Source organism: Cupressus sempervirens, chromosome 2 (assembly GCF_028749045.1).
Source record: "Cupressus sempervirens isolate cs-2001-9-10 chromosome 2, ASM2874904v1, whole genome shotgun sequence".
Taxonomy (NCBI): Eukaryota; Viridiplantae; Streptophyta; class Pinopsida; order Cupressales; family Cupressaceae; genus Cupressus; species Cupressus sempervirens.
Genome location: NC_143119.1, coordinates 351,854,545 through 351,926,633, shown reverse-complemented (window position 1 = coordinate 351,926,633; position 72,089 = coordinate 351,854,545).

The window sequence follows — 72,089 nt, the reverse complement described above, 5'->3', positions numbered from 1 at the left end:
TTTTACTGTTGAGTTTGTTGGCCCTCAGAGGACCCTTTTGTATAGTTCTAATTCCCTTTCCAAGGGGTTTTTTTCTAGGTAGAGTTTCAGTTTTGAGACCGATCTTGTGTAGTCTACCCCGAGTATCCTAAGCAACTAATGCTATTTCCACTACCTATCTGAAGGTGGTAGGGAATGCCATCTGAACTGGATCCTGAAGTGAGAAATTCAATCCCATGATGAAGCGATGCACTCATATTTTCTCATCCTTCATGTATTCAACATAAGGAAGGAGCTCAAGAAACCTTCTCACGTACTAAGCTACTATAAGACCTCTCTAATATAGAGAATGAAACTCCTCTATTTGCTTCTGTCTGAAATGCTCTGATAGGTACCTCTCTTGAAATCTCTCTAAGAACAAACCCCATGTGAGGGTATCCATCCTCACTCCTCCCATAGTCTCCACTTGATGCCACCAATTGGAGGCATCTCCTCTCAACTGATGGATTGCTAGATGTGCCTTTAGATTACTCCCATAAGGGCATAATCCAAAGCACTACTGTAGGCTTTGTAACCATGCCTCTACTACTATCCCTTTAGTGTAATTGATAAATAATGGTGGCCCAAGTTGAATCAATTCTCTGATATCATCTCCTATATGCCTAGGAGGTCTGTCAAGTAAGGGTCCTCTCTAGTGTATTGACTCACCCTTGTGCTTACCCTATCCCTCTATCTATCTCGGTAGGGGACTCCTAGTCCTCTCTCTAACTCTAGGTCTGCCTCCTCTAGGTCCCTCTACTTCTAGTATGGGAATCTCTTGACCTGGTTGAACTACAGGTACTACCCTCTGCTGAACTACACTAATCAATGTCTGAAGAGCATCTATAATGTCCTGGTTTGGGTTAGGTGGTGGTGGATGTGATGGTGGTCCATCCTCTTGTCCCACTCTACCACCCCTTTCCCTATGACCTCTACCTCACTGGTTGCTTCAAGTAACATGAGGCATCTATACAATTAAATGTTTGAGTTATGTTTCAAAAGCACAATGGTTTAAGGTTCCCAGTGTTGAAACACAGGCTCTGATATCAAAATGTCATGCCCAAAAATTTGAGGGAAAAAATTGATGGAGACATGAACCAAGCACAGAATTGACACAACAGAAAAAGGGAAATTGTATTAACTATGAAAATAAGCTAGTACATTCAGTATAGAGATAATAGACTTCAAAACATGCCCTATGGGCTTACAATAGCATAAATCTGGAGATAATTCCTCCTTTTGGTACCTCCTCTCAAACTCCACTCCGAACTGCCTTTTTGTTAGAATTAATAATCTTTCCTTGGTTGTATTTATTTATTTATTTATTGGGATAAACCAAAGTATCCCTTATGTATTATTTATTTGTCCTCTAGTCCACATGTAAAGGACATATCATTCTTGTCCTATTGTCCACTTGTGAGGACAACTCTTTTTTGTATTTCATTTAATAAGGAAAATAGATATTCCTCCTTAAGAGGAAATTGACACTTTGCACACACCTTTTATGAATGTGGCATTCATAGAAATGGGAGTTACAGATGCAACTCCTTTCTCATATCTTTAAAAAGAGGTGCTTCTCTCTCTCAGTTTCATCTAGTCTCCACTATTCACATCAAGTTTTTGATGCTATTGTAAATGAGCTATTTTGTTGCATTTCTTCTCTCTCTCTCTCTCTCTTTCTCATTCTTAGGCTTTCGCCTCATTCATAATACTCACAAGGGGTTTTCTTTGCTTTCCTCTTATCAAATCCTTGTCTATTGTATTGCTTATCTTTGGTATTGCTCTATTGATGTTATATCATTTGTTTGGTAAAACTCTTCTTGCTCTCTTGGATTAAATCTATTATTTCATGCAATTTTATTTTATTATATTTTATCATTTCAATCACTTTTTCTAACATGGTATCAGAGCTTTCTAATCCTTGTTTTGAGCTTTTGTGAAGGTTACCATATTGGAGAACTTTGTTGAGAGGAGAAGTGAAGAAAAAAAAAATTATTCCAATTTTTTTTGTAGATTTTTTATTCAATCTTCAAGTTTTTTTCTAACCCTCTTTGGAAGGTTTACCGCCAAAGAGTTCTTTATTTTTTTATTTTTTTCTAACCTCCTTTGGAAGGCTTGCCGCCAAAGGATTCTTTATTTTTAATTTTTTTTATTGTATCTAACCCTATTTCTGTTGCAGGTTTTTTAAGTTTTTTGAAATTCAAGTTTTTTTCTATTTTTTGTTTTAGAAAGGAAAGTACAGTAGTTCACATTTTTCTTATATCTCATAATTTATGATCTGGGTTTGGTTGAAATTTTAACAGCATTTAGAAAACATAAAAACAAAAAAAAATTATAAATTTCATTTGTATCAGAATAGTATTGCAAAAGTTATTGTACTATATGTGTAGTATTATTTGTTTTTCAAGTTTTAAGACAGCAGTTCGTGTTTTTATGATATCTCTTAATCTGTGATCTGAGTTTTGCTAAAATTTGAATAGCATTTAAAAGACATAAAAATGAAAAAAAAAATTTAATTTTATTGAAAATAGAGTTAAATTAAAAAAGTTATCGCTCTCTGTGTGTAACACATTTTTTCAATTTTTCAAATCTTTATTTTTCCTGTTTTTTCAATCTGACCGGTGATTTTGCAAGGAACATTTTAGTTTTTAATTTTGACTCTCTAAATATTTTAATAATTATTTAAAATTATTATGGATAATAAGTCTCACTTTTTTATTTCAAATCTATTATTTAAATTTTAAACGTAATTTTTAAATCATGTCGACTTTAATTCCAAAAATCAAGTTAAATAACTCAAACTATCATGCTTGGAAAATTCATCTTTCATTTATATTTCATTTTAAGCATATTTTAGATGTTGCTACTAACCCTTCTGTAGTTCCTGGTGCCTCAGCTACACAAGATGAACAAAATGCATGGAATACTAAAAATGAAGAAGCCCTTGGCCTCATTGGTATATCTCTTAGCCCAGATTTATATGTTCTAATTTCTCATTGCACTAATGCCCATGAAGCTTGGGATATTTTAAAGAAAACATATGACAGGCCATCTGAATCACGCAAGATTCAATTGCAAGACAATTTGGAAGACTTAAGGTATATTGATTTCAAATCCATGGATAAATTTTTACTTAAATTTGATTATATTAGAAGTCAACTAATTGGATTAGGTGTTACTCTCACTGATATTAGATTAATTACAATTATTTTAAAGAAATGTCTTCCTAGACAATTTCAACAATTTATTACTAATGTTCATTCTCAACTTGCTATTCCTACTTTGTCTACTCAATTAACTTATAGTATTTTTCAAAATTTGTTGTGTCAAGAGGAAGCTAAGTTGTTACAATTTGGTACTCTTAGATCTAATGAACATGCATTTGTGTCTAAAAATCAAAATCAAAATCTTAGAGCATCTTATCATGCTCCAAATAATAATCAAAATCAAAATTTTAATACTCACAATTTCAATAATAATCATAACAATCATAACTTTAATAATCGTCACAATAATAACAACCTATTTAATTCTAGACCTTCTTTTACCAACAATTATAATCAAAATACAAATCATAATAATAATCATTCTAATCAATATAATAGTCCTAATAAGAAACCTCATTGTACTTATTGTGGAAAAGATGGTCATTTGACTAACAATTTTTTTAAAAAGCAAAATAATAAGCAACCTATCAATAACAATAATAAAAAATCTCATGGTAATCAATCTCGACATGCTTTTACTATTAGTTACAATGCCTCTAAACGATTAGAATGGATAGTTGATAGTGGTGCTTCTCAACATGTTACATCTCATAAAGAAGTTTTTGATTCTTTGCAACCCAATCCTTTGAATACTTCAATTCAATTAACTAATAATCATAGTTGCAAAGTTGAAGGATTTGGTGATGTTAATGTTCCAAATGGAAAGTTACATGATGTTCTTTATGTTCCTGAGTTGAAAACCAATCTCCTTTCAGTTGCTAAATTATGTCAAGATTATAAAATTGAATTTCATAAGGGCATGTGTTCTATTATTGATCCTAGCACTGATGCTTTTGTTGCTAATGCTAAGTTGGGTCATGATAACTTATTCAAGTTTTATGAGTTTACCTCTTCAAGGCACTCTTTACAAGCAAATATTGATTTTAGTGTGTGGCATGAAAGACTTGGTCATTTGAATTCTGATTATATATCGTTGATGCTAAAATCTCATATGGTTGAAAGATTACCTCATATTGTTCCATCTAAGATTACATGCACTGGGTGCATGAGTGGGAAAATGCATCGGGAGCCCTTTTCCCATGGTTCATCATGGAGGGCATTTCATAAGTTACAATTGATTCATAGTGATCTTTTAGGACCTATGGAAAATATCTCCATTCAAGGATCAAGGTATGCTCTTACTCTCATTGATGATTTTACTAGAAGAATTTGGATATATTTCTTACATAATAAAGATCAAGTACTTGATACATTTTTTGAATTTCATATGTTAGTAGAAAGGCAATCTAATTCTAAGATAAAGATTCTTCGAACTGATAATGGTACTGAATATGTTAATAATACCTTTCATTCTTACTTAAGATCATTTGGTATTAAACATCAGCTTACCATTCCTTATACACCACAACAAAATGGTGTAGCAAAAAGGAAGAATAGAACTATTGTGGAAATGGCTAGATGCATGTTACATGCAAAAAATATGAATTATAAGTTTTGGGCTGAAGCTATGTCTTGTACCACTTATATTCTTAATAGAACTCCTACTAAGGCTTTGAGGGATATAACTTCTGAAGAAGCTTGGTCAAATAGAAAGCCCAATTTACAACACTTAAAGATATTTGGATCTGTTGCTTATGTTCATACACCCAAACAAAAAAGGCATAAATTAGATGCTAAATCTTCTCCATTTATATTTGTTGGGTATGATGAAAATACTAAAGGTTATAGATTCTATAATCCTCTTACTAACAAAGTTCAAATTGCAAGAGATATTTGTATTGCAAAAAATGAAGTACATGATTGTTCCAAGGTTCAAGATGATGAATTTAGTGGAAGTAATATTGTAGTAGTGGAGGACCAACCTCCTTCTCTAAACCCTACACCTTCTCTAAACCCTACTCCTCAAGTATCTTCTTTTATTCCTCCTATTTCTTCTAATTCTAGTAATGATGTTGATACTAATGATGCATTTATAGATCATGACTCTTCTTCTAGTGATGAATCTATTACTAATAAGAGAAGATCTAAATGGGTTCAAGGTTTACTTAATGAAAGAGATGATTATCTTACTATATTTGGTGGACTTAAACCTAGGAGAATTAATTATTGTAATTATAGTTTGATGACTTCTCTCATGAACTCTAATGATCCTCAAACCTTTGAACAAGCTAAGATTCAACCTCATTGGAAAAAAGCTATGCAAGAGGAATATGATATTTTAATCTCTAATGAAACTTGGGATTTAGTCTCTTTGCCTCATGGTAAGAATTTAGTTTCATGTAAGTGGTTATATAAAACCAAACTCAATGCAAATAATGAAATTAGTAAGTTTAAAGCTAGACTAGTAGCTAGGGGATTTTCTCAAATTGAAGGTTTAGATTACAATAAAATTTTTGCACCAATTGCTAAAATGCCTACTATAAAAATTGTGCTTTCTTTAGCTTCAAAAATGAATTGGCCTATTCATCAAATGGATGTTAAAAGTGCCTTTTTAAATGGTGATTTACATGAAAAATTTTATATGGCTCAACCACCAGGTTTTATTAAAGAAGGTAATGAGCATTTAGTATGTAAACTAAAGAAATCTATTTATGGTTTAAAGAAATCTCCAAGAGAGTGGTATTCCAAAATTAATGCTTTTTTTATTTCTCAAGGTTTTGATAGAAGTAAAAATGATCCTAACTTATACATTAAACATATTCAAGATGATATTATCATTATTATTCTATATGTTGATGATTTGATTCTTACTTTAAGTTCTAACACCTTGATTTCTGATATTAAGTTTCAACTCAATCAAAAATTTCAAATGACTGATTTAGGAATTTTACATTACTTTTTTAGGAATGCAAATATGGCAAACACCTAAGGGCATTTTTCTTTCTCAAAGAAAGTATGTTCAAGATCTTTTGGATAGGTTTCAAATGAATGATTCTAACCATGTTTCTATTCCATGTGAATTAGGAACTAAGTTAATGGTTGATACAAACACTCCTTTTGTTGATGCTACCTCTTATAGACAACTTGTAGGAAGTTTAAATCATCTCACCCTTACTAGACCTAATATTGCATATAGTGTTGGTTTAGTTTCAAGATTTATGTCCAAACCTCAACAAACACACTTTAAAGTAGCTAAAAGAATATTAAGATATATCAAAGGAATTCTTAATCTAGCTTTATTTTATGATGCCAGTTCTACTTTTACTTTACAAGGATTTACTGATTTTGATTTAGGTGGAGATCCCAATGATGGGAAATCTACTTGTGGTTATTGTTTCTTTGTTGGTTCAGGTGCTATATCTTGAAAAAGTAAGAAAGATACCTTTGTTTCTCTATGTTCTACCAAAGCTGAATATAAAAGTTGTACTTATGCATCTAAAGAAGCTCTATGGCCTAGAAGAATTCTTGAAAATTTGGGTCTACCTCAACAAGAACCTACACCTTTGTATTATGACAATCAAAGTGCAATAGCCTTGGCAAAGAATCCTATCTACCATGCAAAGTCAAAGCATATTTCTCTCCACCACCACTTCATTAGAGAACACATTGAAGAAAATAAAGTGTCCCTCATCTATTGCAAGGGTGAAGATCAAGTTGCTGATATTTTGACAAAACCTCTTTCTAGAGAGAAATTTGAATTTCATCGCAAGAACTTGGGTTTGGTACCCTTTGATATAATCTCCCCAAGTAAAGATTAAAGGGGGGTGTTAGAATTAATAATCTTTCCTTGGTTGTATTTATTTATTTATTGGGATAAACCAAGGTATCCCTTATGTATTATTTATTTGTCCTCTAGTCCACATGTAAAGGACATATCATTCTTGTCCTATTTTCCACTTGTGAGGACAACTCTTTTTTGTATTTTCTTTAATAAGGAAAATAGATATTCCTCCTTAAGAGGAAATTGACACTTTGCACACACCTTTTATGAATGTGGCATTCATAGAAATGGGAGTTACACATGCAAAGACATGCAACTCCTTTCTCATCTCTTTAAAAAGAGGTGCTTCTCTCTCTCATTTTCATCTAGTCTTCATTATTCACATAAAGTTTTTGATGCTATTGTAAATGAGCTATTTTTTTGGATTTCTTCTCTCTCTCTTTCTAATTCTTAGGCTTTTGCCTCATTCATAATGCTCACAAGGGGTTTTCTTTGCTTTCCCCTTATCAAATCCTTGTCTCTTGTGTTGCTTATCTTTGGTATTGCTCTATTGATGTTGTATCATTTGTATGGTAAAACTCTTCTTTCTCTCTTGGATTAAATCTATTATTTCATGCAATTTTATTTTATTATATTTTATCATTTCAATCACTTTTTCTAACACTTTTACAATGCCAGTAATGTCCTTAAATAGACCCCAGAGGGTTAAGGACTAGGAGTACATTATAGAAAGTGCTAGTAGGCATCCACCGACCAAGTAGAAGGCTCTAGAAGCCACGTTAGACATTGGTGCAAATCTAGAAGAATCCAAAAATGGTAACCAAACTTTCAAGAGGCATAACTTTTGAACCGTAGCTCCAATTGACGAACCGTTTACATTTCCGAAAAGCTCTCAAAGTGCTCTATAGCCCTATGGATAGGCTTCACTTGTCCCCTATTTTTTGGCCCTTTTCAAGGTCATTTAATGCCCCTAATCTAACTTTGAAGCATTCTTAGGAGGTCTCTAGAAATAGAAAAATTGCGATAACTTTCAAATCATGGGGCCTTTTGAGCTGATTCTTTCTTTGGAATGCTCTAAATTACAATTACATTCATCTAGCCAATTTACACCTCCTAGTTCACCAAAATGATGGCTCAATTACATACTCCTATTTTTTTCAGCATTTACATGTATCCCAAGGTGTTCAAATACTCTATCCTAGAACACTAATAGTGGAACTGTGAGAGTTGGAACCTTTATTTGACCCAAATGAGTATCTAGAAATGAAAACACATGAAACAGAAACTAAGTCTAAGTACATTTTTTTTTTTTGGGTGACACAGGATTGCCCTTATACCTTTGGATGCTCCTACATCAAAAACATAATTTTTTTAAAAATAATAATAATAATAAGGTACACTAAAGTTTAAGAGTTGAATTCACAAGTGCAAGAATAATTTTACTACACTCATCTTAAGTTTATTATCATGAGAAGAAGTATATCGATAAAGTATAATTCTCATTATTAAATTGGTATCAACTGTTGATTTCGTTATTACATTAAGGTTACAACAATATTTTGAAATTGCTTTAAAAATAATATAACTTAAATATGACTAGGAAATAAAATAAATCAAATATCAAAATCTACTAATCTAACATTAAATTTACTAAGATTTTAAAATTTTAGTACTTACTAACAATATAATAAAAAGAAAAAAAAAATATTTACTACTCAATAAAACTCTTAACTATAAAAAAAAAAAAAAAAAAAAACTTAATTACTACCATACTAACACTAAACATATAAATGAATTTACTAACAAATAAAACTAACATACATCTAACACTTAACACATAACTAACCAATTGATATTCCACTACATAAAAATCTAAACACTAATCATTAATCTTAATTAAATTAAAAAGAAACTTAAAATAAAACTAAACTAAACATTAATTACCAACAAACTTAAAACTTTAAGTACTAAATTTCCTATACTACTAACCCCAAAACCCCATCCGATAACCCTAACACCCCTCACTCCTAAGGCTAGTGCCAAGCAAGGGCATGTGGACTATGGATAACCCAAGAAGGGTGGGTGACAATGCATAGTAAACGACATGGGTTAATTCCCTTATCCCATGTGCTACCCAAGGTTCCACCAAATATGGGTATGATATTCTAGGACCAATGAGTGTTGACCATGCCTACCATGGTGTAGGCATGTCCCTCCCTCCTACACGTGATCAAACTTCAACAAGATTTAAACAACTTTCCCTTAATCATGTCAAACCACATGATCACCAAAGGCTACAAAATTCCATGGGAGGTACAAGCATGATGTCACCCAATAAAAGATATATTGACTTTGTTTTTTTAAATTCTCTCAAGCCCATACCAAGAGCTAGCACCAAGGTAGGGAGGAGTAGTTAATGCAAAAAGTAAATTTGGTGAGAAAAAGATATTAGTTAGTTTAAATTGTTAAAAAAAAAATTGTTTTGATTGATATTATTTATTTTATATTCATTCATCCATTTGATAATTTATTTATATTATTCAACAAGAATATAAAGGGGAATCTTTAAAGATTCTCTATTACCAAAGGGGGAATTAATTTGTGTCCCATACAAAAACCAGAGAGTATTTTTACTCTAAGAATTTTTTAAAAAAAATTTTCTTCTTAAGTGTTAGAATTGCTAATGCTAAAAATTGCCAAGGGGGATATAAATTTTTAATTATTAATCTAATAAGACTTGTTACAATCTAAATAAACCAAGAATTTGAATGAACCAGTTTAACAACAATGCAAGATTTTCTTTTGTTTTCAATAATCACAAAAATGAACCTACGATCACAACATAATTTTCATCTCAACATTTATGAAAATTGATTTTTTCCTAATTGAACATCATCATCATTTCATATTATTTTTGATATACATCCATGTAACCAAAAAATACAAAAATCTCATGAGAAGTGATATTACTCAATCACTATTTTATTGACAACCTGATTCAAGGCTCTGCTGGGAAAGAACTAGGAAGAAAACCTGGAGTCATTGCCATTACGACAAAGTTTTTAAATAAAATTTACATAGGATTCCAATCCCAAAATTACAACAATCAAATTAAATTTCTTTCATGACCCTTATCAAGGGATCCATATCATTTTCTGCAATACATTGCTAAGATCATGGAGGGAACAAAAATTGACCAAGTGACAAAACAACATAACTAGAACTAAATCAGACATTCACATCCATATTAGGTTTTCACAATAGGATTCCACATTAAGTTGAAACTAGGGAAAGGTGGATTTTTCCAATAGAAGATGTCATACACAACACCAAAATAGGTGCCCAATCAAGGCTATAACTCAAGAACTTTTGTTCTCCCATTTTTACATGCCAAAACTCATACATGGTTTATGCTGATAGGTAGGGGGCCATAACACCCTACCCTATCTCCCTCTTCTTGTCCTAAGAAGAGACTCTACACTGTTGGAGTCCAACTAAATACCTTTCCCAAAATTGGCCATTTCTGTCGTATCCAAGGGTGAGTAATGCCAAAACACCCATACAAGAAAACTTCAAAATTCAAGCAAAAACATGAAAGAAAAGCATTCAAGAAAACATGGTTTCAATCCTTCCCAAGCATACACAACATATATACAAGCATACCAATAAGAAACATAATAGTATAAGTATGAACCAAGAATGAAACATCATGAGAAACATGAACAACATGAACAACATGAACAACATGAAAAAAGGAGATGAAAAACTCCTACCTTCACAAAGAGGTTATGGTAAAATGAACAAATTGAGAGAGCTTTTCCTTCCTTGCCTTCAATCTTCAAAGACTCCGCTCTAAAAGTAGAGATTGGGTAACAACAAAAACTACTCCAAAAAGGACAATAAATTCCCCCACTCGCCTAAAAATATAGAAGTTTCTAACTCAGCCAACCCTAAGGTTAACCTCTAAGTGGAGTTGAGGTTATTCAACTCATGGTAACAACTTTCAATTTTTGCACTAAGGCAAAAGTAGACATTTTGAGTGACCTCAAAAGTCAACAAAAGGGGATTAGGGGGTGGAAAATGCCCCCAACCCATACCCATACCCCTTGGGTATAAAGAGTTCATGTTTTAAGGCCTTAGTAATTGATTTGGGACCAAACAACAACTAAGAATATTTAGGAACATCTAACAAATCCAAAATGAAGATTAAGCACTAATCAAGATTAGGGGTAGCTAAACTTGATTAAGAAACAAATTAGTTAAAAGGTCACTAACTTAGTCTAACTTAGGTCCAAAGGTTACAAAGTTAACCCTAACTAGCATGCTGGAATGCATATGTAAATTTATGAGTATCAAGTGACACTATAAGAACATAGTTACGAAAAATTAACATTTACTAAGCATAGAAAGATACATTCAAAAATCTCACAATATAATTAAGTTAAGAACAACAAGGTTTCCACAAATGGCACATAGGGATCAGTTTCATTCTTCCGTCAAGTTTCTTAGCGAAAATATCCTACACACTCATTGCACACATCAATAGACCCATAAAATCACATGCGCATATGTATATACGTATTAGGAAATCACATAAATTAAAACATACATCTTTCAAATCAATTAGGGTTTCTTTCATCCTACTCATATTCTTAATCATTAAAAACTCTTAATCAAAGTGTTAATCCTACAGTTACTTCACCAACATACATGTTCATAAAGCATTAAATGATGAACTCAAATATCTGAAAGTAAACATCACACAACATGAAATAATATAATATGTTTGAAGCATCAAGTAGTGTCTCGACATCTCGAGTTGTGAGTATCAAAATAATAATGTATCACTATGCTACGATGGGTTGAGGTAAGGCCTCACATTTGGCCAATACTTGACACTAGTACAAAAAGAGCAATATGTGATTAAAAAAACTACTAAAATTTGTATATAAGTGACTAAACTTAGTCACATAACTATTAGTAGTTAATATCTAGTAATTTATAACATTACCAAATTTACTAATAAGAAATATTAGTCCCTTATTTGGTCACAAATTTTGATAGTTGATTTAGTCACATATTTAGCTATATATTTAATAGAATATTTACTCACATATTTAGTCATATATTTGATAGTTGATTTAGTCACATATTGGTGGTATATTTAGTAGCCTATTTAATCATATATTTGGTCACATATTTAGTATATTTACTCATGCATTTGGTAGTGTATTTAGTATCACATTTTATAGTATATTTGATCACATATTTAGTAGTATATTTAGTAGCATATTTAGTCTTTGGTAGTGTATTTTCTCATAATAGGGCACGATGGAATCAAACCACCATCCTCCTACTTGTAAAACAAGTGCTCTACCATTGAGCTAGCACCCTCTTTGTAATACATAATGAATTATTATTCATTTCTTTTCATTCTCAATATATCACCCAAAAAGGTTATGGCCCAATATTTCTTGAAATGGGGGAAGAAAGAAAACATCCAATCACTATGCCTCTAATGTCACCTAGGCCCTTCTTGAACAAATGAATATGAAACTACATACAAATCTAACAATGGATTTTAAGATCTATTAAAAATTTGTATGATTAGTATGAATTTTAATAGAACATCTCTTGAATCTATCACATGACAAGATTAAAATGATTGATATGAACATTTCTTTTAGACTCCCTAAAGTCCCATGATGAGACTAGAGACCTTTATTTAGTATTATCAGCTTGACCAATTACCTACTATCATAAGTTGACTTCATTAGTAGTCACAAGATATTTTCAACAAATAGCATACAAGAAGTAAGTTATTAGCTCCTTAAAAAATATAAGAATAATGTGAAATGAGGTACAACTAAAGACATTAGCAACTATAAGAACAGAAATATCAAAAATCATACCAACAACATTACCCCATGGTGTGTACACTTCAAGATTGTAAGAAATTCAGTCTTGAGAGTATGTAGTAAACTTGCAACTTAACCCCATTTTTCTTGATTCAGTGTTAGGTTCAAAACTAAGCAACATTTGCATTATACACCCACATAGTGTTAACCTTTTCTTTGGAATAGTTGCAAGAATAAGAATAAAATAAATTGTTAGAAAATGAAGAAGTTTTAAAAACACAAATGATAAATACATTATATACATGATTTGATGAAGGATCCCACAAATGAAAAATAATTTAAAATTAAATCGCAGTCTTAACAGCTACAAGTACCCATTTATATCAATTAAAATTAGCTACTTAGTTTCAAGGATTAGATTACCCAACATGAATAATCAATTTACCAATTCCATTTAATAATATATGTTGTAAAGTATAAACCTTTCTATGGGTATTCTCTTTTTCTAGCTCAATCTAGTATTATGAAAATTATAAATCAAGTTTGAAAGATAGGTTTTGTATTATATGTATGCAAGCATTAGAGTAAAAGCTTATGGATTTAGCATAGAAGTTGGGAAGCATTATGAGCTTAGTTATCAACCTCATATACAAGGACTTAAATAGACTAATTTGATTAACCAACCAAGATGTTGTAAAAGTATGCCAAAGGTTCCATACAACAAGAAGATTGTTTTCTACCTTTTTCAACAAGATAAAATGTAAATAAAAAAATGTTTATTGATGGGTGTACTTTCCTATGGAAATTTAATTTTGGTACTCATGAATGATATGGAATCAATACTAGCATGCACACAAACTTCTTGAAGATTTCCAAGGAGAGTATGTGATTAGCTCTCAGTTGAACAAAGCACTCAATTAATGAAATTGTATAATGGAAGCATCTTTGTACCTTTAATTACCCCAATGCTGGCACTTTAAGAACTACCAGAAATCACTATCCACAAGTTTCTATTTTTTCTCTATAGCCTTAGGAGAAAAGTAAAATTAATGAATCATATCCAAACCCCATGGTAGATACAATCTATGTCAAAAGGTTCAAGTTCTAGTTCTAGTTCAACAACACTAAAATTTGTATGGTTGGTGGATTGTACATTATGAAAATGGAATTTCTTTGCAACTATGACTTAACTTGCATTAAACATGACAAGGAAAATAGCATGCCAATTTTTCCTATGGAAATCCCTATATACTAAACAAGTCCAATGTATGAAGTAAGATAATCTTTGATTTGGCTTTGGTAATGAATATGAAGAGAATTGTAAGAAAGGAAATATATATTATACATTTAAGTAATTATGATGCATCATTGGCCTATTTCCTACTTAGACTTGAAATTTGAAGGGGGTTGAGTTGTAACACCCATCACAAGGGTGTGGACATTTCATAGACCAAATGAACATTGAAGTTGTATAGGCCAAATCCTAGGCCCTGACTCACCAAGACTCAACAAGTCTATGAAAGCATCAAAGGCCAAGTCTCCTAGGATTAGCCAACTTGTCTCACCTTTGTCTTGCCAAGTCTTGGTGAATCTAACAGAGTCTCATTTCTTTGTTTCAAATTATTGAAAAGTTAATAAAAGTTCTTAAGCACTCTTTCAGACACTTGAAAATGTAAATGTAAATGTTTTAGAATAACCACTCTTGTTGCTTTTTTTTGTTTGAAAATATGCCTAATGAAGAAAACACATTTGTAGCCTCAAAAACCTAAAAGATAAGCTTATTTTTTAGTAATGAATATTTGTATGCACATATTGCTAAGATATTGAATAGAGTTTGTGCTAGAAAAGGACCTCTTTGATAGTAGAAGTCTATGTACTAGATAATGATATAATGAAGTACTATTATAATCAAAATTTATTATATACCAGTTGATAATAACAATGAATAAATAACTTTGAAGGTTTATGACACCAAGAAATTACAATTATTGTACCAAAAGCCCTAAATTCTCACTAGCTTCTAGACCTAGAATTAATGCTTGATCAAGAAATGGATGTTCTCAAGCCAAACATGATGAATTAGAAATTTTATGCCTTCCTTATTTTAATTAAAAAATGTTATCTCTACACAACATTGAATTCATCAGAGGCTTTGCATGCATGAATCTCATATTCAAGAAATGATAAGAGGATAAAGCAAAAATAACCAATAATTTAAAAGGGCCAATAAGACCTATGTTTTTTTATATGATTACAATTCATATGAAAATACCATAAATATTTTATTGGGTCAGAGGAGGTTGAGAACCATTTGAATCACATGTAAATAGTAAAAATTATTATTTCCACAGATTTTATTGCTAGAAATTTTACTCCATCTAATCCAAGTGGCAAGACATACATTACAAGAAAGCAGATAATAAAAGCACAAATAATGTACTTGCAAAAAAAAAAAACCAAAGAAAAAAATTTACATACCTAAAAGGAAAAAGGGTATACTACATCCTTCAATTTCACCATTTCTAACCATAAGTCTTTAACCCATTTGTCCAATTTTACTGAATAACTAACCTAGATTCTCCATCACATTTGTTATTGCAAACTAATGCCACATAATTTGAATATAAGCTAAATAGAAGAGAAATTACAATCATGGGTTTCATTTCATGGACTCAAAATCAATTGAAAAATAGAAAATCTCAAATATGACACTAATTAACATTTTAGATAGCTTCCATATCCTAGGAATGCAACATTGTAATGAATTACACCAAACAAATAGGCAATGCTAGACAAACCTATTACTCTCATTGCTTTGAAGAGAAAGAGAGTCTCGAATCTCATTCCATTTGCATGTGATGTTCTTCTGTAGGATAGAGGAAAACTACAACATCAATATTCTTATAAAAATAAGGTTAAGATTTTTTGCCAGTAAAACAATATACTTTCCAATTAAATAATTCTACTTTATCATATCACATTCATGTGACATAGTCCACATTGTTGAGTGCCATCTAAACCATGTTTCATGAATAGTAAAGCTAAGCATTGTATTGTTTAAACAACAACAAAAAGAAGATCAAAATAAGGTTATCAATAAAGTGAAACATAAAGAAAATTTTTGTACTATTGATTCAATAAAAATACAATTAAATTTGAAAACATGTATTTAGAAAGGAAAATAAATCACAAACAATCTGCACAAAGAAAATAATCACACACACACACACACACACACTATATATATATATATATATATATATATATATATATATATATATATATATAAAACTTAAAATTACATTTTTTTAATACATTAATTAAAATAGAAAATCATCTTACTGACTAATTTCATCCAAATCTTGGGCATCTATCATCCACAACAATTTTTGATATGGGACAATATCTAGAGGTGATTGTGATGTTGATTGGAGACCCAAGCTTAACAAAACTCACAAGGACTCACTCACATTCAAAGAAACTTGCTCATATTAAACAAACCCAAAATAATTTTATATAGGATAATGCTTTGCATATCTATTATTAATAATTGTAGGTTCAAATGGAGACTACTTTGTCTACATTAGCCTCCAATAAGTTTATCGATTCTTTATCTCTATTGATATTGAATTAGTTTTGAATTTGTTTCTTACCAAGAAAGTTAGTTTGTTCTATCCATTTCTATAGCACATGCAAATGAAACTTCTTCGCACTAGAAAACTTATTCCTTCTTAGATATACAACACGGAGCATCTTCAACAAGTAGATAATATTAAACTTCACAACTAGGCCAGACTGTAGCAATTGTGTCCCTGGACATATCCAATTTCTAACAATTTTGAGTTATAGTTATAAAGTGTTTATCAACAATCTAAGAGTCACATGTATATATATTGTATTGGTCTAATTATATCATAATGCAAGTTTATAAACAACAAAGAAAGGATTTCATACAAGTTTGAAAAAAATTCTATTTTTTTATTAAATTATTGCCATTGTTTTGTTCCCATGTGTGTGTGTGGCCTATTTAAGGTCTACAACTTATATGATTGGAAACATATTTCAATTATTTTTCCAATGAATCTAGTTGGAGGTTATAACTCATCCATATGTGGGAGAAAAGTGAGTAGTAGGAGGAATTCTGAGTGTTTTTTTACACATTTTTTTTGTTGATCCCAGCCTTAAAATACATGTATAAAGTTTGGTAAAGGTCTAGATCATCTCGTTAGTTAATATGATGACATTTACACATCTATTATCCCTTGATAGTTCTATTTTTGTTTGTTGATAATAGTTGCCTTGGTTGATTATGATCATCACTTATGGTGTTACTATCAATCTAGTCTACATGTATGTAATTTGACTTTTTTCATCTTGTATATTGATATGAATTCCTCATTAGTTGATTATCTAGTCTTCATCAATTCCTTCCTTCATATGATGGCTCAATACTCAATATTATAATCCTCTAGATAACTTATTCCTTATTAGATTAAAAAAATGAGCATCTTTGACAAGTAGATAATGTTAAACTTCAAAAATAATGGAATCAAACCACCAAAAATAAAATCCAAAACTAGACTAGATTGCAACAATTGTGTCCCTAGACATATTCAATTTGTAACAATTTTGATTTATAATTAATTTTATTATCAAAAATCAAAGAGTCACATTTATATATGTTGTTTTGGTTGAATTATATCAAAATGCAAGTTTATGAACAAAAAAGAAAGTTTTTTGGACAATTTTAGATATAGAAACAAAGAAAATAACTAATTTTTGATTGAAATCTTGTTGCTGTTCGGTTCCCACATGTGTGTGCAAAATTTTTAAGGTCTAAAACCTATATGGTTGGAAAGATATTTGAATTATCTTTCCAATGAATCTAGTTGGAGGTTCTAAGTCATCTTTATGTGTGAGAAAAGTGAATTTTATTGAGTAGTAGTTGGAATTTTGAGTGTTGTTTTTCACACTTTTTTGTTGTTCCCAGCCTTACTATGCATGTATAAAGTTTGGGAAAGGTTTGGATCCTTTCATTAGTTGATATGCTGACATTTACATGTCTCTTATCATTTCATGGTGCTTCTATTCTTTATTGATCATAGGTTCCTTGGTTGATTATGATCATCACTTATGTTGTTACCATCAATCTAGTATACATGCATGTAATTCGGCTATTTTCAGCTTGTATATTGATAAGAATTCCTCATTAGTTGATTATCTAGTCTTCATCAATTCCTTCCTTCATATGATGACTCAATACTTGATATTTTAATCATTTAGAAAACTTATTCCTTATTAGATATACAACACTAAGCATCTTCGACAAGTAGATAATATTAAACTTCACAAATAATGGAATCATTCCACCAAAAGTAAAATCCAAAACTAGACCAGATTGCAGCAATCATGTCCCTAGACATATCCAATTTGTAACAATTTTGAGTTATAGTTAAAAAAAAATTATCAAAAATCCAAAAGTCACATGTATATATATATTTTTGGTCTAATTATTTCATAATGCAAGTTTATGAACATCAAAAAAAGGTTTTTGGACAAGATTGGATATAGAAACAAAGAAAAATTATGATTTTTGATTGAAATTTGACCATTGTTCAGTTCCCACATGTGTGTGTAAACTACTTAAGGTCTAAAATATATATGGTTGGAAAAATATTTTAATTATCTTTCCAATGAATCCAATTGGAAGTTCTAACTTATTTGTATTTGGTAGAAAAGTGAATTTTATTGGGTAGTAGTTGGAATTCTAAGTGTTTTTTTTCACTTTTTTTTGTTGTTCCCAGACTTAGTATGCATTTATAACATTTGATAAAGCTCTGGATCATCTCATTAGTTGAAATGCTAACATTTACATGTCTCTTATTCCTTGATAGTGTTTCTATTCTGTTGATCATAGGTGCTTTGGTTGATTATGATTATCACTTATGTTGTTACTATCAATTTGGTCTACATTCATGTAATTTGACATTTTTCAGCTTGTATATCAATAATAATTCCTCATTAGTTGATTATGTAGTGTTCATTGATTCCTTCCTTCATATGATGGCTCAAGACTTGATATTTTAATCCTCTAGAAAACTTATTCCTTATAAGATAAACAAAACTAAGCATCTTTGACAAGTAGATAATGTTAAACTTCACAAATAATGGAATCATACCACTGAAAATAATATCTAGAACTAGACTAGACTATAGCAATTGTGTCCCTAGACATATCCATTTTGCAATAATTTTGAGTTATAATTAAAGATTTTATCAAAAATCCAAGAGTTGCATGTATATATGTTGTTTTGGTTGAATTATATCATAATGCAAGTTTATGAACAACAAAGGAAGGTTTTTGCTAGACAATTTTGGATATAGAAACAAAGAAAAATTCTATTTTTTTATTATTGAAATCTTGTAGCTGTCGAGTTTCCATGTGTGTTTATGACATTTTTAAGGTCTAAAACCTATATGGTTGGAAAGAAATTCAAATTATCTTTCCAATGAATATGGATGGAGGTTCTAAGTCATTTGTATGTATGAGGAAAGTGAAAGTAGTAGTTGGAATTATGAGTGTTTTTTTTCACACTTTTTTGTTGTTCCCAGCCTCTGTACACATGTATAAATTTGGGTAAACATTTGGATCCTCTCATTAGTTTATATGCTAACATTTACACATCTCTTATCTCTTGATAGTGCTTATGTTATTTGTTGATCATAAGTGCCTTGGTTGATTATGATCATCACTTATGCTGTTACCATTGTAATGTGACCATTTTCAACTTGTATATTGGTAAGAATTCCTCATTAGTTTATTATCTAGTCTTCATTGATTCCTTCATTCATATGATGGCTCAATACTTGATTTTTAATCCTCTAGAAAAATTATTTCTTATTAGATATACAAAACTAATCATTGTTGACAAGTAGATAATGTTAAACTTCACAAATTATGGAATCATTCCACTAAAAATAGAATTTAGAACTAGACCAGACTACAATAATTGTGTCATGATATTGTTATCAGGATTTAACTATGTAATTTTGAGTCAAACTCATTGACCCATGTTTCATGAGTAGTGATTCAACATGAATCCATCTCTCATGAGAATAAAATGGAACACTTAACACTCATTGGATCTAGGTGATGCTCACAAGGGTGAAGCACCAAGACTTCCCGAGAGGTCACCCATCCTAGTACTACTCCAGCCTGAGTGTGCTTAACTACAAAGTTTCCTCTATGGTTAAACCCAAAGCTTGCGACTCCATTTGCAAAACCTTCACCAAGTGTTGTGCCTTATGAACCATTCATTAGAAAGCCCCTTGAGCACAACACTTGGTGAAGGTTTTTCAAATGGGGTTGCAAGCTTTGGGTTTAACCATGGAGGAAACTCCATAGTTAAGTGCGCTTAGGCTGGAGTAGTACTGGTATGGGTGACCTCCCAAGAAGTCCTAGTGCTTCACCCCTATGAGCACCACCTAGATCCAATGAGTGCTAAGTGTTCCATTTATTCTCATGAGAGATGGATTCATGTTGAATCACTACTCATGAAACATGGGTCAATGAGTTTGACTCAAAATTACATAGTTAAATCCTGATAGCAATATCACAATTGGACTTGCTATGGAAATTATCTCCTACTTATCAACAATTGTGCAATTTGTAACAATTTTGAGTTATAGTTTTAAAAAAAATATTAAAAATCCAAGAGTCACATGTATATATGTTGTTTTCATCTAATTATATCATCATGCAAGTTTATGAACATCAAACAAAGGTTTTTGGACAAGTTTGGATATAGAAAGAAAGAAAAATTCTAATTTTTTATTGAAATTTGAGTGTTGTCTAGTTTCTACTTGTGTGCAGCCTAGTTAAGGTCTAAAACATATATGGTTGGAAAGATATTTGAATTATCTTTCCAATGAATCCAATTGGAAGTTCTAACTCACCTATATGTGGGAGAAAATTGAATTTTATTTAGTAGCTCAAATTTTGAGTGTTGTTTTCCATGTTTTTTTGTTGTTCCCAGCCTTAATACGCATGTATAAATTTTGGTATAGCTCCAGATCCTCTAATTAGTTGAAATGCTAACATTTTCACATCTTGTATCCCTTAATAATATTTCTATTCTTTGTTTATCATAGCCACCTTGGTTGATTATGATAATTAGTTATGGTGTTACTATCAATCTAGTCTACATGCATGTAATCTAATCTTTTTCAACTTGCATATTGATAAGAATTCCTCATTATTTGATTATGTAGTCTTCATCGATTCCTTCATGTGATGGCTCAATACTTGATATTTTAATCCTCTAGATAACTTATTGCTTATTAGATAAACAAAACTAAGTAGCTTTGACAAGAGCATGATGTTAAACTTCACAAATAATTGAATCATACCACCAAAAATAAAATCCAAAACTAGACCAAATTGTAGCAATTGTGCCCCTAAGCATATCCAGTTTGTAACAATTTTGAGTTATAATTAAATTTTTTTTATCAAAAATCCAAGATTCACATGTTTATATGTTGTTTTGGTTAAATTATATCATAATGCAAGTTTATGAACAACAAAGAATCCAATTTTTCCATAATTTTGGATATAGAAACAAAGAAAAATTTAAATTTTTGATTGAAATTTTGTCAGCGTCCCATTCCTAGGAGTGTGTGTGGCTTGTTTAAGGTCTAAGACCTATACAGTTGGAAATAAATTTGAATTATATTTCCAATGAATACATTTAGAGATTCTAATTCATCCGTGTGTAGGAGAAAAGTGAATCTTATTAAGTGGTAGTTGGAATTTTGAGTGTTGTTTCTCACACTTTTTTTCTTTTCCTAGCCTTAGTATGTATGTATAAAGTTTGGTAAAGGTTTGAATCCTCTCATTAGTTGATATGTTAATGTTTACACATCTCTTATGTCTTGATAGTGCTTCTTTTCTTTGTTGATCATGTGTGCCTTGGTTGATTATGATCATCACTTATGATGTTACTATCAATCTAGTATACATGCATGTAATTTGACCATTTTCAGCTTGTATATCAATAAAAATTCCTCATTAGTTTATTATCTAGTCTTCATTGATTCCTTCCTTCATATGATGGCTCAATACTTGATATTTTAGTCATTTAGACAACTTATTCCTTATTAGATATACAACACTGACCATCTTCAACATTTAGATAATGTCAAACTTGACAAATAATAGAATCATTCCGCTGAAAATAAAATCTAGAACTAGACCAAATTGCAGCAATTGTGTCCCTAGACATATCCAATTTGTAACAATTTTGAGTTATAGTTAAAAAGCTTTTATCAAAAATCTAAGAGTCACATGTATATATGTTGTTTTGATCTAATTATATCATAATGCAAATTTGTAAAAATCAAAGAAAGGTTTTTAAACAAGTTTGGATATAGAAACAAATAAAAATTCTTATTTTTAATTAAAATTTGACCATTGTTTGGTTCTCATGTGTGTGCGCGGTCTAGTTAAGGTATAAAACATATATGGTTGAAAAGATATTTGAATTATCTTTCCAACAAATCCAGTTAGATGTAAGTCATCTATATGTGGGAGAAAAGCAAATTTTATTGAGTAGAAGTTAGAATTCTAAGTGTTGCTTCTCACATTTTTTTGTTGTTCCAAGCCTTAGTATGCATGTATAAAGTTTGGTTAAGCTATGGATCCTCTCATTCATTGAAATGCTAACATTTACACATCTCTTATCCCTTGATAGTGTTTCTATTCTTTATTGATCATAGGTGCCTTGGTTGATTATGATCATCACTTATGGTTTTATGATCAATCTAGTCTACATACATGTAATATGACCTTTCTTAGCTTGTACAATGATAAGAGTTCCTCATTAGTTGATTATCTAGTCTTCATTGATTCCTTTCTTCATATGATGCCTCGATACTTTATATTTTAATCCTCTAGACAACTTATTCCTTATTAAATAAAGAAAATTGAGCATCTTCAATAGGTATCTAATATTAAACTTCACAAATAATGGAATCATACTACTGAAATTAAAATCTAGAACAAGACTAGACTGCAGCAATTGTGTCCCTAGACATATCCAATTTGTAACAATTTTGAGTTATAATTAAAGTTTTTATCAAAAATCCAAGAGTCACATGTATATATGTTGTTTTGGTTGAAATATATCATAATACAAGTTTATGAACAACAAATAATGGTTTATGCACAATTTTGGATATCTAGAATCAAAGACAATTTTGATTTTTGATTGAAATCTTACCACTATCCTATTCCCATGTGTGTGTGAAACTTTTTTAAGGTCTAAAACCTATATGGTTGGAAAGATATTTTAATTATCTTTCCAACAAATCAGGTTGGAGGTTCTACGTCATCTGTATGTGGGAGAAAAGTGAATTTTATTGAGTAGTAGTTGGAATTTTGAGTGTTATTTTTTCACATTTTTTAGTTGTTTCCAAGCTTACAATGCATGTATAAAGTTTGGTAAAGGTTTGGATCCTCACATTAGTTGATATTTTGACATTTACATGTCTCTTATTTCTTGATAGTGCTTACGTTCTTTGTTGATTATAGGTGCCTTGGTTGATTATGATCATCACTTATGGTGTTACTATCAATCTGGTCTACATGCATGTAATTTGACCTTTTTCATCTTGTATATCAATAAGAAATCCTCATTAGATCTAGCCTTCATTGATTCCTTCCTTCACATGATGACTTAATACTTGATATTTTAATCCTCTAGACAACTTATTCCTTGTTAGATAAACAAAACTAAGCATCTTCAACAAGTAGATAATGTTAAACTTCACAAATAATGGAATCATACTACCAAAAATAAAATCCAGAACTAGACCAAACTATAGCAATTGTGTCCCTAGACATCTCCAAGTTGTAACAATTTTTTATTGAAATCTTGCCCCTTTCAAGTTCTCACATGTACATGGCTTGGTTAAGGTCGAAAACATATATGGTTGGAAATATATTTGAATTATCTTTCCAACAAATCAGGTTGGAGGTTCTAAATTGTCTGTATGTGGGAGAAAGGTGAATTTTATTGAGTAGTAGTTGAAATTTTGAGTGTTTCTTTTCAAGCTTTTTGGTTGTTCCTAGCCTTAGTATGCATGCATAAAGTTTGGTAAAGGTTTGGAACCTCTCATTAGTTGATATTCTAACATTTACACATCTCTTATCCCTTGATAGTGCTTTTGTTCTTTGTTGATCACAGGTGCCTTAGTTGATTATGATCATCACTTATGGTGCTACTATCAATCTGGTATACATGCATGTAATTTTGACCTTTTGCTACTTGTATATTGATAAGAATTCCTCATTAGCTGACTATCTAGTCTTCATTGATTCCTTCCTTCATATTATGGTTCAATACTTCATATTTTAATCCTATAGATAACTTATTCCTTATTTGATAAACAAAATTGAGCATCTTTGATAAGCAGATAGTGGGAAACTTCACAAATAATGGAATCATACCACTAAAACTAAAATTTAGAACTAGGCAAGACTACAACAATTGTGTCCTTATATATATATATATATATATATATCCAATTTGTAACAATTTTAAGTTATAGTTAAAATATCTTTATGAAAAATCCAAAAATCACATGTACATATTTAGTTTTGTTCAAATTATATCATAATGCAAGTTTATGAACTAAAAAGAAAGGGTTTTGCAAATTTTGGATATAGAAACAAAGAAAAATTCTTATTTTGGATTGAAATCTTGTTGTTGTCCAGTTCCCATGTGTGTGTGCATCTTGGATATGATCCAAAAGCTAAATGGTTGGAAAGATATTTGAATTATCTTTCCAACGAATCCAATTGGAAGTTCTAACTCATCTATATGTGGGAGAAGAGTGAGAATTATTGAGTAGTAGTTGGAATTTTGAGTGTTGTTTCCAACCTTAGTATGCATGTATAAATTTTGGTATAGGTTTGGCTCCTCTTATTAGTTGATATGTTGATATTTACATGTCTATTACCCCTTAATAGTGCTTATGTTCTTTGTTGATCATAGGTGCCTTGGTTGATTATGATTATTACTTATGGTGTTCCTATCAATCTGGTATAGATGCATGTAATTTGACCATTTTCAACTTGTATATTAATAAGAGTTCCTCATTAGTTGATTATCTAATCTTTATTGATTCCTTCCTTCATATGATGGCTTCATACTTGTAATTTCAATTCTCTTGACAATCAATTCCTTATTAAATATATAAAATTCACAAATAATGAAATCATACCACCAAAAATAGAATCCAAAACTAGACTAGATTGTAGCAATTGTGTCCCTAGACACATCCAATTTTTAACAATTTTGAGGTATAGTTTTTAAAAAAATCTAAAATCCACGAGTCATATGTATACATGTTGTTTTGGTTGAATTATATCACAATGTAAGTTTATAAACAACAAAGAAAGGATTGTGTACAAGTTTGTTTTGGATACAATTGTTCAATTGTGTGTTGTCTTTTAGGTTACAAAAATGTCATATTAGTTATCAGATAGAGTCTACTAAGCTTAGTTGGTCAATAAAGAAAAAGGAAAAGTCTACTGAGCTCATATGGTAAGCAAACTAAATTATAGAGTCTATCAAGCATTTTTGGAAGTTACACTGTGAAGACAGTTTCTACCAAACTCACTCAGGCATCAAAGGCTTCTATGACAAAAATTAGTTTCTACCGAGCTCATAAGGTTAGTGAAGGAAAGTTAGTGTTTACTGAGTTCACTCAGTCTCCAAAAGATTTTGCAAAATTCTCAGTGTTTACCAAGCTTCACTTGATTAACACTGGAAATCATTTTTGAAGCAGTATTTACCAAGCAGTGTCGAAAAATGAAGGATTTCATTGTTTTAAGAAATAAAGTTTGTTTCATGTAATGATTGTAGCCAACTGATGTAATGATTATTGGTAATTGTAACTTGTAAATGAGCCAATTGGACAATTTTTAAGGTATAAATAAAAGGTCCAGTTGTGAAATCTAAATTGTAATGAGAGAGCATGCAAATTATCTAATTGTGTAAAGAGAGAGTAACAATAAGTGACCTGAATGAGATGCAAGTGATCTTTGCTATTATAGATCTCTGTTCTACTTCACTAGATCCTCTCTAATTGAATACAACTTTGCTGCTCCTCAAGGATGTCTGATCCTTTTTCAAAATTTGCTCACACTTCCTCTTCACACAATCAAATCATTTGCATGCTTACTCATTACAATTTAGATTTCACAACTAGACCTTTTATTTATACCTTACAAATTGTCCAATTGGCTCATTTACAAGTTACAATTAACAATAATTATTACATTAGTTGGCTACAATCATTACATGAAACAATTGAACTTTATTTCTTAAAACAATGAAATCCTTCATTTGCTGATCTTGCTTAGTAAACACTACTCCAGAAATGATTTCCAGTGTTAACCAAGTGAAGCTTAGTAAACAGTGATACCAATTGTTGCAATTATAGATGGAGTAACTGAGAGGGGGGGTGAATTAGTTACCACAAAAACAAATCCATAGATCCCTTATATGTCTTAAAACTTATTTACTACTGTCCCTCGATAGCCACACAAACAAAATTGTAACTTGATAGATGAATGTTAACTTATTAAGCATTCACAAAGATTTAACATGCATGCATAAAAGAAATAACATCAACACAAGAGACACTAGATTTAACGTGGAAACCCAATATGGGAAAAACCACCAAGTAACTAGCTACCAATTTTAACTCTTCTGAAGTGAGCCCTATTAGGAGCCAACCCTGTTAAAGGTTACAAAACACACTATTAGGTGTGACCTTGTTAGAGGATTTAATCACCCTGCTAGGAGTGGCCTTGCTAGAGGACTTTTAGAACAATTCAATAGAATTGCCCACCTTGTTAGAGGGTTTACATAATGGCTATTAAACCAACTCTATTAAGAGACTTAGGAATTACTACTACAATGGTGAGAAAGTAACAATAAGTGACCTAAATGAGATGCAACTGATCTTTGCTATTACAGATTTCTATTCTGCTTCACTAGATCCTCTCTAATTGAATACAAATTTGCTGCTGCACAAGGATATCTGATCCTTCTTCAAAATTTTCTCACACTTCCTCTTCACACAATCAAATCATTTGGATTCTCGCTCATTACAATTTAGATTTCACAACTAGACCTTTTATTTATACCTTACAAATTGTCCAGTCAGCTCATTTACAAGTTACAATTACCAATAATCATTACATTAGTCAGCAATAAACTTTACATGAAATAATTAAACTTTATTTTCCAAAAATAATGAAATCCTTCATTGGTCGACCCTACTTGGTAAACACTACTCCAGAAATGATTTCTAGTGTTAACTAAGTGAAGCTCGCTAAACACTATGAACTCTACAAAATCCATTGGAGACTGAGTGAACTTAGTAAACACTAACTTTCCCTTGATGACCTTGTGAGCTCAGTAGAAACTCATTTCTATCATAGAAGCCTTCAACACTTGAGTAAGCTCAGTAGAAATTGTTTTTATAGTGTAACTTCCAAAAATGCTCGGTAGAATCTATAATTCACTTTGCTTACCATTTGAACTTAGCAGACTTTATCTTTTTCTTTGTTGACCAACTAAGCCTAGTAAACTCTATCTAATAACTAATATAACATTTGTGTAACATCAAAGAAAACACATAATTGAACAATTGTATCCAAAAATCTCCCTCTTTGGCATTGATGGAAACACAACATGTCATAGTAGAATGAAATTTGAGAACAAGTCTTTTTCTAATAGAACATTTCTCTCTCTTAAATTTTATTCCACAAACTTCACAAATACAATAATCTCTCTCTAGAAAGGAATTGCATAGCTACACTAACAAATTCAAATTTTAGAATGCTTATGACAGCATACTTTCCCTCTTTGACAACACCTTCCAAATACAACACAAACCAAATGAGTAGAAATATACCTTAAGTACTGATTCATATGCAATGTTCTCATGATTATGTTGCATCAACTGATAGATCGTCAACTTGATGCCTATTGATGCATCACTAAAACTTCATTTTAGTGAGCTTTAGATAGGGGAATGACCCCTAACTTACCTCTTAGATACAATAATGCATCCTTACGTAAAGGCTTAGTGAATATGTCAGCAATTTGTTCCTTTGTATGCACTTATTAAAATTTGATCTCCTTATCTTGCACTAGTTCTCTAACAAAGTGATACTTTATTGCAATGTGCTTGGTTTTTGAATGCATCACTAGATTTTTAGATATGTTGATTGCACTTGTATTGTCATAAAACATAACAACAAGTTCTTTGATTTCCTCCTTCATGCCTTCCAATAACTATTTCAACCAAACAATATTAGAACAATTTACTAATGCTACAATATACTTTGCTTCTGTTGTGGATTAGGATGTACAATTTTTCTTTTTACTTTTCCAAGAAACCAACCTCTTTCTAAGAAAGAATGCACCTCCACTTGTACTTTTTATGTCATCAATGTTTCCTACCCAATCTCCATCAGTAAACACTTTCAAATCTAGATTACCTCCAAATTTGTACCATAATCCATAATCTTCAATGCCTTCTAGGTATCTCATGATCCTTTTCATTGCCATCATGTGATTTTATCTTAGTTTTGCTGAAAATCTTGCTACAATACCAACTGCAAGAGAAATATCTAGCCTTGTATGAACTACACACTGCAACTTTCCAATCATTGATCTATATAATGTCTGATCTACCTCTTTTTATTCATCATCCTTGGTAAGCTTTAGAACAGTGCACATAGGAGTCCCAATTGGTTTGTAATCCTCTATACCAAAAAATTTCAATATCTCCTTGATGTATTCTGACTGAGTAATGTAAATTCCATTCTTACTCTGTTGAATTTGAAGACCAAAAAAGAATTTGATCTCACCAAACATAGACATCTCAAATTCCTTGTTCATTTGCTCTAAAAAATCTTTGCAAAGATCATCATTTCCTATGAATAAAGTGTCATCCACAAATATTTCTACCAAAATAATCTTTTTATCTAGTCCATCCTTGATATACAAGCTACTATTATCATTAGTTCTCTAAAAACCAATCTAAATAAGATAGTTATGCAATCTTTCATACCATGCTCTAGGGGCTTCTTTCAGACCATACAATGATTTTTGTAATTTGCAGACCATGTCCTTCTTGTCTAGATCAACAAAACCTTCAGGTTGCTCAATGTAGACTTCTTCATCTAGTATACCATTGCAAAATACTAATTTGACATCCATCTGATATACCTTAAATCCTTTGTAGGCAGCATATGCAAGTAGGGTACTAAAACCTTCTAATCTTGCAACAAGAGAAAAAGTCTCTCCATAGTCTATTCCTTCTTCTTGAAAGTATCCTTTACATACTAGTCTAGCTTTGTTCCTTGACACCTTACCATCTTTATTTAACTTATTTATAAATACTGCTTAGTTCCAATGACATTTTTATCTTTAAGCCTGTGTACAAGAGTCCATGTTTTGTTTTTCTCTATTTGCTCATCAAAATAGATATCATGTGAACTTTGATAACCTGGTGAAAATAAGGAAATTCAGAAAAGTAAGAAGCATTCCTAGTATAAAGAAACTTGAGATTGGTCTATGCAAAAATTATTAGTTTGGTAAGATGGGAAAAACTAGCTTTAAAAGTAAGAACTATTAGTCTGAAAAAGTTTTGAAAATTGTGCATATTGACTTATGTAGACCTATTGGAATTCAAACCTATACTAGAGAAAAGTTCTTCATTTTTTTGTTGATGATTACTTTAGAATGATGACTGTCATGTATTTGAGATAGAAATCAAAAGTATTTGAAAAATTCAAATGGTATTTGGCCAGAGTAGAGAAAGAAATAAGGTAAAGATTGAAATGCTTGAGGTTAAATAGAGGTGTTGAATTCATCTTCCATGAGTTCAATAACTTTTTCATTAAAAGAGGAATCAAAAGATAGGTATTAGCACCTAGAACCCTAGAGCATGGTATGAAATATTACATAACTATCTTATTTAGATTGGTTTTCAAAGAACTAATGATAATAGTAGCTTGTATATCAAGGAAGGACCAGATAGCAAGATTGTTTTGGAAGAAATATTTGTGGATGACACTTTGTTCACGGGAAATGATGATCTTTGCAAAGAGTTTTTAGAGCAAATGAATAAGGAATTTGAGATATATATGTTTGGTGAGATCAAATTCTTTGTTGATCTTCAAATTTAGTAGAGTATGTTGCAGTAGTAGTAAATTTTTCTAATATTGTTTGGTTCAAACAATTATTGGAAGGCATGAAGGAGGAAGTCAAAGAATCTATTGTTATATTTTGTAAATTGTAAATGAGCCAACTAGACAATTTTTAAGGTATAAATAAAAGTTCTAGTTGTGAAATTTAAATTATAATGAGCGAGCATGCAAATGATTTGATTGTGTGAAGAGGAAGTGTGAGAAAATTTAGAAGAAAGGTCAAATATCCTTGAGGAGCAGCAAAGTTGTATTCAATCAGAGAGGATGTAGTGAAGCAGAACAAAGATCTATAACAACAAAGATTAGTTGCATCTCATTCAGGTAACTTATTGTTACTTTCTCACCATTGTAGTAGTAATCCCTAAATCTCTTAATAGATTTGGTTTAATAGCCATTTTGTAAACCCTCTAACAAGGTAGACAGTTCTATTGAATTGTTCTAAAAGTTCTCTACCAAGACCACTCCTAGAAAGGTGATTAAATCCTCTAACAAGGTCACACTTGACATTGTTTTTTGTAACCTTTAATAGGGTTTTCTCCTAATAGAGCTCACTTCGAAAGAGTGAAAATTAGTAGCTAGCTACCTGGTGGTTTTTCTCATATTGGGTTTCCATGTTAAATCTGGTGTCTCTTGTGTTGATGTTATTTCTTTTATGCATGGATGTTCAATTTTTGTGAATTCTTAGTAAGTTAACATACATCTACTGAGTTGCAACATTTTTTGTGTGGCTACTGAGTGACAACAGTAACTAAGTTTTAAGAAATCCAAGGGATCTGTGGATTTTTTTTTTGGTAACTGATTTACCACCCCCCCTCCCCCCTCTTAGTTACTCCATCTATAATTCCAACAATTGGTACAAGAGTCCATGTTTTGTATGTTTTATAGTTGACTATGATAGAGTGTATATTTAGGTAGTCAGGCCTCGAGTTGCATGGGTGAAACCTCTTCCTTATGAGGTAAACATTGATGAAACTTGAGATATCATAGAAGCCCTATTGAATGAACCTATATATCCAAAGCTACCATTATTTGGTACATATGATGAGGCTAAAGATAGAATTGAGCTTGAAATCAAGCTATCCCAGGTAATTAGCAAATGTAAGAGGAAGATAGCCAAGTGAAAAAATACTAGTGGCCCTCTTATGCTTATAGAAGGAAAAGAAGAGGATGAAGAAGAACCAGAAGAAGAAGAAGAGAAAGAATCAGAGAAGGAGGAAAAACCTATAAAGAAGAAGGGAAAGACAATTATCACCAAGCCACCCAAGGCCTCCACAGCTATTTTCACAAGAAGATCAAAAGGGAAAGGAAAAGGAGATAGTGAAGTTGTGCTTGTGAAGCCCCCTCCCACATTTCAAGAAAGATTTAATCAGTTGAGAGTAGGTGCTAGAATAAATAACTTCAAAGCACTAAAGTATGAATCCAGAACTCCAACAAAACAAAAGGAAGTTGAAGATCTGATCATGGATAAACTAGGAAGATGGAAATTCTCTCCTGAATAGTTTGCTTCACAAATCCCTGCAGTACTATTAGAAAAAGTCAAAGTTAGGTGGCAAACAACTAAATAGGAAGCTAAAGACATATTTGAGCAATCATTGAGAAAAATACTACCAAATCTTACAAATGCAGAGGTTAAGGCAGCTATGAAAAAGAATGAGGAGAAAATGATTATGAGATTTCATAATTGTTTGATTCTAATAAAGGAAATTAAGCATGTGGTCAAGAATGCCACATCTATGTGGGAAAATATTTATCATCTACAAAAGCCTAGTGATGATCTAGTAGAGATCAATGATGATGATGATGACAGTGATAATGAAGAAGAAAATAGCATACCATGTGTCACTTTTGATGATAAAGATTATCAAGCACTGAAGGATGATGATGAAGAGAAAGAGGAAGAAGCTAAAGAGGAAGATAAGGAAGAAGATGAAGAAAATGATCCAGTGAGAATAGCAACACAATTCATTACTTCTCTTCCTCATTCTCCACCTAAGATTGCTACATCATCAAGGTTGGAGATAGCTTTAGCAAGTATGATTGCAACTACCTTAGATATATCATCTACATAATCATTATTTTCTACCTCATAGCTCCTAGTATCTATAATGGAAGTGTCTACCACTTCATCTACCAAGCTATAGCCCTCTTCATCAACTCTTGAGTCGTCTACAACTTTAGCAATGTGTTCAAAAATGATGCTACATTTGTGCCAACTTCATCAACAATGTGTATAGTAAATTCCCCATCATGTTCAACAATTTTTTCAACTACAACTTTAATAACATCAATTTTTTTCCAGTTAGTTCTTCAGTTGCAAGTACTCCAGTTTGTGTTCCACCTATTGTTACTTTATTTTTGGATAGCACATTAGTTTTGGATATAGTTAGAACTTCTTTCAATTTTCCTTCAATTGGACCCATTCAAGTTTTTATTGCAAGTCCAATAATTTCTATTATTGTTTCCATTTCTAAGTCTAAGGAAATAAGCTCAGAAGTAAAACCAAGGACTCCTCTAAATCTTTTTCTTACTAGTATGGAAATTGATGAAGACATTGATTTGCACAAGGAAATTATTATTCATAAGTTAGATCTGGACACTACCACAAATGATGAAATGATACTGGTTAGTCAACTTTTAGAGCAAAAGGCAAGGTAAAAATAGCTAAGAGCTGAAAGAGACAGACAATTTACAATAATTGAGAATGCTAAGAATATAATAACTGAGGCTATATGTATTGATGTGGATTCATCACAACATATTTTATTATAGTTGGAATAAATTGTAATTAAGTTCAATGAAGATACATTTGGCCAAGAAAAGCTCATAGAGAAGGCAAAGGAAAAGTTTGATAATAATGTGCTTGAGCACATTACTCAACACATTGCAATAAACCAAGTTGAACTATCTACAATTTTGAGTAATCTTGAACATTATTTTTCCAATGTAACATCACCTTTTTCCAAGTTGTGTGATGTTACCAAGTTTACTAAAGAGATAAAGGAGAAATTGAGCAAGATTGATGTAGATATGAAGGAAAGTACTCAAAGGCTACAGCTTGACCCTAGTTCAAGCTCAACATATCACATTAAGGTGAGTTTTTTGTCAAAAATGTAGGTAGAATTGCTAAGAGAGGAAGCCAAGATTAGGTCCACACTGATTGATATACAAAACATGATCCTTCCAGTTATGGACTCAATGCAAAAACATGTTGCATATTCAAAAACATTGGTCTAGGATAACAATTTTTCCATTGCAGATCATATGATTGAACTTTCTATAGAAGTTTAAGTGGCACTCTCCACTTGCAAAATTTTGCAAGACAATTGGGATAAGACATTGGCTCTTATTCTCAAGGTAAACTTTGAATTTATCTCACATTTTGGTGTCTCTATTTGAATATATTGCATAACTCTTTGGCATTATTGTCAAAAAGGGGGAGTAAGAGATGATAAGAGACTTGTGGAGATAATAAGGGAGAAAATACAAAGAAAGACTATGTATATATTATGCATATGTATGGGGGATATATGTTAAAATTTATAAACAACAACTTTACAAAGATCAATTTTAAAAAATCAAAAATCAATATGTTAGTGTACATAAGCCTCATAAGTGTTTTTGTCACTAATGCCAAAGGGGGGAAATCATTGGCATTATGTTGTATTTGTCATTAGTGACAAAACTTATTTAATTCTGTATGGTTATTGAGCTCATCACTTATTCTACAATTTATACCAAGCAATCCAGTGTTAACCATGTTTCTTAGTTTACATCGAGCATTCTTGAAGCTATCGAGTAAGTGTACAGTTCAGCAATGTTTACCGAGTAGATAAGTGGTCACCAAGCTTCATAGTTTCTACTGAGTCATCAATTTTTGTGATGTGAAGTTAGTGTTTATTGAGTGATGGATGTGTAGTGTTTACCAAGTAAATTCAAGGTAAATGAAGGATTTAGTATCTACCGAGTAACACTATATCTACCAAGTCTCTAATCGCTATCAAGTTCCAAGCTACATTGTGTGACTAGTATGGACCGAGCTTCTACTTCTACCAAGTGCATGAAAATGCTAAGTAATGTAGTGGATGTCGAGTATCAAAAGTTCACCAAGTCAGCTTGAAGAACCCATGTTTTCTACTATTTGGTTGGCTCATTAATATTTTTTTTACTTGTGTTTTAGCCGACCTTGTAATTCTAAATATTTGAATGGTATATATATAATGTATTGTATAATTTGCAATGTATGGATGAGAATATCAAGGAATGGATATGTAATTTTTGAGAAGAGTGAATACAAATCAATAGCAGAGCAGAGTATTCAACAAGGTCTATAAGGAGTAATAAAGATATATAAATCACAAGAGGTCATCTGTACTTCAAGAATCTAATCAGCAATCAAGTTGTAAGTTAGATCTTCTATTTCATCCTAATAGGTGAATCAATTTTCCAAATCCTTTAATAGGGTAGACTTAATAGTCTTTGTATAAATCTTTTAATAGAGTGCATACTTCATTGTATGTTTGCAAAACCTCTAACAAGGTGGATCTAGCAATCCAAATTGCTCTTAATAGAGTAGATAATTAGAAGTGGTCAATGTAAGCCCTAACATGCCAAATTTATACTATATTAGTGAATTTTTGTGGGTATCATCCCCACCCTAGTTTTACTTTCTTTTTAGAAGGTTTCTAGATCACCAAAATACTGTGTTCATGTGTTGTGAATGCTTATCTTTTCTCATGCATGCAATAGGTTAGATGAATGAAAGGTGAATGATTTATATTGTTAAGTGCTGAATTGATTTGAAAAATTTGAGGTTACTAATTCACCCCTCCCCTCTCAGTAACCTAGCTAGTCTTGCTTACCTTTACCAAAATTTAGAGCTTTTGGTGCTTGCAGGAAAGATTTCAAGGATCTCAGCTAAAGATTAGGATGTCTTACAAGAGGGAAATTCCAAGGCTTAACAAGGATAACTTTTCAGCATGGCAAGGTCTCATGAGACTCCATCTGGCTTCAATTGGAGATACAGGATTGAAATATCTTGGTCAAGCATATGTAACTCCTTCTGGCATATTATCTACTAATGACATTGCTAAGAAGAAGACTCATAACACCATGATGATAGACATTGCATTTTCCCTAAGCTATGAAGAATTTGATGATGTCAAGGACTACAAAACTACCTTTGAAATGTGAAACAAGCTAAAAGATATCTATGAAGGTGATGATAATATGAGAAGAGCCAAAGAAGAAAGTATAAGAGGATAATTTGATCAAATAAGGATGAGAGAGGATGGAAACATTGCCAAATATGTTGAAAGAGTCAAATTAGTTGTCAGTGAAATCAAGGCTTTTGTAGGAGACATTAAGGTGGAAATAGTTGTAAGTAAAGTTCTTAGAACATTACTTTCCATTTATGCAATTAGAATTTTTGCAATTCAAGAAAGAAGATGTGAAGCAAATCATAAGATAAATTTAGAGGCTATAGTAGGAAGATTGACTGCATTTCAACTAGATAACTATGATAGCTATGTTCAAGCTTCCAAGAACATTGAATTAGAATTTGAAATCAAGCTTTCACCCTTCTAAACTGAGCCCTATTAGGAGCCAACCCTTTTAAAGGTTACAAAACATAGGATTAGGTGTGACCTTGTTAGAGGATTTAATCACCTTGCTAAGAGTGGCCTTGCTAGAGGACATTTAGAATAGTTCAATAGAACTATCCACCTTGTTAGAGGTTTTACAAAATGGTTTTTAAACCAAATCTATTAAGATATTTAGGAATTACTACTACAATTGTGAGAAAGTAACAATAAGTGACCTGAATGAGATGCAACTAATATTTATTGTTACAAATATTTGTTCTACTTCACTAAATCCTCTCTGATTGAATACAACTTTACTACTCCTCAAGGATATTTGATCCTTCTTCAAAATTTTCTCACAGTTGCTCTACACACAATCAAATCATTTGCATGCTCAATCATTACAATTTAGATTTCAAAACTAGACCTTTTATTTATACCTTAAAAATTGTCTAGTTGGCTCATTTACAAGTTACAATTACCAATAATCATTACATCAGTCAGCTAAAAACTTTACATGAAATAGTTATACTTTATTTCCAAAAATAATGAAATCCTTCATTGGCCAACCCTGCTCGGTAAACACTGCTCCAAAAATGATTTCCAATGTTAACCAAGCAAAGCTCAGTAAACACTGTGAACTTTGCAAAATCCTTTGGGGACTGAGTGAACTCAGTAAACACTAACTTTCCCTCACTGATCTTGTGAGCTCAATAGAAAATGATTTTTGCCATAGAAGCATTCAACACCTAAGTGAGCTCAGTAGAAACTATCTTCATAGTGTAACTTCAAGAAATTCTTTGTAGACTCTATAATTCACTTTGCTTAGCATTTGAGCTCAATAGACTTTTTCTTTTGCTTTGCTGACCAACTGAGCTTAGTAGACTCTATCTGATAACTGATATGACATTTGTGTTTTTTAAAATATAGATGGAGTAACTAAGAGGAGGGGTGAATCAGTTACCACAAAAATAAATTCACAGATCCCTTAGATGTCTTAAAACTTAATTACTGATATCACTCAGTAGCTACATAGAAAAATATTGTAACTTGGTTGATTAACTTATTACTGATTTTTAAGCATTCACAATTATTAACATGCATACAAAATAAAATAACATGAACACAAGAGACACTAGATTTAACATGGAAACCCAATATGGGAAAAACCACCAAGTAACTAGCTACCAATTTTCACTCTTTTGAATTGAGACCTGTTAGTAGCCAACCTTGTTAAAGGTTACAAAACACACTGTTAGGTGTGACCTAATTAGATAATTTAATCACCTTGTTAGGAGTGACCTTGCTAGAGGACTTTAGAAAAATTTAGTGAAACTATCCACCTTGTTAGAGGATTTACAAAATGGCTATTAGACCAACTCTATTAAGAAATTTAGGAGTTACTACTACAATGGTGAGAAAGTAACAATAAGTGACCTGAATGAGATGCAACTGAACTTTGCTGATACAAATCTCTACTCTACTTCAATAGATCCTCACTAATTGAATACAAATCTATTGCTCCTCAAGGATATCTAATCCTTCTTCAAAATTTTCTCACACTTCTTCTTAACAATCAACTCACTTGCATACTTGCTCATTCATACATCCATTCGTATATTTAAAATCACAACTTGACCTTTTATTTATACATTATAGATTGTCAAGTTAGCTCAATTACAAGTTACATTTACCAATAAACCATACACTAGTAGGCTAAAATCATTACATTAAACAAATAAACTTTATTCCCTAAAACAATGAAATCCTTCATTGGCCAATCCTGCTCAGTAAACATTGCTCCATGAATGATTTCCAGTGTTAACCAAGTGAAGCTCAGTAAACACTATGAATTCTAAAAAATCCTTTGGAGACCAAGTAAACTCAATAAGAATTTATTTCCCTTCACTAACCTTGTGAGCTCAGTAGAAAATGGTTTCTACAACAAAAGCCTGCAGTTCCTGAGTGCGCTCGGTAGAGATTGAATTCATAGTGTAACCTCTAGAAATGCTTGGTAGACTCTATAATTCTCTTTGCTAACCTTCTAAGCTCAGTAGACTATGTCTTTTTCCTTGCTAACCAACTGAGCTCAGTAGATTCTAACTAATAATTGATATAAAAATTTTGTAACATCAAATACAATACACATTGAATAATTGTATCCAACAATCTCCCTATTTGGCATTTATAGAAACACAACATGTCATAGTAGAATTAAATTTGAAAATAAGTATTTTCTAACAAAAATTTTCTCCCTCTTACATTTCATTCCTAAAACTCCTCAAATATAGTAATCTCCCTTTGTAAAGGAATTACATAGCTTCTTTACAAACATCAAATTTTAGAAAGATATGACAGTATACTATTCCTCTTTGACAACATATGCCAAACACAATACAAACTAAATGAATTGTAGTGTACCTTATGTACTGATTCATATGCAATGTTTCCATGACTATTCTGCATCAACTGAAAGATCTTCAACTTGATACTTGTTGATGCATCAGTAAAACTTCATTTTAGTGAGCCTCAGATAGGGAAATGACCCCTAACTTACATCTTAGATACAAAAATGTGTCCTTAGCTAAAGGATTTGTGAATATGTCAGCAATTTGTTCCTTTGTATGGACATATTCCAATCTGATCTCCTTATCTTACACCAATTCTCTAACAAAGTGATACTTTATTGCAATGTGCTTGGTTTTTGAATGCATCACTAGATTTTTGGATATGTTAATTGCACTTGTATTGTCACAAAACATAACAATAGGTTCTTTGATTTCTCCCTTCATACCTTCCAATAGTTTTTTGAACCAAGCAATATTAGAATAGTTTACTACTATTGCATCATACTCTACTTCTACTATGGATTGGGATGTACAATTTTTCTTTTTACTTGTTCAAGAAACCAACCTCTTTCCAAGAAAGAAAGCTCCTTTACTTGAACTTTTTCTATCATCAACGTTTCCTGCCCAATCTGTATTAGTAAACACTTTCAAATCTAGATTACCTCCAAATTTGTACCATAATCCTTATTCTTCAGTTCCTTTCAAGAATATCATGATTCTTTTGATTACCATCATGTGATTCTCTCTTAGTTTTTCTTAAAATATTACCCGCAAGGGCAATATCTGGCCTTGTATGCACTACATACTACAACTTTCCAATCATAGATCTATGAAATGTCTAATCCACTTCCTTTGGTTCATCATCCTTGGTAAGTTTCAATCCAGTACACATAGGAGTCCCAACTGGTTTACAATCTTCCATACCAAATTTTTTTAGTATTTCCTTGATATATTTAGATTGAGTGATATAGATGCCATTCTTACTTTTTTGAATTTGAAGACCAGTAAAGAATTTGATCTCACTAAACATTGACATTTAAAATTCCTTGTTCATTTGTTCTGAAAATTCTTTGCATAGATCATCATTTCCTATGAACAAATTATCATCCACAAATATTTCTACCAAAACAATCTTATTATCTGGTCCTTCCTTGATATACAAGCTACTATTGTCATTAGTTCTCTGAAAATCAATCTAAATAAGATAGTTATGCAGTCTTTCATACCATGCTCTAGGGGCTTATTTCAGACCATACAATGCTTTGTGTAATTTTTAGACCATTCCCTTCTTGTTTGAATCAAAAAAACCTTCAGGTTGCTCAATGTACACGTCCTCATCTAGTATACCATTGAGAAATACTGACTTGACATCCATCTGATAAACCTTAAATCCTTTGTATGAAAGATATGCAAGTAAGGTTTTGACACCTTTCAATCTTGAAACAAGAGAAAAAGTCTCTCCATAGTCTATTCCTTCTTCTTGAGAGTATCCTTTGCATACTAGTCTAGCTTTGTTTCTTGACACATTACCATCTTCATTAAACTTATTTTTGAATACCCACTTAGTTCCAATCACATTTTTATCTTTAAGCCTAGGTACAAGAGTCCATGTTTTATTTTTCTCTATTTTCTCTATCTCTTCATTCATAGCCTCAATCCAACTTTCATTTTCTAATGCATTTTTGACACTTCTAGATTCGAAATCAAAAAGTAAACAAGTACCTCTCAACTTACTTCTTTCCATAGTACTTTCAAATTTATCACCAATGAACTAATCTAGTGCATGATGTCTCCTGATATAGTTAGTTAATATAGGTCCCTTTCCTTTTAAATGCTTTGAATTATTAACCTATTGCACTTCAGCTTCAGGTTTTGGTTGTTCTATTTGCTGCTTGGGTCCTTCAAATGGGTTAGGCATTGGCTTGGTAACATCAAAATGTGACTCGATTTCCTTCAACTTAGTTTGAACTTCCTGCAACTCGATTACTGAAGACTTGGGAGTAGAAGATTTCTGACTAACAGGTGTATCTGGCACCATATTAGGTTCAATGAAAAAAAATCTCCTATAATCTTCTAGTTCCCTTTTGCTTTCTTCTTTAGTTCTTTCTACAAACTTATCAACTTTCACATGTCCACTTTCTACAACTTTATGAGTAAACAAATTTGGACATCTATATGCTTTACTCTTGCAAGAATATCCCAAAAATATTCCTTCATCACCTTTCACATCAAATTTACCTTTTCTAGATTCTTTCAAAATGTAACATTTTCTTCCAAATACTTTTAGGTAACTTACATTGGGTTTATAACCATACCATAACTCATAGGGAGTTTTGAATTAGTCCTTCAGCTATACTCTATTCAAGGTATGAACTGTAGTGCTCATAGCTTCCTTCCAATATTTGATAGCAATGTTCTTTTCAATCATTAAGGTTCTTGCATAATTTATGATACATCTATTCCTTCTTTCAGCTATTCCATTTTGCTCAGGAGTTATAGGGGTTGATACCTATCTTTTGATCCCTCTTTCAATGTAAAGGTTATTGAACTCATGTGAAATGAATTCACCACCTCTGTCTAACCTTAAGAATTTCAATCTTTTTCCTATTTCCTTCTCAACTCTGGCCAAATACCATTTAAACTTCTCAAATTCTTTTGATTTCTCTCTTAGGTACATGATAGACATCATTCTTGACTAATCATCAACAAAAAAAATGAAAAACTTTTCACCAGTATAGCTTTCAATTCTAGTAGGTCCACACAAATTAGTATGCACAATTTCTAAAACTTCTTTAGACTAATAGTTCTTACTTTTGAAGCTAGTCTTTCCCATTTTACCAATTTGACAATTCTTGCATAGACCAACCTCAAGTTTCTTTATATTAGGAATGCCTCTTACTTTCCTAAATTTACTTATTTTCACAGAGTTATCAAAGTTCACATGACACAACCTCCTATGCCATAACCAACTTTCTTCAACTTGAGCAATAAAACATGAACATTCACCAAGTTCAAGATAGAACAAGTTACCTTTTGTTTGAGTGCCTAATCTAATCAGCTTTCTTTTTTCATCCTATAGTCTTGCTTTTCCATGCATGAATTCCACTTTGAATCTATTATTGAGTAGCTGTTCCACACTCAACAGATTGTTTCTTAGTCCTTCTACCCAATATGCATTATCACATACAAGTTCTTTGGTTAGTGAGATTCTTCCCCTTCCTTTTATGCAATAAGATTTATTATTACCAAACGTCACACTACCACCATCATAGTCTTCAAAATGTTCAAACTTAATTTTATCACCAGTCATATGATGAGAGCAACCACTATCTATAATCCATGTATCATTTTTGCTCACATGAGAAATAAGTGTCATTTACTCATCATTGTCAGATTCATCTTTCACAACAATGTACACAATTTCATCTTCTTCATCATCAGAATCATTAGAATCCTTAGCCATGAAACATGTTTTCTTACCTTTCTCTTGATTTGAAGTCTTTCTTTCCATTGCACTTGTGACCTTTCTTCTCATCCTTGTTCTGCTTATTTGGGCACCTAGCAGTAATATGTCCAATTTTCTCACATAAAAAATAGATTAGAGGAACCTTACCTTTGTATTTCCCTTTTCCTTTGGAATATTTGCTTTCTAGTAGAGCTTCAGCCATCTCAAGATAACTGTTAGAACTCTATTCTAATTCTTCTTCACTTTTTGACTGAGAATCCTTTATCTTCTTGCCTTTCTCCTTGAGTGAAAGCTTGGCTTCAAATGATGATTCAATGTTCTTGGTAGCTAGAACATAGTTATCATAGGTGTCTAGCTCAAATGTAGTCAATCTTCCAACTATGGCCTCTAAATTTATCTTATGATTTGTTTCACATCTTCTTTCTTCAATTTCAAAAACTCTAATTGCATAAATGGGAAGCAATGTTCTAAGAACTTTACTTATAACTATTTCCTCCTTGATATCTCCTCCAGAAGCTTTGATTGCACTAACACTTTCTTTGACTCTTTCAACATATTTTGCTATTTTTTCATCCTCTCTCATCCTCATCTAATAAAATTATCCTCTTAAACTTTCTACTTTAGCTTTTCTGAGATTATCATCTCCTCTATAGATTTCTTTCAGCTTGTTCCACATTTCAAAGGTAGTTTTGCAGTCCTTGACATCATCAAATTCTTCATAGCTTAGGGAAGATGTAATGTCTATCATCATGATGTTATGGGTCTTCTTCTCAACTATGTCATTCATAGATAATGTACCAAAAAGAGTTACATATGCTTCATCTAGATATTTTAATCCTATATCTCTGATAGAACCCAAAAAGAGTCTCATGAGACCTTGGCATGCTAAAATGTTATCCTTGTTAAGCATTAGAATTTCCCTCTTGTAGAACATCCTAATCTTTATCTTAGATCCTTGAAATCCTTCCTAAAAGCACCAAAAGATCTAATACCAATTATTGGAAATATAGATGGAGTAACTGAGAGGGGAGGTGAATCAGTTACCACAAAAATAAATCCACAGATCCCTTAGATGTCTTAAAACTTAATTACTACTGTCACTTGGTAGCTACATAGAAAAATGTTGTAACTTGGTAGATTAACTTGTTACTAATCTTTAAGCATTCACAATTATTAACATGCATGCAAAAGAAAATAACATGAACACAAGAGACACCATATTTAACGTGGAAACCCAATATGGAAAAAACCACCAAGTAACTAGCTACCAATTTTCACTCTTCTGAACTGAGCCCTATTAGAAGTCATTCCTGTTAAAGGTTACAAAACACATTGTTAGGTGTGACTTGGTTGGAGGATTTAATCACCCTGTTAGGAGTGGCCTTGCTAGAGGACTTTAGAACAATTCAATTGAACTATCCACCTTGTTAGAATTTAGAAAATGGCTATTAGACCAACTTTGTTAAGAGATTTAGGAATTACTACTATAATGGTGAGAAAGTAATAATAAGTGACCTGAACGAGATGCAACTAAACTTTGCTGATATAGATCTCTATTCTAATCCAATAGATCCTCACTAATCAAATACAACTCTGCTACTCCTCAAGGATATCTGATCCTTCTTCAAAATTTGTTCACACTTCTTCTTCACAATCAACTCACTTACATACTGACTCATTCATACATCCATCCATATATTTGAAATCACAACTTGACCTTTTATTTATACATTATAGATTGTCAAGTTAGCTCAATTACAAGTTACATTTACCAATAAACAATACATTAGTCGGTTACAAACATTACATTAAACAAATAAATTTTATTCCCTAAAATAATGAAATCCTTCATTGGCTAACCCTGCTTGGTAAACACTACTCCAGAACTAATTTCTAGTGTTAACCAAGTGAAGCTCAGTAAACACTATGAATTTGGTAAAATCCTTTGGACACCTAGTGAACTCGGTAAGAACTAATTTCCCTTCGCTGACCCTATGAGCTCAGTAGAAATTGGTTCTTGCCGCAGAGGCCTTTAGCGTATGAGTGAGCTCGGTAGAGACTAACTTCATAGTGTAACCTCCAAAAATGCTTAGTAGACTCTATATTTTGCCTTGCTAACCAACTGAACTCATTAGATTCTGACTAATAACTAATATGGCATTTTTGTAACATCAAAGACATTACACAATTGAATAATTGTATCCAACATGTGTAACATCAAAGACAACACACAATTGAACAATTGTATCCAACAATCTCCCTCTTTGGCATTAATGGCAACACAACATGTCATAGCAGAATGAAATTTGAGAACCAGTCTTTTTCTGATAGAACATTTCTCCCTCTTAGATTTTATTCCACAAACTTTAAAAATATAGTAATCTCCCTCTGTGAAGGAATTACATAGCTTGACAAAAAAATTCAAATTTCAGAACGCTTATGACAGCATACTCTCCCTCTTTGACTACACATGCCAAAGACAACACAAACCAAATGAGTAGCAATGTACCTTAAGTACTAATTCATAGACAATGTTCTCATGATTATGTTGCATCAACTTATAGATCTTCAACTTGATATCTATTGATGCATCACTAGAACTTCATTTTAGTGACCTTTAGATAGGGAAATGGCCCCTAGCTTACCTGTTAGATGCAAGAATGCATCCTTAGGTAGATACTTGGTGAATATGTCAATAATTTGTTCCTTTGTATGGACATATTCCAATCTGATCTCCTTATCTTGCACTAATTCTCTGACAAAGTGATACGTTATTACAATGTGCTTAGTTTTTTAATGCATCACTAGATTTTTAGATATTTTGATTGCACTTGTATTGTCTCAAAACATAAGAATAGGTTCTTTGATTTCCTTCTTCATGCCTTCCAATAACTATTTCAACCAAATAATATTACAACAATTTGCTACTACTGCAACATACCCTACTTCTGCTATGGATTGGGATGTACAATTTTACTTTTTACTTGTCCAAGAAACCAACCTTTTTCCAAGAAAGAATGCACCTCCACTTGTACTTTTTATACCATCAATGCTTCCTTCCCAATCTACATTAGTAAACACTTTTAAATCTAGATTACCTCCAAATTTGTACCATAATCCATAATCTCCAGTGCCTTTCACGTATCTCATGATCCTTTTGATTGCCATCATGTGATTTTCTCTTGGTTTTGCTGAAAATATTACTGCAATACCAACTGCAAGAGCAATATCTAGCCTTTTATGAACTACATACTACAACTTTCCAATCATTGATCTATATAATGTCTGATCTACCTCTTTTGATTCATCATCCTTGGTAAGCTTTAGATCAGTGAACATAGGAGTCCCAACTGGTTTGCAATCCTCCATACCAATATTCTTACTCTACTAAATTTGAAGACCAAAAAAGAATTTGATCTCACCAAACATAGACATCTCAAATTCCTTGATCATTTTCTCTAAAAACTCTTTGCAGAGATCATCATTTTCTATGAACAAAGTGTCATCCACAAATATTTCTACCAAAATAGTCTTTTATCTGGCCCTTCTTTGATATACAAGCTACTATTATCATTAGTTCTTTGAAAACCAATTTGAATAAGATAGTTGTGCAATCTTTCATACCATGCTCTAGGGGCTTGTTTTAGACCATACAATGCTTTGTGTAATTTGTAGCCCATGTCCTTCTTGTCTAGATCAAAAAAGCCTTCAAGCTACTCAATGTAGACTTCTTCATCTAGTATACCATTGAGAAATGTTGATTTGACATCCATTTGATATACTTTAAATACTTTGTATGTAGCATATGCAAGTAGAGTCCTGACACCTTCCAATCTTGCAACAGGAGCAAAAGTGTCTCCATAGTCTATTCCTTCTTCTTGAGAGTATCCTTTACATACCAATCTAGCTTTGTTCCTTGAAACCTTACCATATTCATTTAACTTATTTCTACATACCCACTTAGATCCAATCACATTTTTATCTTTACGCTTGGGTACAAGAGTCCATGTTTTGTTTTTCTCTATTTTCTCTATCTCTTCATTCATAGCCTCAATCCAACTTTCATTTGCTAGTGCATCTTTGAAATTTTTAGGTTCAAAATTAGCAAGTAAAAAAGTACCTTTTAGGTTATTTCTTGTCATAGTACCTTTAGATTTGTCTCCAATAATCTAATCTGGTGCATGATGTCTCCTAACATACTTGGCTAAAATAGCTTCCTTGCCTTTTGAATGAATTGCATTGTCATCCTCTTGCATTTCAACTTCAAGTTTTGGCTATTCTATCTATTGTTTAGGTCCTTTAGACTCGGTAGGAATTGGTTTGGTAGCATCTAAATGTGACTAAGGTTCCTATAACTTAGTTTGAACTTCCTGCAACTCGATTACTAAAGACTTAGGAGTAGAAGATTCCTGATTGACAAATGTATCTTGCACTATATCAGGTTCAATGAAAACAAATCTCCTATAATCTTCTAGTTCCTTTTTGCTTTCTTCTTCAGTCCTTTATGCAAAATCATCACCTTTCACATGTGCACTTTCTATGACTTTGTGAGTAGAAAAATTCAAACATCTATATGCTTTACTCTTGCAAGAATATCCCAAAAATATTCCTTCATCCCCTTTCACATCAAATTTACCTTTTCCAGATTCTTTCAAAATGTAATATTTGCTTCCAAATACTTTTAGGTAACTTACATTGGGTTTATAGCCATACCATAACTCATAGGGGGTTTTGAATGAGTCCTTCTTTAGTTGTACTTAGTTCAAGGTATGAACTGGTGTGCTAATAGCTTCCTTCTAGTATTTGATAGCAATGTTCTTTTTAATCATTAAAGTTCTTGCACAGTCCATGATAGATTTTTTCCTCCTTTTAGATATTCCATTGTACTCTAGGGTTCTAGGTGTTAATACCTATCTTTTGATTCCTCTTTCAATGTAAAATTTATTGAACTCATAGGAGATGAATTCACCACCTCTTTCTGACCTCAAGAATTTTAGTCTTTTCCCTATTTCCTTCTCTATCTAGCCAAATACCATTTGAACTTCTTAAATACTTCTAATTTCTCTTTCAAATAAATGATAGTCATCATTCTAGAGTAAAAATCCACAAAAAGAATGAAGAAATTTTCTCTACTATAGCTTTCAATTCCAATGGGTCCACACAAGTCAGTATGCACAATTTCCAAAACTTCTTCAGACTAATAGTTCTTACTTTTAAAGCTAGTTTTTCCCATCTTACCAATTTGACAATTTTTGCATAGACCAATATTAGGTTTCTTTATACTAGGAATGCCTCTTACTTTTATGAATTTTCTTATTTTCACCAGGTTATCAAAGTTCACGTAGCACAACCTTCTATGCCATAATCAAATTTTTTCAACTTGAGCAATAATGCATGAACATTCACCATGTTCAAGATAGAACAAGTTACCTTTTGTTTGTATGCCCAATCCAATTAGCTTTCCTTTGTCATCCAATAGTCTTTCTTTCCCATGCATGAATTCCACTTTGAATCCATTATTGAGTAGCTATGCCACACTAAACAGATTGTGTTTTAGACCTTCAACCCAATAGGCATTATCACATACAAGATCTTTGGTTACTGAGATTCTTCCTCTTCCTTTTATGCAACAAGGTTCATTATTACCAAACCTCACACTACCACTATCATAGTCTTCAAATTGTTCAAAATTAGTTTTATCTCCAATCATATGATGAGAGCAACCACTATCTATAATTCATGTATCATTTTTGCTCGCATGAGAGATTAGTGTCATTTTATCTTCCTCATCATTATCAAATTCATCTTTCACAACAATGTAAATAATTTCATCTTTTTCTTCATCATAATCATTAGAATCTTTTATATTCTTGATAATAGTAGCTTGTATATTAAGGTAGGACTAGATAACAAGATTGTTCTGGCAGAAATATTTATGGATGACAATTTGTTTATAGGAAATGTTGAACTTTACAAAGAGTTTTCAAAGAAAATGAACAAGGAATTTGAGATGTCTATGTTTGGTGAGATCAAATTCTTTGTTGGTCTTCAAATTCAGTAGAATAAGAATGGCATCTACATTACTCAGTTAAAATAAATCAAGGAAATACTAAAAATGTTTGGTATGGAGGATTAAAAACTAGTTGAGACTCCTATGTGAACTGGGTTAAAGCTTACCAAGGATGATGAATCAAAAGAGGTAGATCAGACATTATATAGATCAATGATTGGAAAGTTGTAGTATGTAGTTCATACAAGACCAGATTTTTCTCTTGCAGTTAGTATTGTAGTAAGATTTTTAGCAAAACCAAGAGAAAATCACATGATGGCAATCAAAAGGATTATGAGATACCTAAAAGGAACTAAAGATTATGGATTATGGTTCAAATTTGGAAGTAATCTAGATTTGAAAGTGTTTACTGATGTTGATTGGGTAAGAAACATTGATGACAAAAAAAGTACAAGTGGAGGTGTATTCTTTCTTGGAAAGAGGTTGATTTCTTGGATAAGTAAAAAGAAAAATTGTACTTCCCAATCTAAAGCAAAAGCAGAGTATGTTGCAACAATAGTAAATTGTTCTAATATTGTTTGGTTCAAATAGTTATTGGAAGGCATGAAGGAGGAACTCAAAGAACCTATTTTTATGTTTTGTGACAATACAAGTGCAATCAACATATCTAAAAATCTAGTGTTGCATTCAAAAATAAAGCACATTGCAATAAAGTATCACTTTGTAAGAGAATTGGTGTAAGATAAGGATATCAGAATGGAATATGTCCATACAAATGAACAAATTGCTGACATATTCACCAAGCCTTTACCTAAGGATGCATTCTTTTATCTAAGAGGTAAGTTAGGGGTGATTCCCCTATTTGAAGATCACTAAAATGAAGTTTTAGTGATGCGTCAATAGGTGCCAAGTGGAATATTTTTTAGTTGATGTAGTATAATAATGAGAACATTGCATATGAATCATTACTTAAGGTACATTGCTGCTCATTTGGTTTGTGTTATCTTTGGCATGTGCTATCAAAGAGGTAGAGTATGCTACCATAAGCTTTCTGAAATTTGAATTTTTTTGTGAAGCTATGTAATTCCTTCATAGAGGGTAATTAATATATTTGTGAAGTTTGTGGAATAAAATCTAAGAGGGAGAAATGTTCTGTTAGAAAAAGACTTGTTCTCAAATTTAATTCTGCTATGACTTGTTGTGTTGCCATCAATGCCAAAGAGGGAGATTGTTGGATACTATTTTTCAATTGTGTGTTGTCTTCGATGTTACACAAATATCTTATCAGTTATCAAAAAAATTCTACCAAGCTCAGTTGGTCAGCCAAGAAAAAGAAAATGTCTATCGAGTTTATATGGTAAGCAAAGTGAATTACAAAGTCTACCAAGCATTTCTAGAAGTTACACTATGAAGATAGTTTCTATTGAGCTCACTCGGGTGTCGAAGGCTTATGTGACAGTAATTTGTTTCTACCAAGCGAACAAGGTCAATGAAGGAAAGTTAGTGTTTATCGAGTTCACTCAATCTCCAAATGAGTTTGCAAAATTCTCAATGTTTATCGAGCTTCACTTGGTTAACATTTGAAATCATTTATAAAGTAGTGTTTAGCAAGCAAGGTTGGCCAATGAAGGATTTCATTGTTTTGGGAAATAAAGTTCAATTTTTTCATGTAATGATTGTAGCTAATTGATGTAATGATTATTGGTAATTGTAACTTGTAAATGAGCTAACTAGACAATTTGTAAGGTATAAATAAAAGGTCTAGTTGTGAAATCAAAATTTTAATGAGTGAGCTTGGAAATAATTTGACTGTGTGAAGAGGAAGTGTGAGCAAATTTTGAAGGATCAAATACCCTTGAGGAGCAAAAAAGTTGTATTTGATCAAAGATTATCTAGTGAAGTAGAATAGAGATCTATAATAGAAAAGATCAGTTGCATTTCATTTAGGTAACTTATTATTACTTTCTCACCATTGTAGGAGTAATTCCTAAATCTCTTTATAGAGTTTGTTTAACAACCATTTTGTAAACCCTCTCATAAGGTGGAAATTTCTATTGAATTGTTCTAAAAGTCCTCTAACAAGGCCACTCCTAGCAGGGTGATTAAATCCTCTAACAAGGTCACACCTAACAGTGTGTTTTGTAAGCTTTAATAGGGTTGGCTCCTAGCAAGGCTCACTTCAGAAGAGTGAAAATTGGTAGCTAGTTACTTGGTGGTTTTTCCCATATTAGATTTCCCTGTTAAGTCTAGTGCCTCTTGTGTTGATGTTATTTCTTTTATGCATGCATGTTAAATCTTTGTGAATGCTTAATAAGTTAACATACATCTACCAAGTTACATCATTTGTTTGTGGCTGCCAAGTGACAACAATAATTAAGTTTGAAGACATCTAAGGGATCTATGGATTTGTTTTTGTGGTAACTAATTCACCCCCCCTCTTAGTTACTCCATCTATAATTCCAAAAATTTGGATATAGAAACAAAAAAATTGATTTTTTATTGAAATATTGTCATTGTTGGATTCCCATGTGTGTACAACCCGGTTAAGGTCAAACCTATATTAATTGAAAGATTTGAATTATCTCTCCAAAAAATATAGTTGGAGGTTCTAACTCATTCATATGTGGGAGAAAAGTGAATTTTATTGAGTAGTAGTTGGAATTATGAGCGTTGTTTTTCACTTTTTTTTATTATTCCCAACATTATTATGCATGTGTAAAGTTTGGTAAAGGTTCAACTCCTCTCATTAGTTGATATGGGAACATTTACATGTCTCTTATCCCTTGATAGTGCTCCTTTTCTTTGTTGATCATAGGTACCTTGGTTGATAATGATCATCATTTATGGTGTTACTATCAATCCGGTATACATGTATGTAATTTGACCTTTTTTAGCTTGTATATCGATAAGAAGTCTTCAATGGTTGATTATCTAATCTTCATCAATTCCTTCCTTCATATGATGGCTCAATACTTTATATTTTAATCCTCTAGACAACTTATTCCTTATTAGATAAACAAAATTGAGCATCTTCAACAAGTAGATAATGTTAAACTTCACAAATAATGGAATCCTACCATCGAAAATAAAATCCAGAACTAGACCAAACTGCAAAAATTGTCTCCCTAGACATATCTAATTTGTAACAATTTTGAGTTATAGTTAAAACATTTTTATCAAAAATTGAAGAGTCACATTTATATATGTTGTTTTGGTCGAATTATCTCATAATGCAAGTTTATGAACAACAACAAAAAGGTTTTTGCACAATTTTGGATGTAGAAACTAAGAAAAATTCTAATTTTTTATTGAAATCTTTTCATTGTCCAGTCCACACATGTATGTGCAGTTGGACTAAGGTCTAAAACCTAAACGGTTGGAAAGATATTTGGATTATCTTTCCAACAAATCTAGTTAGAGGTTCTAATTCGTCCGTATGTTGGAGAAGAGTGAATTTTATCTAGTAGTTGGAATTTTGAGTGTTGTTTTCCACATTTTTTTGTTGTTTCTAGCCTTAGTAAACATGTATAAAGTTTGGTAAAGGTCTATATCCTCTCATAGTTGATATGCTCACATTTAAACATCTCTTATCCCTTGATAGTACTTATGTTTTTTGTGGATCATAGGCTCCTTGATTGATTATAATCATCACTTATGGTGTTCCTATCAATCTGGTATAAATGCATGTAATTTGACCTTTTTTAGCCTATATATCGATAAGAATTCCTCATTAATTGATCATCTAGTCTTCATCAATTCCTTCCTTCATATGATGTCTCAATACTTGATATTTTAATCCTCTATACAACTTATTCCTTATTAGATATACAAAATTGAGCATCTTCAACAAGTAGATAATGTTAAACTTCATAAATAATGGAATCATACCACCAAAAATAAAATCCAAATCTAGATGCGACTGCAATAATTGTGACCCTAGACATACCCAATTTGTAACAAATTTTGGTTATAGTTAAAAATTATCAAAACTCCAAGAGTCACTTGCATATTTGTTTTTTTGATCGAATTATATCATAATGCAAGTTTATTAACAATGAAGCAAGGTTTCTGCACAAGTTTGGATATGGAAACAAAGAAAACTTTTGATTTTTTATTGAAATATTACTGTTGTCCAGTTCCCATGTGTCTGTGTGATGGTTAAGGTCTAAAACTTATATTTTTGAAAAGATATTTGAATTATCTTTCCAATGAATCTATTTGGAGGTTCTAACTCATCCATATATGGGAGAGAAAATGAATTTTATTGAGTAGTATTTGAAATTATGAGTGTTGCTGTTCACATTTTTTTTTGTTCTCATCCTTAGTATGCATGTATAAAGTTTGGTAAAGGTCTAGATCCTCTCATTAGTTGATATTCTAACATTTACATGTCTCTTATCCCTTGATAGTGCTTTTTTTCTTTGTTGATCATAGGTGTCATGAATATCAATAATAATTCCTCATTAGTTGATTATCTAGTCTTCATTGATTCCTTCCTTCATATGTGTGCCCATATTTCCTTGTAGGAATTGTGAGGTGTGTTGTGGCTCTTTTTTAGTATCTTCAAAATCTACTGGCCATGGTTGTAACATTATGTGTTCTTGGAAAAGAGGTATTATCACTAAAGTCTCATTTAGTGGAACATTTCCTTACTCCAGATGAAATATGAAGCTGGTGAATAGGTAATGGTTATAGTAACCAGCCAAGTTGGTGTTGACATAAACCTAGTAGCTCCACATTAATCGATATTTCTCCCCTATAATTCATAGCAAGCCTTGGACTAAGAAAACTTACTTCCATATAAAGGGAAATTTTGAGGCATCATCCTTACCTGTTAGGTGAAATCTCTCATGAAACCAAAGTACTTAGTGAGTTAGCTTGCAAAGTGAGTGTGTTGAAGAATGATAGCTTTTAGGGTAAAGAAAATGAGGATAAGGAGGTTAAGGATCATTATTATGCAAAAGAGGATTTCATTTCACAGAGTGAACAAGAGAATGAAGCTAAAGAAAAGGAGATTACAAAAAGATCTTTTAAAACTCAAATTATTATGCATCTACACTTCCTAAATATTTTAGAGAAAGAAAACCATTATTAGAATGAGTTTTAGAGGATACAAAATTTAAGCATCACTTCTTCAAATTACTTCCCTAACAACTAATGTAGTTATCAAGGATGAAAAATTCATCTAGTTCAAGAAGCAGATATAGTGTGTGTGAATTTGTAATTAAAGTTAAAATAATATAAATACTGAAAAAAATGATGCATAAGCTATGCTAGCCATGTTATTTGACTTCTGATTGTATGAGTCTCCCAAAAAAAATTGTTCCTTGATCATAGCATCACGCATTCAAGACCTCTCATAAATCTATTTATTGTATCCCCTAATATAACTTGGAGGGCATGCAAGGGTACCTAGATGTAGGGAATAGAATAGGGAGAAAATATTTGTGGTTTGACACTCTACATCAGAATATAACAAATATAGAAGACTCCATTTTATGTAATTTTTATTATTTTTACCATGATGTTATTTTGTTAATTACGAAAGTTGGACCCAATTGTTGATGAGAGCCATTTACATCCAATTTTATTTAATAGTTTAGCCTTGTTCAATATGTCTTAATACCCACATTCATAATCCATTTTCATTCCATATTATCTATTTTTACCATCCTTTGTTAATTATGAATAAATATAAACTAAAAATATTTGATGTCATTTTGGGGTAAACTAGGAAAAATTATTAGATTGTATTTACTAACAAGAATTTTCAGTTTAAGTTAGAAAATAATTTGCAAAAAGCTACTAAAGTAGAGAACAAATTTCATGAATTCTTACTTGCACATGACAACAAATAGATTCAAGTTGATCAATAATTGTTGTATATTTTATATATCTAATAGTTATACCATACTATTTTGTTATGGATTCTATTTCATTGTATGGCCACAGGTTAAAATAAATAACCATGATCTAAATAAAATTGTTTATTTAGTCACTTCTTATTATCGTGGCTTATATGTTACAGGACACAGGTTACTAAATTTGCATAAACCATACCATTAGATAGGTGGAAAATAGTGAAAAAATATATGGAGAGAAGGCATGAGAGATCATGGAGAATTTAGTAATGTAATGAGTGTCAGAAATGAGAGTCTAAAATGCAATGCAGAAATACAATAAAAATTTAGGGAGTGTGGCAATGAAATAAGATTGATAAGAAAGATAGTAAGAATGTCCAATAAAGGATATTACAGAGATGTAAATGTATATAAATTATAGTAGTAAATAATAGAGGTTTATATATTTTCTATATCAAAAAAATGCCACAATGTTATAAATGATACAATAAGCATTTCCAACCACTGCATGGAACAAGAGGGCTCCATTTGATGAATTTCAGTGACACCATTTTATTTTTCTTTTAACTATGATATTAGTAATAAAAGTGTATGAATAGAAACAATAAAATGAGTTATATTTAGGAAAAATAAATTTTTGGTTGTGTTGTCAACTTCATTTTTTATTTTCAATGTCAATTGCAATTATCAAACATTTGCATTGCTCCTCTAGTAGTCTACAGAGTTCCTGTAGATGACTATTGTGGTAGTTTTTATATCAATTTTTAGCAAAGTTCTTGTAGCAATTTTATTAAACATCTTTCTAGCTGCATTTCATCCACACTCACCTTACTACCTATGGTTGTTGTTCACATAGCCAATATGCCTTTCATGAGCTTACACTCCCATATTAACACTTAAGACCAACCCAAATCTAGTGTTTATATATATATATATGTGTGTGTGTGTGTGTGTGTGTGTGTCTTGTTGATTCGTCTCATTGTACCTCAATTTTGTCTCACTAGTTAACATCAATCTTGTCATGCCCAAATTTCAAGGGCAAAAACACACAATTTTTTTTAAAAAATAATTCTACTAAGTTGATATGATTGCTTTCATAAGACAAAACATGGGTACATTGTGCGATGGAACGAATTCTCCTATCAAGACCCTGACATTCCATTAAGTTTAAAAAAATCAATGCATAAGAAAAAGGTTGTTAAATTGAAAGTTCATTAACAAATCAATTATTAAAATTTAAAGCAATTATTTGAAGGTCTAAACATTAATATGTCTCTAAATAGACTCATATGCTAATTAACAAACTCACTCATACACATAATTTACAACTAATTTAAAACGTATTAACATTAGCCATTAAACATTAATAAGCAAAATGTTAATGAACAATATATTGTAAATATTTGAATAACAGTCTAAATAGTATAAGTCTAATTATCTCATATGACCAAAAACAAGAACTAATTACTACTATAACATGTAATATAATTATCTAAATTGTAATTAAACTTTATTCTAAAACTGTAATCGGTGCACTTGTGAGGGCTCTCTTAAGCTCTTGAAAATCTCTATCACACTTCTCTGTCCACTCAAAATTCTTTCCCTTCCTTTGAAGAGATGTGATGGGGTGTGCCAATCTAGAGAATCTTGCAATGAAGCGTCGATAATAGCCTGCTAGTCCCATAAAGCTCCTCACCTTAGTGACACAGGTGGGTGCAGGCCAATCCATGATGGCTCCAATCTTCGATGGGTCTACTGAGACACCATCGCCTGATATGACATGACCCAAATAACATATCTTAGGTCTAAAGAATGCACACTTTGACAAGCTACCAAATAATTGATTCTCCCTCAACTTCTGCAATACCTATCTCAAGTGCTCTTCATGCTCCTTTGCATCATGAGAATATATCAAGATGTCATCCAGGAAAAAAACCACAAACTTATCCAAAAAGGTGCAAAATACTCCATTCATGAGGCTCATGAATACAGCTGGAGCATTTGTGAGATCAAAAGGCACCACGGTGAAATCGTAGTGATCATACCTAGTACGAAAGGCAGTCTTAGGGATATCACTATCCACAATCCTCAACTAGTGATAACTTGACTTAAGATCAATCTTTGAAAATACACGAGCACCCTGCAACTAATCGAAGAGATCATCAATCCTAGGAAGAGGGTATCGGTTCTTGATGGTTACTTTATTCAATTTCTGATAATCAATACACAACCTTGGTGATCCATCCTTCTTCTAAAAAAGATCATTGGTGCACCCCAAGATGACACACTAGGTCGAATATGCCCCTTCTCTAAGAGTTCCTCCAACTGAATCTTTAGTTCACTAAGCTCATGAGTAGTCATCCTGTACAATGCTCTTGATACTGGCTCTGATCTTGGCACAAGATCAATATGAAAATCCACTACTCTAGGTGGGGGTCTACCAGGGAGCTCTGAAGGAAAAAAATCTGCAAACTCCTGTAATACTGGAAAATCATCGAGGGATGGCTCCCCCTCTGAATCTTCCTCCCTATCGTTGATGGTGATCAAAAACAACTGACATTCCTTTCACATGCACCATCTAAGCTGCATAGCAAAAATCATAAAAAGGGATATGGGTCTCTTAACCCCAAGGATCACTCTAGAGGTACCATCATTATCCACACATTCCACCCTCTTCTATCGATAATCCATCTTGGTGTTGTGGGCATAAAGCCAATCCATGCCAAGAACAACATCATAAGAACCTAGAGGGGTAATGCATAGATTAGGCATCGTGGATATGTCTCCAATCTGAATTGGGCAACTATGCACCATGGAACTAATTGACACTTTGGCTCCTGAGGCTAACTCTACCTCGCAACTGACATCTTGACTAACTACCACTAGCCCGCAATGCTCCACAACAAAAGGAGATATAACTAAATTAGTAGCTCTAGAATTAAATCAAATAGTAACCATGCTACCCTGTATACTACTTGTAGCCTCAATAACTATAGCTTGATTCTCATCTCGGCGGTTATCAACCACTGAAAAAAATCTGCGGGATCTACCTACATTGCCAATTGTCGGCTCTAAAAATGCCCCTCTCTATCCACTGGATGGCTGTCCCTTAGGACACTCTCTAGCTATGTGACCCATGCCACCACAAGTGTAGCATGGTCCTCATGTGTAAGATCATGCACCCTATGATCCAGAATGATGTGGGCCTCCTAACCTGCTAGATCTACTAAAACCACCCCTAGAAGACTGTTGAGTCTTCACTAGTTGAGATTGTGGGGTCTATACTTTTTGATCCTACCTCGAACCTTGTGAATGCCACTGCTTGGGCTTGGAGCCCTGATAACCCTGTGAGGGCTTTTGCTATTGCTACTGAGGTTTCAACTACTGAGACTATTGGCCCTTAGAGGACCCTACTGTGTAGTTCTGATTCCCTTTCCAAGGGGATTTCTACTGGGTAGAGTTTCGGTTTTAAGATCGATCCTGTGACTCCTATCTACTTCGAGTATCCTCTACAACTAGAGTGACCTCAACTACCTATCTAAAGGTAGTAGGAAAGGCCATACAAACTAGACCCTAAAGTGAGAAATTTAGGCCCATGATGAATCGATGCACTCATTGTTTCTCATCCTTAGTGTACTCAACATATGGAAGGAGCTCGAGAAACCTGCTCTCATAGTGAGCTATAGTGAGACCCCTCTAATGTAGAGAGTGAAACTCAATCTACTTCTATCTAAAGTGTTCAAATAAGTACCTCTCCCTGAATATCCCTAAGAATGACTCCTATGTGAGGTTATCCATGCTCACTCCTCCTATAGTCTCCTCCTGATGCTACTAATTGGAGGTGTCTCCTCTCAACTAATGAACTACAAGACATGCCTTCATATTACTCCCATAAGGATGTAATCCAAAGCATTGCTGAAGACTCTGTAACTAGGCCTCTGCTACTATCCCCTCTATAGAATTGGTAAATATTGGTGGTCTAAGTTGTATCAACTCTTTGATATCATCTCCTATATGTTTGGGAGGTTTGTCGAGTGGTTCTCTCTGATGTATCGACTCACCCTCATGCTCACCCTGTTCCTCAACCTGCCTCAGTGGAGGACTCCTACTCCTCTCTCTATCTTCAACCCCGCCTCCTCCGGGGACCTGTGCTTCCCTTTTAGGAATCTTTTGCCTTGGTTGTACTATAGGTACTACCCTCTGCTGGACTATGCCAATCAATGCCTAGAGGGCATCCAAAATATCCTGATTCAGATTTGGTGGTGGAGGTGGTGGTGATGGTCTATCCTCTTGTCTTGCTCTACCACCTCTCGCCCTACGACCTCTACCTCGTCAATTGCTCCAAGTAACAAGAGGCGTCCTACACAATTAAAGCTTTAGATAAGTTCAGAAGCATAATGGTTTTAGGTTCCTAGTGTTGAAACTACGTTCTGATACCAAAATGTCATGCCCAAATTTCAAGGGCAAAAACACACAATTTTTTTATAAAAATAATTCTACTAAGTTGATATGATTGCTTTCATAAGACAAAACATAGATACATTGTGTGATAGAACGAATTCTCCTATCAATACCCTGACATTCCATTAAGTTTAAAAAAATCCATGTGTAAGAAAAAGGTTGTTAAATTGAAAGTTCATTAACAAATCGATTATTAAAATTTAAAGCAATTATTTAAAGATCTAAACATTAATATGTCTCTAAATAGGCTCGTATGCTAATTAACAAACTCACTCATAAACATAATTTACAACTAATTTAAAATGTATTAACATTAGCTATTAAACATTAATAAGAAAAATGCTAATGAACAATATATTGTAATTATTCAAATAATAGTCTAAAGAGTATAAGTCTAATTATCTCATAGCACCGGAAACAAGAACTAATTACTACTATAAAATGTAATATAATTATCTAAACTGTAATTAAAATTTATTCTAAAACTAATTATATTTAAAATTTATGATTTATTCTAAAATAATAATCACAAAAATAATATAACCAAAATTAAATAAACTAAAATCTAATCTAAATTTTATTAAGATAATTTGTATTTAAAACATAATAATTAACTTTCTCATCCAATGAAAAAATAAATTTACATTAACCAAACTCTACTAACATTAATTAGATCTATTTACTTTATTACTTATTAACATTATCCTAACATAATGCTAAACTTAAATACATTCTACTAGACTAAATACTAACTAAGTAAATCCGGAGCAACTAACAACTAGCTTAACTTTTAACATTAAACAAAATAAAACTAACTAGTTTCAAATTACATCTTACTAACACTTTTAAAATAAATTCTTATATAAATATATACTAATTGAAATCAATTAACTTTCCTACTATCTAAAAAAAAAGAAACACATAATACTAACCAATTTAAAACTAAATTCTAAAACACATAATTTACATTACCTAAAACATAAATTAATTATCTTTACAAAATAATCAAAATTACTAACAACTAAAAATTGCTATCCTATCCCACGTACACTAACCCTCTTAATAGTCTAACTCCCCACCCCTTACTCTACATGGCACATACCCCAACTTGGGCGCATTCCAAAGTGCACATCCAAGTGGGGTGTGTTGGATGTGCTTCTCCAAGAAAGCAATTTAATTGTTGAACCAAGTCGCATGAAGGGAAAGGGCAGTAATGGGTCCAAAGCTGAAGACAAATCAAATTTTCTTGTCTAAACCAAGACCACAACACACAGCATAAAGGTTTCTAATGAAAAAGGTGCGTAGTCCAAGGATAAAGCAAGTGTAAAAGAAAAGTAAGTTGAGATCAGACTTAAATGAACATGCCCCTCCCTTAATTCCATTGGATAGATAATGGCTATGTCAAGCATGACAGAGGGCACATGATCCCAAAGATCTTGTGGTAGAATTCAGCATTAAACAATCACTCTCTTTATATTATAATCTCTCTTTATATTATAATAAACTTCTTTCCCTCCTAATCACTTCTGGCACCTATGCACTTGTAGGAGAAGTAATGTCTTAAAGTTTATTTGGTAGGAAGAAGAGATAGGAGTCATAATATGAAGTTAAGTAGATAGTAATTTTATATTTTAAATTCATTTAAATATGTAATGATAATAAAACCAAGCAAGGAATAATAGGGAAGTCTCTAGATTCTCTATTGCAAGGGGGAATGACTTAATTCTTTTCCATACAAAATCCAGAGAGCATTTTGCTCCTGGGAGTGTTCATTTTTTTATTTTTTTTATTTTTTAGCCAATATTTTCTAAGTGATGGTTTATTTTTGAATTATGAAATTTTCTTCTATCTTGCCTAATTTTCTAAGAGGCTTATTTTTGTCTCAACATCCTTTTCTTTTAATACAATAAGGTATATTTTATTTTTGTGTCTAATTGATTTTTCCACTTACATAGTTTATCAAGGAAGGTGGAAAATTTTGTTTTCCTCAATTTATGATTATTTACTTTCTCCTAATGCATATAATTGTGAATTGAAAACTTCAACATATCCAATTACTTCTTTTTTTTTTCTAACATATTTGAAAACTTGAGAGTTCATAATTTGAAAACATTATCCATTGATCTATTTTCTCACATACAAATGCATACTTTAAAATCACATAAGAGAAAAGCAAGGAGGTTTTCACAATCTTTTTCTTTCTCTATTATTCAACCTAGTTCAAGGCTCCATCATAAAAGAACTAGTAAGAAAACCCGATGTCTTTGCCAAATACATGAAAATTTAACATACATTGCTACAAAATGTTACAATTCAATTGAGTTCTCTTCTAGGGCTTTCACAAGAGATCATTACCAATGTCTTCAATGCATCAAGGGAGCCATGTGGAAGATAAGAACCAACATGGAGGTAAAACAACATACTAAGATGAACAATTCAAGCATGCATTCCCAACCCAATTTTGCACAATTAGTTTAACATTGAACCAAAATAAGGGGGAAGGTGGATTTTCTCAATAGGACATGTCAATCACCATACCATAACATAGGCCTTTCGAAGCTAAAATTCAAGAACTTTCGTTCTTCTACAAATGTCCTTTTGGGGCCAATATAAAAAGGGTGTTCATTCCTTCCCTTCTTCAAGAATTCAAATTTTCATACAAGGTATGGGATGACAAGTAGGGGCCCATACACCCTACCCTCTTTCCCTCCTTTCACCATGAGAGGAGACTTTACATTATTGAGGTCCAACTAAGGCCCTTCCCCCATACATGGCCACTTCTTCCCTATCCAAGGGTGAGTGATGCCCAAAAAATCCCCATGAAATCCCCTCAAAACAAAATATCAAGGCAAGCATAAGAGTAACATCAAGAAACAAGTTAAGAACCCTCGAAATCAACCCCAACATGCAAGCAAGCAATACAAAGAACAAAACAACACCATATGCATGATTCAACCATGCAAACCATGAGGAAACAAATTCAAAAGAGTGAACTCCTACCTTCACAAAAAGTTATATTAAAATGGTAAGTTGAGAAGAGCTTTTCCTTTTCTTCCTTCAATCTTCCAAACTTTCTCCAAAACTAGAGATTGGGTAACAACCCCAAAATGCCTCTAAGTATGATCCTTAACTCAACTAGACTTCAAATAACCTCAAGATGGAGTTTTGAGTCACCAAATCAAGTAGGAGACAATCAATTTTTGCAATCAACCAAAAATAGGATTTTTGAGTGACATTAAAGTCAAACAATGAGGCTAAGCGGGTGGAAAGTACTCCCCACCCATACCCTTACCCCTAGGGCACTTAAATTTAATGATTTTAAACATTAAATACTTAATAGGAAAAAAAAAAAGGCTAGGATAATAGTAAGACCAATTAACAACCTTCGAAGAAAGACAATGCAAAGATATCACAAATTAACAAGGGGTTTAGTTCCATCTTTCCATTGGGTTTTCTGGCTAAATTTTTTGCACACTCATTGCACACATCAGTAGTTCAAGATAGACATGTATATATATAAATTACATATCTAGAAATTAATGTAAATTAAAAATCCATTTTCTACAAATCAATTTTTTATCTCATTCTATTCATTAAAATTGGAAAAAAAAAAGTGTTAGTTCTGCATTCATTCACTTCATCATCGTACGTGTTCATAAAGTATTGAATGATGAAATCAAATATCTAAAAGTAAAGCATCACACATCATAAATAGCATAATAATGTTTAGTGCATCAAATAATGTTTTGACATATTGAGTCATGAGTATCAAAATAATAATGTATCATCGATGCTAGGATGGGTCGGGGTGAGGCCTCACAAATTTGATGTCTACTTCTTGTGCAACAAAGCTAAACACTAGTCCACACAACAACAAGAAATATCTATTTAGAAAATGTCACATAAATAGAATTCAACAAACTATACACAACAAATTTCATAGAAATTGCACTGACAAAAAATGGGCAATATCATTTTTATTTACTTTACATTTTTACTTTTTCCTACCTCTCTTTTATTTACAATTTTACTACGGGTATGTATATTTTTTGTTTAAACATACATTATGCTACTCATTTCTTTAGTTTTAATTCACATGTCTCTAAGAAGAGCACTAATAAACTAGGTTGTATATGTAATTTGTTTAATTCAAAGATCAGAAGTCTCATGGGAGGTTTCAAAAAATCAGGTAAGTTCAAAATTTGTGAGACAATGCATAAATAAATGGCACATCAATAAACAATTTGACCATGGAAAACTCATCAATAAATGCATAAATAAATGGCACATCCATAAACGCCTTATCAAGCACCCTAATGCCTCAAACAAATTTGATTTTTTCCATAGATGTAGAAGAGAATTGTGTAACTTTTTTCACATTAGAAAAATGTGACTCTTTCCATTTCTAGGTGTTTAGAAGCCCTATCTACACTCATCTTCCATAAGACAAGAGGTGGAGCTCCAACCCTTCATCTTCAAGTATAGAGTGAGTCCTCCTAGGCTTACAATATCTACCCCCCATCACATCAAAAGATATAAATGATTTAGGATATGAAGTTTTTTGTGGATGCATGGTCTTATTAAGTATTGGGAGCCTTTGATAAAGGTTGGAAAAATTGAACACATTGACATCCCAGATGTTAAGCCACAATGTATAGATATAGAACAAACATTTATAATTTCTAGTATAGAAGCAAAAAAACTATTACCTTCAAGCATGTGAAGGATTCCTAAAGATGGTATCCTTGTATATCATAGGAGGGACAAGTAAGAATAAGCATTAATTATTTCATCCTTGGTAACTCATCTCCCTAAGTTCTCTCTTGACTTAATCCTTCAAAGAATCTTCTTCATTATGTTTGGGATTTTTTAGATGGCATTTCCCCTTGTGGATATTAGAACCTATTTGAGAACATGCTCAAGCATAGTCTTGCATCATTGAGCTTAACATAATTAGCTTTTGGTGTTGAAATGAGCATTAAAGATAAGTTATTATTATTATGCATAAGATTATCAAACTATTTATAGCTATGGGGATAACATGCTTGATGATTTTTATTTTATCGGCACTCTTTAAAATGAAAGACTAATCATAGTGTGATGGGAAGCCTACCCAAGCCATCTAGCTTTAAACTTTCCTATAAGCCTCTAGTAACAGTAATTTCACTCCTTACATCACCTTAAATTATCAAGCTAAGTCTTCAATTTAAGGCCTTGTGTAACACCCCATATTTCAAATTTGGCTTCCTCATTGAGCAGTGCTATGCCCTAAGCTACACATTGATATGATGATATCCTAGTGATAGATGAAAATTGTAAATCAAACTTGGTACCTATGTGGATCTAAGTTGTATATGTAGGATATAACTATGGAAACTGATTCAATGACTTCAAAGTAAATGTCCAACTCTATTCTAATATTTTCTCTAGAAAATAGAATTGCACAAATGTATGTCTACAAGTAAATATTGGACTAATAGGTGGTGGCAGATATCAATCCTTTAATTCACACTAGTTGAACATAAAGGACACCAAATTATCAACTTAGCACACCTACAACCCCTGAGTGGGGTTGTACAATAAAAGAAAAAGGTTTTTACTCTAACCTCTAGTTTTACATCAAGGGATTTTAGGCCAACTAATCATGTTCTCTTTGAATCATTTAAAATTCCTTTGTAATATGACAGATTTTCCTGAAGTTGGAAAAACCAAATAAAATTAATGTATCTTTGCTCAAAAGATTAATGATTGAAGCAAAGGTCACAAAATTTAAATAGGTTACTAGGGAGTGTGGAAACATTGATATATGGGAATGATAACCTTCCTCTCCATTTAGTTACTTTTCTTCCACTTTTAGTCAATTTTAACTCAACTTGGATTTCTCCTAGTCTGTCTTCACTGCTTGGCCAGAATTTGCAATCAAAATGTTTTAAAGCTCAATAACATATGCATCCCACCACATAGAATTTCAAAGACTACAGTAAGAAAATTGATAGCAAAGAAGAGCATGTGAAAGGCATTTCATTCTAGAAAAAACTTTTAAAACAACCAACTCAAGAACTCATCATTTGCTCCACAACATAAACAAAAGACTAGAGTTTCCTTTGTGCAATAGGTCACTTTTCTACAACCAAATAGCTTGTACAACACACGTGTACTTTGACTAGTCAAGGATGTTTTCTATTTATGGGTCCATCAAAGCTTCTACAGTTGTACTATAAATAAAGGCCATTTAAAGACAAATGCTTCACACAAAAATGGTGCAATGTAAATAAAAAGAGCTACAATTATTTTCAAGGTTTAAATGGTACTTTTGATAACCTAAACCTATAACATCCCACTCAGGAACTCAAAAAAAATAAACCTAATATGTTACAAGGTTTATTGAACTATTTTTTAAAAAGTTTAAATAATATCAAAGTAACAATAATGCAAAAGCAATATATACATACACATCAAATACACATAAGCAATTACAAATACAATTTTAATTCCTCAGGGGTTCCTTCATGTTGGGTGACATTTAAGAAAGTTTATATTAATAAGTTCAAGTCTTAATTACAATGTCCATAGTTATAAAATGAATAAACACATGCATAGTCATATAAGAAAATACATAAGTACAACTAATAATATGAAAGAACATCTAATGAATAGCATCCACTACACATGCCATAAGGTATGTGGAACTAGATACAAGTACATCAATATAAAAATCCAATAGGATCTCAAAACACATGATACATAGATACATCAAATGAATAGAAGCCTTCAAGATAAGAGGAAGAATGATAATGGTACCAATGTATCAAGGAGTATCCAACATCTATCAATTTGAGGGGGATCAAAATGGTAAGAATAAACTACCTCCTGACTGCATGGTCATCTAATCAAACTTCCACTCTCATCATGTAGGAGAGATGATGTACGATCCACACACAGATAATCAAATCATAAAATAATCTTAGGCAAGGAATCCAGATACCCAAAACTACCTCAAGGGTAACACAAACTACTCAAGAAGAAAAGATAATCAAAATTGAAAGGACACTCATTCTAATACTAACATCTCATACCAAGTCAACATACAAATACCAAGATCAAAAATATATAGCCACCTCAAAATCAATGTCAAGTGTCACAAGCACAAAGACCAATAGATAACAACTATCATCAATAAAAGTAAACTACCAATCACTAACTCCAACAATAAAAACACCACAAAATGAATAACTGATCATTCATTAATAAAATTCATCTATTAATAATAAATGACATCCAATCAATGAGTAACAACTCACAATAAATACACCATCAAAAGTAATATCCAACAAGTACACCACTGGAGGCAAATATTAAAAAACCATGAAGGATACTTGGGCTACATGTTATGGAGTGTCATCACATGAGTCATCTCTAAGGTCACCCTAACATTCTCTCAAGACCCCACCCCCTGGTGACTCTATGTGGAACCAGAATATCCTCTTGTGAAGATAAGGAAACTAGTCATACCTCTCAAGGTATCATCTCTATCTCATTCTTAGTTTATACAAGCACTTAAGGCATGGATGAGAAAAAATATTTAATTTATCCATTTAATGTATTTCAAGGAAAGGGCTAGGCAAGATATTTTAATTACTCTATTATCACATGTTACACAACTTATAATGAGTTTCCTTGGCAACCACTTTAGACCCCGACTCCCATTGCAAGCCACTCCCATAGACATTCACCTAGACTAACTTACTAAAAATCACAAACCACAATAGTGTCCCATACCACAAGAGTAATATTGATCAAATTTGGTTCCTTAACAAGAAATCCAAAAAAAAATATTTGTTCTTGAAACCTAAGTTTTCATAAATGCTCAACATCATAAAGCTTATAAAACATAAATCTCAATTCAAATCATAAAGTTCATCATGACATCCAGTCAAATAATCATAAAATAAATCTCAAAAATGCCTCTAGTGCACATCCTAACTTGGCCAAATAGACAACCCACAAAAAAGAACTATAAAAAAAAACATCACAAGACTATAAATAAAATATTAGAAAATATATAGTTTTCAGTCACATAATCTAACCCCACCAATTTCTCTTGTTTAGTTTGGATCATAAGGATGCGTTTAAAAATAAAGTAAGAATATACATGTTAATATAAATTGTTATGCTAATATACTTATTTAAAATAATAAGTATTTAAATATCCAATCTTTTTGTGTATATAAAATATCATGCAATATTATTATGTTATTAATTTAAATAATATTAAATCATAAATGATTTAATTAATAACATAAATGTATATTATTAGATTAATAACTAATATCAATTTCATTTCAAAAATATTAATTTGACTTCTATTTAAGTCCAATATTAATATTTATTTTTTCTTTAATTCATAATGCAAATAGAGATAAAATTATAAATTTAATTTAATTATTTATAATTTCTCTCATAAAGTCAAATAGTTATTAACTAAATGATTACAAAGTGAACTCTACCACAACTTTTTTTTAAATATAATAAAATTCTAAATATTTATTTATTAACCTCCCTCTTGTATTAATAAATATAAAATCATTTATATGCAACTAAGAGTTTAATTAGACTTAAATAATCACTAATACTAACATTCACTTTATAACTAATTATATAATATTTATTTAATTTTAGAAATTAATAAATTATTATTATTATTTTAAATAAATATATCTAAAAATTAAATTATATAAAATAAAAATACACATACAATTAGTATTTTTGCATGTCTTTGATCTTTCAAATAATGCAACCATACTATACATAGTTTTCTATTTTTAGCATCTTTGTTTTAACATGCATGTAACCATACTATACTCAGTTTCTATTTTTAGTATATTTATTTTCACATGCATATAACCATACTATACTTAGTTTCTATTCTAGTGTATTTTTTTTCACATGCATGTAACCATACTATACTTAGCTTTCTATTTTTAACATATTTGTTTTCACATGCATGCATAAGTTTAGTTACAAGAAGCTTTTCTCCCAATTAATCTTTTTTGTTTTTCCAATAAATTTTATAATTAAATTATTTTAGATATAATAATAATATTTATCCTTATTTAGAAAATTAATGATAATCACATGTTTCTACTGACAAATTTAAAGTTGAAACCCAAACTATTCAATTTATTGTTTTCTTCCAATTTTCTATAATTGATTTTTTCTTATATTGGAAAAAAATTTAAAAGAATACAATCATAATAATTTTCTACCATTTTTTTTGTAATTAATTTTTTTTTTATTAATAAGTTTTCTTTTTCAAATTCTACAACATAATTCTTCATCTAGAATTAATACAAGCACTCATGAAGACACAAGATCTTTCAATAAAAATTTACAATGAGTTTTCAAACACTACCTCAAAATCACAACTAAAATCTAAGACAATATGTGAATGCATGCAAATCCAAACCCTCTAAAACTTTCAACAAATTTTTTGATCCAATTCTAAATTTTTCTCCCCAATACCTGTGTCTATAGAAATGAGCTTGAATCTCCTAATAAAGAGTTTGACTCTACCTATGATTTTTGATTATTTAACCATGTAAAGGACTCTTGTTAAAACAAACTTTTACTATTTAATCCTTTCATGCATGGTTAAAGAAATTTTTAAATTAAAATATTCTTTTATATTTTATTTTCCTTGAGTTTATTAATTAGTGTAAGCACTAATTAAAGTATAGTTTATTATTTAAATTAATTATAATAATTAAAGCTCATTGTTTAAATGTAACTCTAATTTAATTATTATTAAATAAATAATTATAATAAAGCAATATTAAATCTTTAATATTTTAATATTTTAATTATCTTTGTATCCAATTTCTTAAATTAGACTTTTAAATTAATTCTTTTAGATTGAAGTACATATTTAATTAGATTTTTTAATAATTAAATATTCTCATACTTTAATATTTTCTTTTTAATCAAATAATATTTAATAATTCTCAATATTATATGATTGACCAAAATATTATAATTAAATCATTTACCAAATAAATCACATATTGACATCCACATAAAAGAAACATTACCAAAATAAACTAAAACTCAAAGTCAAACAACATAGACAAAGATAAACTCACAGATTTTAAAAAGGGTGTGATAGCTCCTTTTTCCACTGATGATAAAATTTTAAATTTTGTGGTGAAAATAATTAAGTTATTTGATAGGGTTATGTTTATATTACTCTCATTCACAGTTTAACCCTAGCAAATTTGTTTGGTCTCCATTATTTTTTATCCCTAACTCTAGGCCATATAAGTGAGTAAGTTTTTATTTTTCCTTGCACATTGTTTATTATGATGTCATGATGGAGGGTTAGCAGAATATCATAAACATGGGTTGTAACCTTTTCCAATCTCACTTTTAAGGTTGTGTCATGATATCGTGGACAAAATTTTGAGCCTTCCTGATCACACAATATCTTTTATATCGTATGACCGTATAGCTTTTTATTTTGTTTGTATTGTGGTCTTCTTTGATATTATGATGAAGGACTTGTCGTGGTATGTGGAGCAAAGAAAAGGGGCACTTACAATCCTATGCTATGGTGTTCATCATCAAATTGTGAAGCAAAAGATGGAGGTCTATGATCTTATGATGTAGTCGTATGGTTAGGAAGGTAAAAAATGAGGTGTGCGATGCTCTGAAGCTTTTTGTATGGTTGGGGACATTAAATGCATGAGCTACGATATTATGATTGCATCGTAATATCATAGACTCATAAATTTCAAATATTTCAAATGTATGAGGATGTGGGGCCTACTCGGGTGGTGATGGCAAATCAGATACTCACACTTGGCACAAAGTGGCATTCAGGAAAAGGAAAAATGAATATAAAAATCAATTCAGAGATTTCAATATAGTATTTCAAATGGTTTAAAGATTAAAATGATTAAAATGTTTCTATATAGTTTTTACTATATAATCATTTAAATTTTTATTTTTAGCTCTGTTTACAGTCTGGGAGCTAGATTTTTAATTCAATCTCAGGGGCATGAATTTCATCTAAAATATGCAGTATATTATACCATTAGAACCATCAAGAAGTAGATTTTCCATTTTTACAGTCCATTTTTGTGTACATGTTAACTAGAAGTGGCTACAGGAGGATTTATAATTTTGGGGGGTTCTCAGTGAAAAATGCAGAATTATGTTTCTAGCTTGATTTGATATCAGATTTTAATCAGATTTTCATCATATATGATTTCATCATCAGTTATAAAGGATATTTGATGGTTTTAAATGCAGTTGGAAGCAATTATGTTTTTGGCAACAACACAAGCTGAATTTCATGGCAAAAGTAGATGTGACTAGCTAAATCAAATTTTGAGCCTCCAACAGATTTGATTTGTAGCTGATATTTTCACCATGAGATATTTTGCTAATTACTTTAGTGAGATATAAATGATATTTTTGCTACTTCATTTATGATTTTTGGTTACAAGTAGATGAAGAAGATCAATTTCAACAACTTCAAATTGAAGACATTTCTAGGGGGATAGGTGTCAATTTCATATTCTAGACCTAGAAATATTTTCTCTTCTATATATTCTCCCTTTCTACTCTTTGTAAGGGTTCCAATTTTTATGACTTGTGAGACCACAAGGCTAGCTCCAGTTTAGAGTTTTGATACCATTTTCCTAGTGTTCCTTTGTTGTGAACAATAGTATTGTATTTCTTTTGAAGCATTGTTATATTACACTATCATTCTTTGTGTATTTTATGAATCTTAGCAAACAGATGATGTATTAGTTTCAAAGAATTTAATGGAAGAGTTTCATTTCTTTCAGTTTCATTATGATTCTCATCTCCTTTCTCTATAATTCACTATGTTTTATGGTTTAGAAACAAAGTACTTAACCCCTTTTGCAACCCTTTAAAGTTGTATGTCTTATGTGTTTTTCTATTGGAACAAAGAGCCAAGTAAATGCTTAATACATTTCATAGGGTTGTTGGTTATTTGAGGAGGATAGTATAATAAGTATGATGTCTTTGTGAACATTTATATCTATTTGCAAGTCAATCAGATAGATTAGATGTCTGGATATATGAGTATATTAGGATATCCATCTGTATGTTAAGGTTTAGTTGATGCCTAATGGATAAGGGATTGGTTAGCTTAGGGATTGCATGTCCTTTGTTGTTGCATACCTAGGCTATGTTGAGTTACAAACCTTAATTGAATATCTTTCCCTTTATGTTTAAGGAGCTAAAAGGTTTTCCCTCACTTGGTTTATCAGATTCATGTGCTCTATTATTAGCTATTTCACCCATAAATGCTTTCATAAACATAGAAGATTAAGAGATTTAATTTGTTATCAAGATTTAGTTATATACCTTCACACTGGTACCATATAAAGAATCTAAGGTCCACCCACCTCAATTTTATATAGCATGAAGAAGAAGAAGGAATTATCCCTATAGTTGGACCAAGGTTGCAATCAAGTGCATCCATTATAGGAATTTTCTAACCTTAGATGTATTGGTCTAGTTTCTTGGTTATTTTCAAAACTGTTAAATCAAGAGCCAACAAAATGGTGACTCTATTGGGGAATCTATGAAGTAATTCACTATTAAGAGGATAAGAATCTCTAGTGTAAACTTATATATTTTAGTCCTATATTTTAGCATGGTTTTTCCCATCCTAGTCAGCCAACAAAATGGTGACTCTGCTGGAGACACAAGTTGTAAATGCTTGATAGGGAGTTGGAAATCTCTAGTATATTATGCATATTCAATTTTTTATGCAAGGTTTTGTGTCTCTCAATTGTGCCTTATTCTTGATAGTAGTAGCTTTGAAGATTAGTAATGGATAAGTGAACACAAAGTACTGCTATGCATTTAAGGGTCAAGAATAGGTTTTCTTTCACTCTGTTAAGAGTGTGAAATTACAAGGTTGTGTGTGAGTTTTCAAATACCTATTATAAATTTTGGACCAGCTTGTTGTTTATGCAAGTTGGGAAAAAAATTTCTCACTTAGTGAGTGGCGTCTCAAAGTTATATCTCTACACCAGTGCAATTGTGAAGTTGAGGGTATTGTGAAAGTTGCAATAGCTGGAATGCATATTTGAATAAGTCAACTTAGGCCCTTGGCAATGGTTGTGAAGAAACTAGGTGATATTATGCAAGAGTTACTAAACCAAGACAAGATTCAAATATGTTGTTGTTCACAAAATTAAAGAAGGTTTGCAAGCATCACATTTAAGGTATTTTCCTCTCTCTTGAGATTTCTTTTCAGGAAAGTGTTATAGGAAAGTTTCCTCCATCAAGTAATATTTTTGCACTAAGTAGCAGAAGTGTTTAATGCATCTCAAAATAATCTATGAAATATTGTTTCAAAACATATTCTTACATCTGGGAATATCTTAGAGATTTAAGTTGGTAGATGAATTTTAAGATCTACTGCAAGCTATAAATTTTGAAAGTTATTTTGGTGAGTTGCAAGTTTGCAAGAGATGGCAAATTTCTTTTCACCTACTATATAGTCCATTGACCAAAATCATAGACCTTTTTCTACCAAGAGATACATGCCATTATTTTTCAATGCTAACTATGGTTTCCCAAATGTCATTTCTAATGATATTAGAAAATATTTGCTTAAATTAAGTAGGAACCATACTATTTCAGCTAGTCATCATGTTCAATTTTTTAGTGATTTGATGGCTGACTATGAGATTCTCATGAGGATGTGCACATGACATTATTTTTTCAAACTTTAGAAGGTGATGCTAGACACCCATTTCCATTTTTACTAGCGTGTTCTATTTCATCTTGGAGTGAGTTGAATTTTGCCTTCATCGAGCAATTTGGAGAAAGGGTAAGCATATCTAATTCATATAGTAAATTTTTAAGGATTCATATTGAGGATGGTGAACTTGTTCATTAATTTAATATTAGATTAGTAAGAACCTTGAATAAGATCCTTGAGAAGTGTAGACTGAAGGATCAAGTATGCCTAATTGTTTGTCTTGATGCATTTGATAAGAAAATGAGTTATTGGTTAAGGGATAAAGAACCTTAGACTTTATATCAGGCTTTTATGACCACTATGGATATTGAAAATAATTTGAAATATGGATTGAATAGAGGTCATTTTTCTATGAATGATTGCGAGTATAATGGTTATGAAAAAAAAGTTGAACATAGTGTTGACACTTTAATTCCAAATTAGAATGACAACATGCCTACTAAAATGTATATTCAAATTGAAATTTCAAATCAGAATATGTGTGTAGAGAAGAATGAATC